We start from the raw sequence: 70,299 nt of genomic DNA, 5'->3' as shown, positions 1-70,299 counted from the left end.
GAACAGCATAACGGTTCTAAGAAAAGATACTCTACAATTGTTATGGGAGATGCAGGCATTTCAGACAGGTCCTTTTTTCAATGACATTGTATCCGTTTAAATTCTATTTGCATCAGATATGAAGTCGGCCACTACTCTTCAAGTGCTGACTGAATTTGTTTTTTGTTTCATTGCTTAAAAGATTTGTCCCAAAGCTTTTAAGTAGAGTCTAGAGCTGGGTCCTATTGTCCCTGGATGCATTTGGAGACCTACAGTGAATATAAAAAGTCTACAGCCCCCTGTTAAAATGCCATGTCTGTCAAGTATTTGGGTCCCATTATCTGTACAATATCCTTGAAAAACTAACTCCAAACTTTTAGGGTGGGGAAAAAAAATAAATAAATAAACCCTAAAATGTGGTTGCATAAATATTCACAACCTGAGGCCTCTTTCACACGGACAAGAGGATATCACCAAAATATAAGCCCTAACTGCAGTAAAAAGAAAAATACACCAACTAAGAAGCACTGTAATCTCTATTGCGGGTCTCCTCCAGCTCAGCACTTTTCTTCAGTCTTCTGCCAGGCATTCCTGGATTGGTGAATCAAAATTGCCCGCCTCCAGGAAGGGCTGGCTGTGATTGGTTCACGAGCACCCTGGCTCAGCTAATCATTGCCGATGCTCTATGAACCAATCACAGCCATTCATTCATTGAATGGCTGTGATAGGTTCAACGAGCGCTGGCTCTGATTGAGCCACGGAGCTTGTCAACCAATCATAGCCTGCCCTTCCTGGAGGCGGGGATTTTGATCCTCCAATCTAGGAAGGGTTGGCAGAATACTACAAGCAATTACCAGGGAGCTTAGGGAACCCCCATGCTGTAATGATAGTGCCTCTCATTTTGTATGAATTTTTTTTTTTCTGTAGCTAGGGCTTAGTTTAGGGCTTTGACAGTAGGATTTCCTACTGTCAACGTTGCATCAGACCGCACAAAAATCGCATTTTCATGTGATGCAACAGAGAGGAAGGCTCTATAGGGAAACATGGGCTACAAAACCTCGCAAGTCGCGTGCATATCGCAAAACCCGTGAGGTTTTTGCGATGTCGCTTGCAACAAAACTTCACAAATGTGAAGGAACCCATAAAGCATGGGCTTCAGATGCACACGATTTGTAGTATTGTTGCAACGCGTAAAAGTCACGTGACAAAATCATCACTACAAAACACATGTATGTGAGACTCATGGTTTCCAATGGGTTCTTTCAGGCTACAAAACATCTCTCGTAAAAAGAAACCATTGGAAACCATGGCCTTCACATACATGCATTTTCAGGCCTATAACAAATACTGTGTTTATGCACACTTTGACACGATTCAGCCTTGCTAAAATGCTAAATCTTTCAGATTGTGAATGCATCTCATACAGTTTTGTACAGCTTTGTTACGTCAACCTACAGATTGTCAATAAGAATCAGGTCTAGGCCATTCCAAAAAAAGAAAATCTAGCGAAGCCATTCTTTTGTTGATTTGGAGGTATGCTTTGGGTCATTGTTGTGCAGAAAGGTGAAATTCCTCTTCATCTTTTTATCAAAAGCCTGAAGGTTTTGTGACGAAAGTGACTGATTTTCGAAATGTTCATAATTTCCTCCACCTTGACCAAATCCCAAGTTCCAGCAGCAGAAAAACAGCCCCGAAACCTAATGCTGTCTCCACCATCTTCACTGTTGTATGGTGTTCTTTTGGTGATGAACAGTGTTGGCTTTGTACCAAATATACCTTTTGGAATTATGGCCAAAACGTTCAACCTTGCTCTCATCAGACAACAACACGTTCTTCCACATACTTTAGGCTGACCTGATGTAGGTTTTGGCAAAACATAGCCAGGTTTGGATGTTCTCCTTTGTTAGAAAAGGCTTCCGTCTTGCCCCCCTACCCCACATATGAAGAATACCAGAGATGGTTGTCACATGCACTACACAACCAGTACTTACCAGAAATTCCTGCAGCTCCTTTAACCCTTTCCTATCCACTTGCCCTGCCACCCGCACACTTCCCAGCTCTTATTTATTTTGGGTGAGAAATTGCGCAGCAGAAACACACAAAATGGAAATGTCATGATGATTTTATTAGCAATTTTTTGAAAATTAAACATGAGTTAGGAGTTTCACATTAGGAAGATCATTTGTAGTAATCCTGTAAAATATATGTATATTATATTTTAAGACTATTCACTTCTAATTTCTCTAAAGGCCCATTTACACACACTGATTATTGCTCAAAATTTGTTCAATGTCTTAAGCAATAATACTTGCATGTAAATGCTACCATCGTTTGCTTTTCTGCCAATCGATATTTAGTTAAGTATAAAAACCATGGTTTGGCTGGCCAGCTGATAGTAGGAATCGCATGCTATAATTCTCCACAGGGAGCGCTGATAACATTGTTTCAGCTGCGGTCCTGTTGGACAACAATTGCACTGTGTGCAGAAAACAGACCACCCGCTGTTATCTGCATACAGCAAAGGGAGGCTCTTTTGCATGCAATTGAAGCTACTACTGGGCATTAGTTTATGCAAAATGATTGCTCAAAACTGTCATTTAAGTTATCGTTTGAATGGATTAAGTGATCATCTTTGCATGTAGATGGGGCTTAAGATATCTTTGTAATACAGAGGCATCCTAGAACTGCATACAATGTATATGGCACATGTTTCTAACAGTATGCGGGACAGCGCTCCGATGTCGGAGGCTGTTCTGCATGGTTGTTTTTTGTGTGGCGAGTTTTTATTAGGGCCATTTTTTTAGTACATAAACAATATTGTTCTTATGAAGGGGAAAGGAAAGTATCAATTCTGCCACTGTGTTGGGGGGGGGGGTTACAGTGTTAATTATGCAGCATATATGATGATGTATTTCCTGCGGGTCTGTACGATTGCAACGATACCAAAATTCTTTAATTTTTTTAGGTTTTTCCACTTTTCCGAAATAAAACCCCCGTTTTTTTGGAAATTATTTTTGCGTGACGAGCTGTGTTTTTTATAGGTACCATTTTGAGGTACATATGGCTTTTTTGATCCCCTTTTTATTTATTTATTTTTTTTACACAGGTTTTTTACTTACACAATTTTTACCTGTTTTCCCCCACTATTTATGTCCCTGTAGGGCTGTCTTCCCCAACTCCAGTCCTCAGGGACTGCCAACAGGTCATGTTTTCAGGATTTCTTCAGTATTGCACAGGTGATGTAATTATTGTCAGTGCCTCAGACATTGCCACAGGTGTTCTTTCCAAAGGATATCCTGAAAACATGACCTGTTGGTGGTCCCTGAGGACTAGAGTTGGGGACCCCTGCTGTAGGGGACCTTGAACCATTACACCTATGATCGCTATGGTAAGGCATTGCAGGACTTCTTTCCTGCAATGCCTTGTCGCTTGTAATAGCGATCATAGGCAATGGTAAAGCAGGACGCCTGTGGCTGGCATCCTGTTGCCATGGCAACCCATTGGTCCTCTGCGATTATGGTGTAAGGGTCCAATGACGCCGCTCCCTCTGTGAGACCATTACATGCCGTGATCTACATAGATTGCGGCAGGGAAGGGGTTAAGAGCGGGGGTCACTGCTCCAATGCACCCCTGCTGTTGCAGTGGAAAGCCGGCTATTGGTGACATCCGGCTTCCGCTGCCAGATGGCGTGGGATCTCTGTTGATCTTGCACTATCCACAGGACCTAAGTGTAGTCCTGTTGTAAGTACCCCACTGCCAGTACGTACACTTGCACCCTGTGGCGTTAATGAGTTTAAATGTGTTTTGGCTTATTATGAACACAACCACATCTCCCAAATGTAAGAGGATGTTCACACTTATGCAACCACATTATTTTAGTTTTTTTTTCGCCTAAAATATTTCTTTTCTAATGGAACTGTACAGAAAATGGAAATCTGAAATTATTCATCTTTGTCAAATTTATGAACGACAAACATGGCGTTTCAACAATTGTTGTATAGACCTTTTTATATCCACTCTAGCCCTAAAGAGGTGAATCCGTGTAGGGTCCCATCTGCATAAGGTTGCCTTGATGGTGGCAGATGGGCTCACATAATAAGATATGCACTAGACCTCTTATTTTTATGCAGTTAGTAAATATAACCGCTATAATTCAGGGATATTAAATAGTAACAGTGCTGTAGCCACGTGATTTTGCTTGTACGCTATTGCTGCAGCCATGATATATGTACTTGTGCAATTAAATAATATATAGGAAGTGTTGATTGGATGTTTGCTGCATTTGCACATGTTCAGGACAGATTTTTGTCCCCCTGCAATTAGTGAAGGTTCCGATGTGAATAAGACAAAGCAGGGGGTAAGGAATGGGTCCTGTAAGTACTGTAAAATGAAACTCTATACTATCATACTAAACTTTTGAAAGCCTAGTCCCTTTCTGCTACAATTTATTCTTCATTTTCCCACTGCTTTAATGTGCAGGCTTAAAGAACTATTGGAAAACTGGATTGCTGAATGTATGCCAGGTTATACTATACATGGAACGATGTAAGGTTCATTGTGATGTGGTGCACAGTTATAGATGTTCTATATAGAACTATTTCAAGCAGAGCCTGTATCTTAAATTGGTTCTCATCTTGGCAAAGCAAAATTACTATAAAGGCTCATTCACATGAGCGCTGTCTACGTTAGAGGCGCACAGAACGCGCTTCTTTAGGAACCAATGGTTTCCTATAGAAGTGTTTACATGAAAGAATGTTAGGCGCGCAAAATTCATGCACTTAACAAAGATATGACATGCGAGTGCAAGGTTGCATCTAAGCTCCGTGGTGCGCTCAAAGATGGGACCTGACCTATCTCTGGTGTGTTCTTTGCATAGACTCCTATGGGAGCTGGAAAGGATACACTACGCACCTTTGATCGTGTGAATAGGCTACTTCAAGTAGCAGGAATTAACCCTTACACGCGATTTTAAGTGCAGTATAGCTGCGATCTTTGCACGCCCACAGCGCTAGTGTGAACGAGCCCTAATTGTGTAAGGCACAATGTCCACGTGTGTATTTTAAGTATAAAATCTGTGCGTGGTCGATCTGCACCTCTTGCTGCCCAAGTTAAAGCATGCGGATGTGGAGTTCTCTCCACCCCCTCACCTCAGCGTGCGGGTTGCACGCATGGGAAGAAATCGCTGCATTTTTCTGTGGGTCCTGCATCAACAGCTTCCATAGAAGTCAATGGAAGCTGTCCCTGCTGGAGCACACCTGCAGCTGTCACTGTGGAGGTGCCGCAGATCCGCTGGAAAGCAGGGGATTCAAAAACCACAAAGTGAGTGCCGTGCTGAAGAAAGAAGATCCAACTAGATCTGTGCTCTGGACCTGGAGAGGTAAGAGACATTCTTTTCCTCTCCATGACAGCGGGCACGCACGGATATCACTGCGGGATTCAGCAATAGTATCCATGTGTGCAAGTGGAGTGCTGCTCTCTAGGCCATATAAAAAGAATATGTTCATATTGTTTTTAGAAAAAAGTGTCCTCTTAATGTGCCTATGAAAACAGGTTTTCCTGCACAACCTCCATTAACCTAACTTATTAAGGCCATATATGCATAGCCGATGGTGAATTGCGGCCGGATCCTCAAGCACATTTCACATCGTACAATGCATATCCTAGTCTTGTGCAAGAATATAGGGCATGCAGTGATTTTGCAAACTCAAGCCATTAGGGTTCACACAGGCTTAGCTTATTGAGTTGTGTAAATCACTGTGTATTTATGCAACCGCAATGTGTGGGTTCCTGTTTTTTTAGGTTTTTTTTTGTGTGTATTAGTACGCAGTGATTTACTGTGTATTTTTGTGCACAAACACACGTAAGAGTGTGCAGGAGATTTGTCATGTGTTCACTGCATATATGAGGAACATATATCCTATGTATTCACTGCATATTTTTGTACCACTCCCATAGACTTGCATGGGCTAATTTGCTCTAATGTGGCCCAAAATAGGACATGTGATTTATTTTTTTTTCCCCTCCCCACCCCCCAAACTGGTGTAAAATAGGTATGTTTTGAATACGCCTCACTGCAAGTCTGTGGGGTTGGAGCACTGCAGACAAAATGTGTGTGAATAAGCCCTTAGTCTAAGTGAAAATATGCTTGTCTGCATGAACCCATTCAAATTAATGGGTTCTTTTCCCATACAGGTTCTGTATTACAATTGGGCGGAACTTGCACAGGAATATCACCACTGTGAAGAAGTCCTAAAAGTGGATTATTTTTTTAAGCTGTTTAAACAGTGGTACAACGTTGTGTATCTGCTACAAAGCAACAGCCCTTCATTAGAGATTTGACTTGACTTGCAATACTAGTTTACATTAGTTTATTACAGTGGGCCTTGTACTGTGTCAACTATGAGGAAGTATTCACATTGCTGTATTTTCCTCAGATACTGTCACTGGCTGGTGCTACTCGGCATTAAAGAGTACCTGCACTTTCATGCCGGAGCGCTCGTGCTCAGTCGGCTGCCAGGAGAAGCTGAAAATGGCTGACTGAGCACGAGCGCTCCAGCATGAAAATGGAGGTACTCTTTAGGCCTCATGTCCACGGGGAAAATCAGGCCCGCCACGGATTCTTCATGTAGAATCCCGCAGCGGGTACCTCCTGCCCCGCAGACATGAGGCCTAAAAATCAGAATAAACTCACCTGCTCCGGGCGATGCGGTTCTTCCCTTCTTCGCGGCCGGATCTTCTTTCTTCGGCCCGGCAGATGTGCTTGGCACGTCAGTGGCGTGTCGGGCACATCCGCCAGGCCGAAGAAAGAAGATCCGGCCGCGAAGAAGGGAAGAACCGCATCGTCCGGAGCAGTTGAGTTTAATTCTGGTACGGGTCTCCCGCGGATCCGGACGGCTTCCATAGGCTGCAATAGAAGCCTGCGGGAGCCGTCCCCGCGGGAGACCCGCACTAAAATGGAGCATGTCCATTTTTTTGTCCCGCACGCGGATCCGTGCCTGACAGGAAAAATGACATCCGCAGGTATTTAACTACCTGCGGGTGTCCAATGCATCCCTATGGGGCGCGGATCCGCGTGTGGGAGAAACGCTGCGGAGTTTAAGCCCGTGGACATGAGGCCTTAGGGCAGCTTTCAGGTATTTTTAGAGGCTTGTAAATGCCCCAAACTTCAAGCATTTTTTAAAGCTGCTACTATCTTATAAAACAGCACTAGATCATACAGTTTTTTTTTTTTTTTGTTTGTTTGTTTTTTGGAGAAGGTGACAGACTTAAAGAACAAAAGACAAGTGCAGAAAACACCACAAAGTGTGTACTGACCTACAGCTAATAGCTACAAGGAAAAATGCTGCATAATTCTTAAACTCTTAAGTTATGAATGAAACTGCTATAAAGGGATTTAAAGTATGTCTGCCAGAAGCAGCGCTACATCTGTCCATTGCATCTCATCTCATTTCTGTTCAAGCAAACTGAGCTGTAGAGATACATGGAACGGTGGGGTGTGAGGAGAGGCAGAAGTCTTAAAAACAACTCTTAAGCCCCTGTACACAGCAATTCCAACTGACATAGGCATACACTTGTCCTGCACACTTAGCACTTTGTGTCATGCGAACTTGGTTTCAGAAGAGTACAAATTTTAACTCCCAATTAATTTCAACAGATGAGATTTCCTGCACACAGGATCTGTTTTGGTGTATTTAAAAGAGCTGCAGTTAATCTTTGTATGCCCCCTTTTTTTCTTTTAGAGTATGATTTCAACACTTGCACAATTATAGCAAGAGCTCCTAGTCGCGCGCGCGTGTACGCATTATGCACATATCCTAGCAACTAGTTGCTACCCATCATCTAAGGGAAAACTGAGAATTACAATGGGCAAATGTCATCTGCAAAATGGATTAGAATAGTGAATATCCTTTATTTTAACAGTTTAAAAAAAAAGCAGCCTTATGCCACTAACAACGGATCTGTATTTTGTCTGTATCTAGTCCGTTATAGACTTGAACAGCACTTGTGATTGAAGCCATGCTTATGTGCTTTTGGCCTTAGAGCTGGAGCTTGCAAAAAGGAAACTGTTGAGCTAGTTGAAGTCATTAGTTTATAAATAAGAGGTAAAAGTAATTTCTTCCTTGCAGAGATTCCATGTCAACAAGATTTTAGCTAGTTGTTTAAAATGCCTACTTTGTACATGACACAAGCAATTTTTCCAACAAATGTATCAAAATTTCAGTGGGGCAGAAGTTTACCCAAAGTTGACACTTTTTAAATGGCTTCAAAAATTCCAGCAAGCTGTTATGGCATTTAAAGGGGTTCTGTCATTTAGAAAAAAAAATTCTATAGTTGCCTATTCCTACCCTGTCAGTCTTCTTACCGAATCTTCTCCCCGCCAATCTTTTGCAGTCTCCCGGGTCACCTCTAGCCAGCAGATTCTTCTTCCTGTGAAGAAGCGTACATTCACAGACCGTTCTGCAGGGCATTGTACATTGCGTCAGTACTGTTGTACCTTGTCACCACTGGAACCTAGGGGTTTGACAGGGCTTGCATTGGCTGAATTCTTCCCCGCCGAGGCCACAGAAAATGTTTACCAGCCACCTCTCAACGCCGGGGGCCACAGAAAATGTTTTCCAGCCGCCTCTCAACGCCGCAGTAATAAGGTGGGCTCTCGTTCCCCTGGCGCACGCTGCAGCCGGGAGCTCTGTCACTGGGGTCCCCGCTGCTCTCCCCGCCATTGTCATCTCTGGTACTGGTCCCCCTGCAGTAGGTACCGCTGTGACTCTCCACCCATGGTAGTCAGCTGCCCTGCCACTATATACGGCTGGTAGGGAGCGCTTGCCCAGGGGCGATGCTAGATGGACGCCTGCCCCGGCGAGAGCGTTGTATTTACCAGCGTCCGCATTGATTTTTGGCTGTGCTGGAGGGTTAGTTTTCCTGTTAGGCTTAGATTATTTCCTGTAAATGCTTCCATGTTACAGCTGTGTAATCCTCTGCAGTACTAGGGGCCTCTCCTCCTACAGCTGTAACGTGGAAGCATTTAGAGCTAATAATGTAAGCCTAACTGTCCAGCACAGCCAAAAATCGATCCAGACACCGCTAGGACCTTCAGCCAATCAGGAGCTAGGGGCGTGACAGCGGCGTTCCTCCATGCAAGCCCTGTCAAACCCCTAGCTTCTGGTGGTGACAACGTACAGTAGTACTTGTTGCATCACTAGTGACCTAGCGTTCATAGCCTTGCAGGGAGTTGCGAGTTATTGCAGTGAGACTGCGCATGCCTGCTGTCTCTTTGCAATAGTATATGAACACTCGCGGCAAGCCAGCGCACATGTGCAGTATCGGCAATAGCTTGCCATTCCTTGCTAGGCAGTGAACGATACATCCCTAGTGACGCAACTTGCACTGGAAGAAGAATGCTGAGAAAGGACGCTCCATAACAAGAGGAGGAATCCGGGGGACTGGAGCAACTCGGTGAGGAGATGTGGTAAGAAGGCTGTCTGGAGAGGGGTGTGCGTATGTGTGTATATATTTAAATTTAAAAAAAATATATATATATGACAAATCCTCTTTTAAGAAGCTTTTGATGAGCTATGACCTGTTTCACATGAGCGCTAATCTCGCACATGTTTTGCGCATTGTGATATACAAAGCTCGCATGGATATGAACTCCATTCTTTTGAATGGAGTCATACACATAAGCGATGTTTTCCCTTGCCATGATTTTTTTTTCCCATGGAACATCGCCGTATGACCTATCCTCGGAATGCATTGCCCATTGATTTCAATGAGAGCTTAAATATATTGCATGGATCTTGAATGCCGTGCGATGTTTCCCATGGAAATCACTGGAAAATCTTCCAATCCTCTGTCGCATGTTAAACTTGTACTTGAGGATTGGAATGACAGCGAAGCGAAGCGATGCAAGGCATTTTTGCCTAAAAATTGCCTTGGTTTTGCAGGTATAACGTATGTTATCAAGAGCAATGTTGCGCTTGTCCGTGTCCAGTTAGCCTAACTGACCGTTTCAGTTAATTGGAGGTGTACCTGTGGCGATATTTTAAAGCTACTTTGCTTGATACAGGAAAATCAATGTTTCGTAAATCTTTGGAAACAATTTCCAATCGTCTGAAGGTACCACGTTCATCTGTTCAAACAATAATATGCAAGTTTATGCGCCATGGGATCACGCATACAGTTCAGGAAGAAAACTCGTTCTGTCTCCTAGAGATGAATGTAGTTGGGTGCGAAAAATACAAATCAATCCAAGAGCAGCAGCAAACTTGTGGAGATGCTAGAGAAAACTGCTACAAACCTATGTTAACAGTAAAATGTGCCCTATATGTTCACCTGAAAAAACAGTTGGCAAGGAAGAAGCTCCAAAACTGCCATAAAACCAGGTTACAGTGGGTAACTGCAGATGTGGACAGACTTCTTTAGAGAAGTGTCCTAGGATGATGAAACATGAATGGAACAGTTTGGCCATAATTACCATTGTTCTGTATTGGGAGGTGGTTGAAACGCATAAACCAAAGAACATAATCTCAACCTTGGAGCACAGGTGTGGCAACGTCATTATCTGAGGGGAGTTTACTGCAGGAGACACTGGTGCATTTCACAAAATAGATGGTGCTAAGAGAGGAAAATTGTGTGGAGACACTGAAGCAACAGCTCAAGATATTAGCTGGAAGGTTAAAGCTTCCAAATGGACAATGACCTAAAACATATTTCCAAAGTTGTGACGAAATGGCTTAACGACAAAGTGAAGGTAATGGAGTCTGTTACATTTTGAATGGGATTAAATTGAGAACTTTGTATGTGCAGAACTACAAGCATGTGTGAACAAGTAGGCCTATTTACCAGACTCTGTTCCACCAGTTTAGCCAGGAGGAATGAGCTAAAATTCCAGCAAGCTTGCAGAAGGCTACCAGAAGCATTTGACCCAGTTAAAAGGGGAGCTGTCAGCTTGAACACACTGTTCAAATGGCAGGGAGTGTGTAATGGAACAGGAGGAGCTGAGCAGATTGATACATATGACTTGGTTTATTAAAGTGCTGCCGAATATGTTGGCACTATACAAATAAAAATTTTTACTTTTGAAGCTTTGATCATTCTGAGCTGAACAGTTGAATGGGCAGTCCTGTTAGTGGTTGATGGCTAGCTCTGTAAGTACTGGCATATACAGCTGTCAATCACTGCCTATTGGATTATTCAGCTCAGAATGAACGAAAGTTATAGCACTGCATCTTTCCCCATCATATTATATCAATTTGCTCGGCTCTTGTATAATCTGCTGCCTGCAGTTTGAGCTGACAGACTCCCTTTAAGACTATTTAAAGGCAATGCTAACCATGTGCATTTTCCCTACTAAAAGGAATTGGACACCTGAGCAAGAATCAAGTTGTAGTTATTTACATGTTCATACTTGGTAGAAAGTATGCTATAAAGAATATGCAATGCCATTGCCAAAGGGAGGCCCATGTCTGATACACTTCAGATTCTGTTTTCCTCCATCCTGCAAATGTCTTGAGTTCTTCTGCATTGGTCTGTTTTACAATGGTGCAGAGTGCATTGTCATTGGACAGTTGAGCAATGGAAGAATGTTGTGTGGAGTAACAAATTGTGCTACTCCATCAAATGGACGTATCTGGGTGTGGGGGACACGTAGGAACCACCTTTTTGCCTGAATGTGTTGTGCCAACAGTTAAGTACGGCAGAGGATCCATTATGATTTGAGGATGTTTTAAGTGGCATGTGCTCGGTCCATTAACTGTAGTGGCACAAGCACAATGGTATATTGTGACATCCTAGCAGATGTGTTGCTGACAATGTGCCAATACTCCTGAAAATGGTCATTAATTCTTCCAACAAGACAAAGCGCCTTGCCATAAATCCAACACTATGTTTTATGTTGGCTTGAGAATATGGATGTTGTACAGCGATTAGACTGGTCTACGGAGCCCAGATCTGAACATTAGTAGAGATTACAATCTTATTAGGGGCCAAAGGAGGTCCCAATTAATATTAACATATATTTATAACTAATTTTGATTCTTGCTCAGGTGTCCATTTTATATTCTTTTTATAGGATAGTGGTAATATGACGAAAGAAACTTTAAAATAAACAAGACTGGTATTCTGACATTTAGCATTCTTAAAATAGTGATCCTACCTGACCTAAGAGGGGACATATTCACTGAGTAAATGTCAGGAATTGTGAAAAACTTAGTTTTGATTTGGCTATGGTGTATGTAAACTTATGACTCAAACTGTAAATGTAGGATCTGCATCATGCAGTAGTTCAAAGGTATTGTACCGTGATGTGCAAACTGCTGTCTATTCTTAAGTCAGGAGAAACAAAATGCCAGATAGGTACCAAGTACTACAGTGCTTCCCTGTAAATAAGATTGTCTTTTATTAATTTTTGCTTCAAAAGAGGCACAGTGTCTTATATTTGGGGGGTGTCTAATAATACCCACCAACCACCGGCGTTCCAGTTCTCGCGCTGGTCTCAGTCGCTGCTGCAGGCTGCCGTGTCCTCCTTCGTGCCTCCAGGAAGCTAGTGCTCTGATTGGTTAATCGAGTGCCGTGTCAGCCAATGAGAGATGGCGCTCGATTAACCAATCACAGCCATTCAATGACTACATTGAATGGGTGTGATTGGTTAATCCAGTGCCGGCTTTCAATGACTTCATTGTTGGAAAGAGGTAGAAGTCTGATGGGGCAAGGTTGAGTATAAGGGGGATGCGGTAGAACATTATACCCGCAGCAGCATGCTTCCATCTGGGCAACATGTGAGTTGGTAACTGGGGCATTATCTTGCAGAAGATGGAGCCCTTTGGTGAACATGCCACATCTCTTAGGTTTGATGGCCTTCTGCAATTGCTGCAGCAGTGAAGGATAGTGTGCCCCAGTAATCATGGTACCCATTGCTAGGAAATTCATCAAGGTCACCCTGGAACTGTTTCCACCGAAGTCCTACCACATTGGAATTGACTATACCAGTTCTTAACTACATCATATGATGGGGAATCCTTCCCATAAACCTCTTTTTCATATCGACCAGCTCCCTCACGTGCAGTTTCAGCATCCTGCAATAAATAAAAGAGGGTCAGGGGAAATCTTTAATGAACACTCCTCGTACATCTAGATTTTGGAGCTGCTCCTAGTGTTTGACTTGCGTAGGATGATCAAAAATTGTGCTTGCGTGAATGAGGTCTAAAAAGCTTTTCCTACTTGAGTGAGAAATTTAGATCAAAAGCATTTGAAATATTGCAGCTTAACCCTTATTGATGGCCAATGCACATCTTTTTAAGGTGGTGGCTTGACTGACTACTGCCAGCCAGGCTCCGGCTTGAACTGCCCGGATCAGAGAAACCTCAGATCCTGGCTGTGTTAACCTCTTACATGCCACAATCAATAGCAACTGCAGCATATAAGCAGATGACAGGAGGAGAGGGCTCCTTTTGTCACTCATTGGCACTTTGCGTTCACGCTGCAGGGTATCAATGCATTCCCATGGCAGCTGAAAGCCTGTCAAAGGCCTCCATGTCTGCTAGAGGCTTAGTAGAATGTCCTACACAAGTAATGCAGTGTACTATCCCAGCAATCGAATAATTGCATCTTAAAGTCCCCTTCAGGGACTAAAAAACATCAAAAGTTCAATAAGAGGTTTTAGAGGGAATTTTTTTTTTTTTTGTGGGGGAAACTGCATAGTTAAAAAAAACATCACACACACACACAGAAAAAAAGGTCATCAATAGTTGATAGAAATTAAAGTTTGCACATCCATTAAATTAAGTGTTACGGTGCACAGAAATACAGTAGCAAATGTGCATCAGCACCCTTACACACTTAAAGGGGTTGTCCCGCGCCGAAACGTTTTTTGTTTTTTTTTTAACATTAAATTAGTCGGCACCATGGAGACGAGGACGCCAGCAACGGAGCAGGTAAGTATAAAACTTTTGATAACTTCTGTATGGCTCATAATTAATGCACAATGTACATTACAAAGTGCATTAATATGGCCATACAGAAGTGTATAGACCCACTTGCTGCCGCGGGACAACCCCTTTAATATCTGCAAACAAATCCATAATGACTTTTTGTACTAACCGCATAAAAATGAACGCAAGGTTCTTGGTGCATGATTTGATCAAATCCATGTATGCCCATCCGCCACGTTAAGGCGAATCTTTAATGGATGCCGAACCTTTAATAGCTCTATAGACACCTCTTTAGAGTAAAAAGCCTTCACGTGAATGGGAAAGCTGGCTACCTGGCTTAAATACGATCACTGAACCACCTGAGACAAATGGCAAATTGGAGTGAATGACAGAAGTGCAGGCAGCCACTCCTACACAAGTACATTGCATATAGAAAATAAAAGTCTGCACATCCAACAGATGCGGTTAGTACAAAGAATAAGTATGCATTTGTTTGCAGATATAAATTGTATAAGAGTGCTGATACACATGTTTATCAATAGTTGATAGGCTGGGGTGGTCCTTCGCTCAGGACCCCGATTGATCAGTTGATTGCGCACCCACTGACAGCACTGCAATTACAAAGGGGTCGGAATGGAAGCCTCTGCTCCAACCTCTGTATAGTGGCCACTTCTAACTGCAGGCACAGCTTGCGTTGATTTCAATGAGATGTGCTTGCAGTTACAAGTGCCGGCACTTCACAGAGATGAGAGCAAAGACTTCTGCTTTGACCTCCTGTGAAGTTGCGGCACTGTCAGCATGCGCACAATCAGCTGATCCGTCGGGGTTCTGAGATACAGACCCCCAGCTGATCAACTATTGATAACCTTACCTGAGAATAGGTTATCAATAGTATTCTCCCTGGAAAACCCCTTTAAAATGAAGACTAAGGCCTCATGTCCACGGGAAAAATGTGGCCCGTGCATATATGTAACGTGGATTTCCGCAGTGGATGCAGTGCGGGTGAACTTAAATTCCTTTTTTTTTTTCATACGGGAGATCAATTGAGTAAGAGCTCTATGAGCTCCCGCATGCGTGATCCGCACTTAAATGGAGCATTTCGCGGTTTTTTTTCACGCACATGAAATTTTCAAATCCCTTTAAAATACCATCCGTGGCTATTTATGTAAACGCGGGTGGTCAATGCATTTCTATGGGACATTTTACATGTGGAACACGCACGGGTGATCCGCTGCTGATTTTGAAATATATTTTCCCCGTGGACATGAGTCCTAAGTATGATACAATAAATCTCCATTAAGACGGGGACGAATCTCGGGCAAACGATGCCCGACACTCCTTCCCGCACATACTAACTCTCGTGTTGCTGCAGCGAGTGTATGCGGGGACAAGTGTTGGGCATTATTTGCCCAACATTCGTTCCATCTAAATGGAGCTTTACCTAGGGGGACTGGAAACAGCAGGTGGTGGTTTTCTAACATTTCTGGAATAACAGGATATAAATATTTATTTTTAAAGTGTAAATACAAAAAAGGTTTAGAGTTAAATCCAGATACTTTTAAAGGAAGTAAGTCGCTCATTCACTCACTCACACACACACACACCTCTACACCTTCCCCCTATAAATCTATGTTGACCATAGATGCAGGATAAGAAGAAATGTGTAATGTTTTTTTCGGTGGTCCACATACTGAGACTGTTTTGGGCTCTCTCCTTTGTTCAGCTCAAGCCCTGCCCCTTCACTAGTGATGAACACGTCCAGCTCCTTAGGAATGCAAGCCTTTATTCAGATGAATGGTAAAGTTGTAAAAAATCTTAACAACATACTTGCCAAGTGTGATCTTACCTGAAATGAATATCGATGCGCTGGAGCAGTAGTAAGTGACTTGTAAAGGCTCATTCACATCTGCATTAATGTTTACGTCCCGTCCTCTCTGCCCCCCTTTCCCAAACCCAGTAGTTGTCTTCAGTGACCAATCCAGATTTAGTTTAAGCATTGACGACAGCTGTGTTCGTGGCTGGAGACCTGGGGGTGAGCACCCCAATCCTGCCTTTGCTGTGGAGCGGCACACTGCCCCCACTGCTGGTTTGATGCTCTGGGGGGCCATCGTATATGACACGGTCACGCCTAGTAGTGGTACAAGGGACATTGACAGCTCATGGAGGCTTCCAGGAGGCATTTTCCAGCAGGATAATGCTTGACCACATCAAGGGTGTCACAGGAATATATATATATATATATATAATATATATATATAGACGAAAGCCCTCACTCACTCACTGACTGACTCGCCAAAAGTTCTCCAACTTCCCGATGTCGTAGAAACATGACATTTGGCACAAGCATAGATTATCTCCAAAATAGAAAAAGAAATTGGGTCCCAACTCGATTATTCAATTCTAGCACAAAAGAAATGGTGTCAAAATTTAACGTACATAATCTAAATCACTCACTTCCCAATGTCATAGAAGCGGGAAATTTGGCACGGGCATTGTTTATGTCATAAATAGGAAAAGCTAATGGGTCCCAACTCGATTATTCAATTCTAGCGCAAAAGAATTGGCGTCAAAATTTTACGTGCGGAATGTAATTTCACTTTCCAGTGTCATAGAAACAGGAAATTTGGCAGGAGCATTGATTATGTCATAAATAGTAAAAGCTAATGGGTCCCAACTCCATTATTCAATTCTATGCGCAAAAGAACTAGCGTCCAAATTTTACGTACGGAATCTAATTTTCTCACATTCCGGTGTCATAGAAACGGGAAATTTGGCACGAGCATTGGTTATGTCATAAATAGGAAAAGCTAATGGGTCCCAACTCGATTATTCAATTCTATGCGCAAAAGATTTAGCGTCCAAATTTTACGTGCGGAATGTAATTTTCCCACTTTCCGGTGTCATAGAAACGGGAAATTTGGCACGAGCATTGATTATGTCATAAATAGGAAACGCTAATGGGTCCCAACTCCATTATTCAATTCTATGCGCAAAAGAATTAGCGTCCAAATTTTACGTACGGAATCTAATTTTCTCACTTCCCGATGTCATAGAAACAGGAAATTTGGCACGAGCATTGATTATGTCATAAATAGAAAAAGTTAATGGGTCCCAACTCGATTATTCAATTCTATGCGCAAAAGAATTAGCGTCGAAATTTTACGTACGGAATCTAATTTTCTCACTTTCCGGTGTCATAGAAACGTGAAATTTGGCAGGAGCATTGATTATGTCATAAAGAGGAAAAGCTAATGGGTCCCAACTTGATTATTTAATTCTATGTGCAAAAGAATTGGCGTCGAAATTTTACGTGCGGAATGTAATTTTTTTCACTTTTCGGTGTCATAGAAACGGGAAATTTGACAGGAGCATTGCTTATGTCATAAATAGGAAAAGTTGATGTGTCCCAACTCGACTATTCAATTCTATGCGCAAAAGAATTAGCGTCCAAAATTTTACATACGGAATCTAATTTTCTCACTTTCCGGTGTCATAGAAATGTGAAATTTGGCACGAGCATTGATTATGTCATAAATAGGAAAAGTTCATAGGTCCCAACTCGATTATTCAATTCTAGCGCAAAAGAATTAGCGTCCAAATTTTACGTGCGGAATGTAATTTTTTCACTTTCCGGTGTCATAGAAATGGGAAATTTGGCACGAGCATTGATTGTCATAAATAGGAAAAGTTAATGGGTCTCAACTTGATTATTCAATTCTATGCGCAAAAGAATGTGTCCAAATTTTATGTATGTAATCTAATTCTCTCACTTCCTGATGTCATTTTATATAAAGTAAACGTCACATGGTTACCTCCACGTGGTGTTTCCTGGGTAACGCAGAGAATTATGCAAAATGGTGAACATATGTTTTTCCGGTATCTCTAAAGTAACCACGACTTCATAAGATTTTCCGTGTGAACACCAGATAAACACCAGTACCAAATTAACTCGGGCGAAGCCGGGTATATCAGCTAGTGCTACCATAAGGCTGAGAGTCCAAGGGTGGGATGGAATATCGCAAGCGATATTCCGCCGTAGGGGAGCACTAATGTTGCCACGATTTTCTGCACTGAACCTATCTTAATGATGGGTTTATCGCGGAGAATCGCGGCATGCCATGATTTGTAGACTCAAGCGATTTTCCAATTGTGTACATTGGGCTGCGCTTTCCATAGTTATCCTATGGAAACCGTGTCATGCGTGCTTCACGTGCGCTTTATCACCGCGGATCACGCTATGACAAATCGCCCATGGACAGCCAGCTTAACACTTCCACACTTCAATGGCTTGCCTGGTCACCAGATTTATCACCAATAGAACTTGTACGGGACCTTCAAGTTCGACAGCCTACGAGTACTCCAGATCTAGAGGCTCGGTTACAGCAAATGTGGATCAGTTTGCATCAGGATACCATACAGAAGCTAAATGCCTCCATGCCCACCCGTATCACATCTTGCATCCAAGCTAGAGGTGGTACAAGAGGGTACTAGAGCCTCCATGCCCCCCGTATCACATCTTGCATCCAAGCTAGAGGCGGTACAACAGGGTACTAGAGCCTCCATGCCCCCCGTATCACATCTTGTATCCAAGCTAGAGGTGGTACAAGAGGGTACTAGAGCCTCCATGCCCCCCGTATCACATCTTGCATCCAAGCTAGAGGCGGTCCAACAGGGTACTAGAGCCTACCTTCAAGTGTTCAGTTTTCCTCAATAAATGATCCTTTTGCCCTGATATTGTAAGCATTTATTCCTGTTAGAATCACACATAGTTTCATTCATAGTAACATAGTATGTAAGGCCGAATGAAGACATTGTCCATCTAGTCCAGCCTGTCTATCCTACTGTGTTGATTCAATACTGATGATGCCTTTTAGGTGCTTTTGTGTTTTTTGTTTAGTTTTTTTTTTTTTTAACAAGAAGTGTATTTACATGAGCACCATTAAAATGGAGTGCCTACCGCACATGCTTGGCCTGCACTCTAGTTAGTGTGACATCAGTGTAAGTAGAAGCATTCCTGCAGTGCCGAGAAGAGAGTTAAGGCCCATTTACACGCAAAGATAATCAAGTTTTAGCGATCGTTTTGCATGCCCATTAGTACTTTATCAGCTTCATTTGCGTGTACATTTGTGATGCTGATTGTAGCTGTAAATGCCGCTGTCAATTTTGACAGTGGTATCTAAATCTCTTGATTGGTTTTGTAGGGTCCCAAATGCCCCACCACCATCACGATGAGATCGCAGGGTGTCGTTCAGTTACCATAACAGCCTTGGGACTTCTGAAGGCCCAAACCACTGCCATTGTTAATTGCCTAGGAAGCCATGCTTTGATAATTAGAGTTGCCTGCCAGATCACAGTATAATGTAATACCATGGTATTTCATTAATTCTGCAGGAACAATCACAAGTTTTAACCTTTACATTTTTACAGTATTAAAAGTTTAAATGTTTAAGTAAAGATAAATGTCTGGAACTGCGTTTTAATGAAGCTTTACATATGACCACTGTTTTTTGCTTTTAACCCCTTAAGGATGTGGCCAGTTTTTTTCTTAGTTTTTTTTAGTTTCTCCTCCCCACTTTTACAAAATCATAACTTTTATTTACCAATCAACGTAGCTATTTGTGTTTTTGCAGGATGAGTTGTGTTTTTCAATGCTACTATTGTTAATGCAGTTTTCCATTTTTTTTGGCGGGTCCTGCTTTCAAAATGACATCTTTCTTCTATGGGTCAGTACAATTATTATGATAACAAATTTACAGTTTTTTACTACTTTTTATGACGGCTATAACTTTTTATCTTTCCGTCAACATAGTTGTATGAGACCTTGTTGCTTGAGGAACGTCCTGTAGTTTTTAGTGGTACCATTTCGGAGTGCAAATTTTTCATAACTTTTTATAAAAAAAAAAAAAATCAAATAAAATTCGGGGTGGGGGATGAAGGGGGAGTGAGCAAAAAAACACAACACCAGACTTGTGCATCTTTTTCTGGTCAATGTTCACCATGTGGAAACATTAATGTGTTTCTTTCATACATCGGACTTTTATGGCTACAGTGGGGGTTTTTTTTAGAAATATGGGAAAAGGGTTTTAAAAAACTTTTTTTTTTTTACAAAAATCTCTCCTGCAGCACAATGTAATACTATGGTATTACATTATATGGCATGGCAGGACAACCGAACAGCACTTCGCAGTCTCATTGTTTAGGGGCTCATATTTTTGTTGAATATTACGCAGCAATGAAACTCCATTGATTAATATTGTGGCACTCACACCTTCGTTCACGTCTAAAAAAATAAATAAAACAGCATGCCCTATTTTATCACGTATTATGCAAGAGGCCCATTCAAATCTATTGTGTGTGTATGTATGTATATATAATATATGGCAAACCAAATGGACAGATTACCAGGAAAAAAATGCAAAAGACAGGGCCTGGAATGAGCCTCGGCAGCAAATGTACCAAGAGCAATGGGAGGCTGCCTCTATTTTTCAGAAGAAGGATCTATGTATTTTTTTTTAATCTTCTTTTTTATTCTTTGGGGATGAATATTCTTGTTGCTTTTTTATTTCTGTTAATGAAATAACAAATGTTTTTTTTGTTTTCTTTTAAGTGTTGCAGTGGATAAAAGTCAAAGGGCGGAGCACCCATGACCAGTTCCACAGAACTTATGCTGCAAAGAGGAAAAGTGGAGTTGGAAAGAAAAAAGACCTTGCATATTACAATGAGATGATGTAGGGGTGCACTTACTTTTGCAGTTGGCATTGAATAATCGAGTTGTGACACCTTTACTTTTCCTATGTAGGACCGAAGTACTGGTTCTGCCAAACTTCACGTTTGCATGACACCAGAAAGTTACAGAATTAGGTGAGGTACATTACAAAAGGTTGCACTTACTTTTGCAATTAACATTGCATAATCGAGTTGTAACTCCTTTACTTTTCCTATGTAGGACCTAAAGAATGGTCGTGCCAAATTTCACATTTGTACAACACCGGGAAGTTAGAAAATTAGAGTGAGTGAGTGAGGGAGGGAGGGAGGGAGGGAGGGAGGGAGGGAGGGAGGGAGGGAGGGAGGGCTTTTGCAAATATGGATAGATGAGCGAGAGAGACACACTATGACTTACCTGCACTTTCAGACAACTTTAGACCTGTCATAGAGACATGTCAAGAGAATTGAGCAGTGGGGATCCCACTGCTAAGACACCCGCTATTTAATACATTGAGGGGTTTGCACTGCTGTTCTTCCTCAGCACCTGGTTATTTTGATCCTTCTAGGAGCTGATGACCGCAAACAAGATGTATTTTGGTAGCTTTCATACAGCCGAGAGGATTGTGGGGGAACAGTGCTTGGGTATGTGCTGCTTCCTATGTATTCTAGTGAACAATGTGTTTGTCAATAGTGGCACCCCCTCTGTTCTAAACTTTTTTTTCCCCATGTGTCTGACATGTCAAAAGTTGACAGTGCAGGTACTGTTCGATGAGCAAAATTAAACATGCTATTTTCCTTTTTGACACTGGGACCTGCAGCAGCATGGAGGATCTGGAGGTGGAAGGATAAAGTCCTGGCAGTAAATTTGCCCACCACAACAAGAATTCAATGTACAGTTGTTTCCGAGGCAATGGATGAAAGCCGCGACCCCAGTCATGCCACCGCCCAAGGCTCTCGAGATGGCGACTGCAGCCCCATCCCCAGAAATAAAGTCAGGGCAGCAGCTGCTGAAATTTCTGCTTCAGCGGTTTCTGAAAAACTACCCCCACTTGTCTGACCTGCTCGGCAAGGTGCGCCGCGTCTGCGCACATTTCCGCAAGTCCACCACGGATGCTGCCAGACTCAGGACAGTGCAACGTCGGTTTCAGCTGCCAGAGCACCAACTGTTGTACGCTATGCTGCACATGTTGGCCAGGCTGTATGAGCAGCGTAGAGCAATTGTGGAATACCAGCTGCAACATGAGGGACGGAGTGGTAGTCAACCTCTGCAGTTCTTTACAGAGGAGTGGGCATGGATGGCAGACATCTACCATGTCCTCAGAAACTTTGAGGAGTCAACCCAAATGGTTAGCGGCGATGCGGCCATTATTAGCGCTACCATCCCGATGTTTTGCCTGCTCAGAAGTTCACTGCAAAGCATAAAGGCCAACACTTTTCGGTTAGAACAGGTGTCGGGGGATGACAGTATGTCGCTTGATAACCAAACCACCCTCACGTCTATATCGCGTTTTGGAGGAGGAGGGGGAAGAGACTGCTGGCCACACTGCAGAGGGTACCCATGCTGCTTGCCTCTCATCTGTTCAGCGTGTATGGGCTGAAGAGGAGGAGGATCCTGAAAGTCACCCTCCTAGTGAGGACAGCGATGTGTTGCATACAGGACCCTGCCACTCATGGCTGACTTCCTGTTAGGCTGCCTTTCCCGTGACCCTCGCGTTAGATGCATTCTGGCCAACACAGATTACTAGGTGTACACCCTTCTAGACCCACGGTATAAAGAGAACCTTTCCACTCTCATTCCCGAAGAGGAAAGGGGTACGAGAGGTGGTGCAATACCACAGGGCCCTGGTGGAAAAAGTGATTCTAAGGTTCCCATCTGCCTGCGCTAGCGGCAGAAGACACAGTTCAGAGGGCCAACTAGCAGGGGAGGTGCGCGGATCAGGCAGCATGTCCAGCGCAGGCAGGGGAACACTCTCCAAGGCCTTTGCCAGTTTTATGGCTCCCCAGCAAGACTGTGTCACCACTCCCCAGTCAAGGCTGAGTCGGAGGGAGCAATGTAAAAAGATGGTGAGGGAGTACATAGCTGATCGTACCACTATCCTCTGTGATGCCTCTGCTCCATACAACTATTGGGTGTCAAAGCTGGACACGTGGCACGAACTTGCGCTGAACGCCCTGGAGGTGCTGGCCTGCCCTGCCGCTAGTGTCTTGTCAGAGAGGGTGTTTAGTGCACCTGGGGTATCATCACAGATAAGTGTACCTGCCTGTCAACTGCCAGCACCGACATGCTTACACTCATAAAGATGAGCAAAGGCTGGATTCCCCCAGACTTCTCTTCTCCACCGGTGGAAAGCAGCAGATCCTAAAGATTCTTTTAGCTGTAACAGGAGAAATATGCATCCTCTCTCTAACCCCAAAAAAGGGCAGAAGTAGCTTGGTCTACCCCTTTCGGATCTGACTTCTCCTCCTCCTCCTCCTCCTAAAACAGCATGTCATCACGCTGAACCGCCAATTTTTTGGCGGGCCAAAAGGCTCTGTTAAAGCCAATGTTTTCGGAGGGCTGCCTGAAGGCTCTGTTACAAATAAAGCAACAACGAGCTGTATCTTTAAAAAATGTTTATGGCTTTCACCTGCCCTCGGGGTTAAGCAATTTTTCAGGGGTACACTTGTACTCTTGGTACACCAATTTTTCCTGCTATCGCCTATACTCTTGGCAAACTAATTTATCAGGTGTTCGCCTATACTCTTGGTACACCAATGTTTGAGGGGTTCGCCTATACTCTTGCAACAGAAATGTTTCAGGGATTCACCTATACTCTTGCTACAGAAATGTTTCAGGGATCTGTCTATACACTTGCTACAAAAAGGTTTGAGGGGTTCGCCTAAACTCTTGCAACAGAAAAGTTTCAGGGATTCGCCTATACTCTTGCTACAGCAATGTTTCAGGGGTCTGCCTATACACTTGCTACTAAAAGGTTTAAGGGGTTCGCCTATACTCTTGCTACAGAAATGGTTCAGGGGTCTGCCTATACACTTGCTACTAAAAGGTTCAGGGGTTCGCCTATAGTCTTGCTACAGAAATGTTTCAGGGTTTCGCCTATACACTTGCTACTAAAAGGTTTGAAGGGTTCGCCTATACACTTGCTACTAAAAGGTTTGAGGGGTTCGCCTATACTCTTGCAACAGGAAAGTTTCAGAGATTTGCCTATACTCTTGCTACAGAAATGTTTCAGGGGTTCGCCTATACTCTTGCTACACAAATGTTTCAGGGGTTTGCCTATACTCTTGCAACAGAAAATTTCAGGGGTCCGCCTATACATTTGCTACTAAAAGGTTTGAGGGGTTCGCCTATACTCTTGCAACGGAAAAGTTTCAGGGTTACGCCTATACACTTGCTACTAAAAGGTTTGAGGGGTTCACCTATACACTTGATACTGAAAGGTTTCCGGGGTTCACCCATACTCTTGCTACTGAAAGGTTTGAGGGGTTCGCCTATACTCTTGCTACAGAAATATTTCAGGGGTTCGTCTATACTCTTGCTACAGAAATGTTTTGGGGATCCGCCTATACACTTGCTATTAAAGGGTTTGAGGGGTTTGCCTATACTCTTGAAATGGAAAAGTTTCAGGGATTCGCCTATACTCTTGCTACAGAAATGTTTCAGGGGTCGGCCTATACACTCGCTACTAAAAAGTTTGAGGGGTTCGCCTATACACTTGCTACAGAAATGTTTCAGGGGTTTGCCTATACTCTTGCAACAGAAAAATTTCAGGGGTCCGCCTATGCACTTGCTACTAAAAGGTTTGAGGGGTTCACCTATACTCTTGCAACGGAAAGGTTTCAGGGTTACGCCTATACACTTGCTACTAAAAGGTTTGAGGGGTTCGCCTATACACTTGATACTGAAAGGTTTCCGGGGTTCGCCCATGCTTTTGCTACTGAAAGGTTTGAGGGGTTCGCCTATACTCTTGCTACAGAAATGTTTCAGGGGTTCGCCTATACTCGTGCTACAGAAATGTTTCGGGGATCCGCCTATACACTTGCTATTAAAGGGTTTGAGGGGTTTGCCTATACTCTTGAAATGGAAAAGTTTCAGGGATTCGCCTATATTCTTCCTACAGAAATGTTTCAAGGGTTTGCCTATACTCTTGCTACAGAAATGTTTCAGGGGTTTGCCTATACTCTTGCAACAGAAAAATTTCAGGGGTCTGCCTATACACTTGCTACTAAAAGGTTTGAGGGGTTCGCCTATACTCTTGCAACGGAAAAGTTTCAGGGGTTCGCCTATACACTTGCTACTAAAAGGTTTGAGGGGTTCGCCTATACACTTGCTACAGAAATGTTTCAGGGGTTTGCCTATACTCTTGCAACAGAAAAATTTCAGGGGTCCGCCTATACACTTGCTACTAAAAGGTTTGAGGTGTTCGCCTATACTCTTGCAACGGAAAAGTTTCAGGGGTTCGCCTATACACTTGCTACTAAAAGGTTTGAGGGGTTCACCTATACACTTGCTACAGAAATGTTTCAGGGGTTCGCCTATACACTTGCTACTAAAAGGTTTGAGGGGTTCGCCTATACACTTGATACTGAAAGGTTTGAGGGGTTCGCCCATACACTTGATACTGAAAGGTTTGAGGGGTTCGCCCATACTCTTGCTACTGCAAGGTTTGAGGGGTTCGCCTATACTCTTGCTACAGAAATGTTTCAAGGGTCCGCCTATACTGTGGGTGCATAAAGGTTTCCCATAGCGGTGTTCAGCTGTCTGGCACAAAAACACTGAATGACTTGGGCAGAAGTGTGGGCCGAGGTCCTTGGCGGGGTGAAACTCTGCCATGTGTGGGAACTCTGATTTTTTTCATGTGTAATACTGTCTTTGAGTTTCATGGGCTCGCCTATGCTGTGGGTGCACAAAGACTTCCCATTGCGGTGTTCAGCTATCTGGCACAAATACACTGACTGACTTGGGTGGGGCGCAGACGGCTTTCCCATTGCGGTGTTCTGCTATCTGACACCTACACAGAATGAAGTGTGTGGGGACTGTGGGAGAATAGCTTGGTAGTGTCTGGGTTTAGCGATAGTCAGAGACGGAACACCAGCGGATGCAGTCCAAACCAGGCGTGACCTGCGTCTTTATTTTCTTATATCAGCAACATAAACAGTCCAACCTTAACTTCAGGCAAAACGGCAACATAAAAGTCCAGATTCAGCTATCAGGCCCTCCCGGCCTGATCAGGTCGCACTTGGCAGGTGCAGTGCACACAGGGTTTATCTCCCCAGCCGGTCACACAGGCTGCCAGGGCTCGGCAGCCATCTTAGCTTCCCTGTATCCATGCACCTGCTATTTATGTGCAGCCTGGCTCAGCCTGAGCCCCTGGGCTGATTGAGCTCGCACCACACCCTGGAGTGGAGGAGGTGGAATGGACAGCCCCACTACCAACCTGCCATCCATTCCAATAAAAACAGGCCTGGATATTTTTAAAGAACAGATCTCCAGCAACTACTTGCTGGAGACCACATTACACTCCTGGTTACCTACATCTCCAATAGCGGGACGTAACCTTCCTCCAGTCCCCTTATGCATAATACCGGAACCGAGGGGCAACGTAGCGACCATCCACTACTACACCCCTCAGTACCTCACAGGACACATGGATTTCCTATAGCTATGTAACTCATGGCACTTTGGGTCACACAAGGTGGAGGCTGGAACCGAGCCTGACCCAGGGCCCGCTCACGTGCTTTTACAGAGTATTGCGGGTCCTACCTCAGTCACGGTTTCTCAGGCTTGTTATGCCACCTCCTGCTTGGGGTCTGGGGATCTGGGCTAGTCGACCTGTATTATCTCTCGTGCTACAAATTACCACAGTTATCCGAGATAATGGATTGGAGCATTCACAGGAAACGTAACGGATTTCATGAGACTTTCACAGGGTCACTGTATACCTGTCGTGGCTACTTTGGTGACACCTCCTGCTTCAAACCAATCTTTGGTGTTAGTATGCGCTGCTGCATTGTGGAGATGTGTAGAAGTGCTGGCACCTGAGTCCCCTTTATGCCCACGTTTGCGGCTCCTGACAATTTTGTGACGGAGGTGGCACGGGATTGGAATTATGATCGGACATCAATTTATCATCAATTCTCATTAATATTGTGGGCTATCGCTCACACTTTCACAGAGGGTTGCTGCCTGGCCCTGCCAACCCTCTGCAGTGTGTGTCACCGGTTCCTCCTCATCGAAGACGCACTTATAAATCGACATGAGGGTGGTGTGGCTATGAAGCGAGCGTGTGGCATGAGGGCAGTTTTTTAGCATTTTTTTCTGCTTTTTGCCGTTACAGACACGACGATCCCAAATACGTGGGATTTTTTTTTATATGAGAAAAAGACCCCAAAAAGGTTTTTGTGTTTGTTTTTTTTTTTACATTCTTTTTTACATTTTTATTTTTTGTAAATTTTTATTATCTTTTTTTTTACACTATTTGTGTCCCTGTGGGGGACTTACATCATACCACTTCTCTCCTGCAATGCCTTATCACTTACTACAGCAATCATAAGCAATGGTAATACAGGACGCCTGTAGGTGGCGTCCTGTTACCATGGCAACCTGCTGGGCTCTCTGCGATAACATCACAGAGGGAGCGCACTCCCTCTGTGAACCCTTCCCATGCCGCGATCTACATCGATCGCGGCAGAGAAGGGGTTAACAGCGCGGGGGGGGGGGGGGCGCATCTCTGATGCACCCCTGCTGTTGCAGTGGCAGGCCGGCTATCAGTGACAGCCGGCTCCCGCTGCCGGATAGCATGAGATCTCTTATGATCTTGCACTATCCACATGACGTAAGGGTACGTCCAGTTGCAGGAAGTACCCCGCCTCCAGGACGTACCCTTACGTCATATGGAGGGAAGGGGTTAAATCTAGATGATAATGGCCTACCCTGTGGGGTCTGATCCACTGCAACAACTTGTGAAGTTGCTTAAAGTGGATCATCCACCACATTCCAACCCACATCATTGGCCCAGCAAAAATCATGCAGAACCCTGGCAGCCTGAAAAACTACACAAACATTCTCGGGTTCCATCTAAATAGTGCAAGGAAGACTTGCCATTTATTAAAGGATGAGCGCATGTGCGTCTGTAATTAAAAACCCGCCTTCTAGCATTCAACTCTTCGCAGAGAGGTGCAGAAAGTGGGTGGTCAGGCCAAAGCTCTCATCCGTCACAATAACAAATAGGGCTGGTGCACCTGAGGAACCAGAAAGCACACCTGGTTCAGGCAGGTCTAGGAGGTTGGGAAGAAGCTGCCGAGGACACAGAAGGCGACCTGCCTTCATCTCTGTTTGCAGTGGTGTCTTCAATGCCAAAACTGGACTGCTACAAAGTGGAACTGGGTTGTCTTCAGATTTTACATTGGGCGCTGACGAAAGTTGAGTTCGTGCCCACCCGTATCTCATCTTGCATCCAAGCTAGAGGAGGCCCAACAGGATACTAGAGCCTCCCTTTAAGTGTTCAGTTTTCCGCAATAAATCATCATTTTGCTCTGGTATTGTAATCACTTGTATCGATGTTACAATCACACATATAAAGTTTTATTCAATTCTGAGAACTCTTTCTAGGTGCTTTGTTTATATATGAAAAAAAAATGTATACCCTGGGGGCGATCAGCAGACATTTTTCAGGCGTGATACACCCTGGCTAATGTGATCTGACAGAACAGCTCAATAAACAGGGTGGGCTCAGTGGAGTTCAAGCTCTCACTCTTCACGGATGACTTGCTTGTGTACCTCATTTCCGAGGGTGGGCCTCCCGATCCTACAACAAAAATTTCATAAATTTGGAAGAGTTAATAGCTTTAAGGTTAATTTAACAAAATCAGAGATCTTAAATATCACTTTGCCACAGACCGAGACTGCTTTTCTGGAGAGTGAATTCATTGGCAGAGATACTCTATCTGATACCTACGGATTCACCTGCCTTCAGACCCTGCCCAGGCATTTTCGTTTAATTTTAAACCATTCCTGTCGGGGTTGGAGAGGGACCTAGAGAGATAGAGCCAACTATATCTGTCGTCAGGGGCGTAACTATAGGGGATGCAGGGGATGCGGTTGCACCCGGACCCAGGAGCCTTAGGGGGCCCATAAGGCCTCTCGTCTCCATATAGGGAACCCAGTACTATGAGTAAAGCATTATAGTTGGGGGGCCCTGTTACAGGTTTTGCATCGGGGCCCGGGAGCTTCAAGTTACGCCGTGGTTTGATGGAATTAACACCATTAAAATTGATGTCTTGCCAAGTTTTCTATATCTATGCCAGACACTGCTGGTGAACTTAAATAGGCCCTATTTAATGAATATACGCCATTTGATATCTAGATTTGTCTGGAGGGGACGTAAGCCAAGATTGAAACATGCTATTCTGACATGGGAGATATATTCTGACATATTTTTAACAAAAATACATGATATAGCAAACTTTCGGACCTCACAGGGCCCTTTCTCAGGCATGAGTGGAACAAATCTAACAATGTTTTTAATAAATACACATGATCACATGGGAGGGTGGAACATGGTGAACTTAATTTGCACTAGATAAATACCAGAAACAGAGCGTGAGAAGGCACAGACATGTTGGGATCAATAGCTTTTAGATAAATAGCAGAGAGGGTTTACGATAATAGTAAATCAGCCCAGTAACAAAGAATGTGAAATCTCTCTTCTCTGGGCCTGCAAACTAGGAGGATGTAACAATACCCCTGCAGCTCCACCTAATGGATGGCTGCATTCCTTTAAATTTCTTCTTGCAGCATTCAGGGTGCGTCAAAATTTACATGTTTACTGTATTCTGCGGGTTTCTACAATTATGGTGACACTGTAGTATTGTTACATTGTGCTTTTGGGACCTGTACTTCTATGGGTTTCCAGGAACACACTGCTGCAGGTGTGGTTTATTTAGCTGGGTGATGGGGTGGAGTTCTCCAACCAGCCAATCACCATGTGTCTGTATACATATCAGCACTGATCTTGCTAGAGGGTGCTACTCATTATCCTTCCCTCTCAGAACTCTGGTGTTTGGAGTCTTGCATGCTGTCTTATTGTTTGAGTTATTCTCCCACACACTCCCTGAAGACTGTCAGGACACCTGATTTCCCTGTTTGCATGTTCTACAGGCCCCTACTCCCTTACTCTTCTGTCAGGTGTGGCTCCAGACATTGGATGTCTGTTATGCTGTCAGATGGGTGCTGTCTGACACCTTAGCCCCTTCTTCAGATGGGTGATGTCTAACTCTCTGCCCCTTACTTGTGTAGGTCTATGTTTGTTTCAATGGATGTATGTATGCTTGTAGTTGTGAATGGGATTCCCCCTGGGTCTGCAGATGTGCAGAAACCTGGTATGAACAATATCTTGTTCAGTGTATGGCTGTATGTGTGCAGACGCCTAGTGTGTATTATGTCCTAATCTGGTGTTCCTGCCTATTCCTATCTAAGATTCCATTGTGGGGACGTCCTTATTGAGATGATCACCCCCCTTGTATGCAGGATTCCTTTTCCTGTGGTTTAGTTATCTTGTCAGAGTAGGGACACAAAAGATAACGAGGACCCTTGACATGGGCTTGTGAGCTTATGTATTCTGGCCAAATTACTGACCAATACCTTATACTTCTTTATATTTCCATCTGTTTGTTGTGTTGGTACACTTGATAAGTATTTTGCCTTCTGGTGGTTATTGAGATGATCGCCTGTTGGCGTTGTCTTTGTTGTTTGCACGTTCTGTTTGTTATGGTGTGCACAGTGTCTGTTCATATGAATTTATCTTTCCATTCAGCCTTAAATATAGTGCGTTTATGTAGGCAAGGTTAATAAGGCCTGCATTGAACGTAATGGGTATATTTTTATAATGCGGCATCTAAAAAAGTAAACTAGCTTTTCATAGCTTTGTGTTGCTATGCTCTAAGACCTATAAATTTTCTATCTATCTTCTATAAAATAATGGGAGAGCTTGTTTTTTGCTAGGCAACCGATTTTTATTTCTACCATTTTGGGGTACATAGAAATATGTTCTAGTAGTGTGCGCTCCAAGAGGGAAGAGCCAAATGGATGATGTAAAATCCCAATGGTAAATACAAAGGGACTCACCTGATGTGGGCCTGTCTAATAACAGGGCTCCACACCTATGGGCCAAGTTGGCTGTCAAAATGTAGCACAAGCATGTAATCCCATCAGTTGTTTAATGGCTGGTAGAGCGTCAATGGAAGTTCCTGACGCTGTAGGACCTATGTCGTAGGCAATGGAGTAATTACAGGGTGAGCAAATGAGTAGTCACAAAATGAGAAAAAAATTCCAGCGCTGCTATGTGGTATTGTATAAAGTATAGATAAGACTTACTTCACCAGGGGGACATAGATGCCATCAAGCCCCTCCCAAATCCTGGTATGTGAAAGACAATCGTCGTGTCCATTTACAGCGCAAGGTGATAGCTCAAATGTTGAGCGTTCACCTTGTGCTCCGAGCAGGGGATGCAGAAGACAAGTGAGGCCGCTTGACTTCTGCATCCAGCTGTTTCCCGCTCGGCTGTTATACAGCTAAGCGCTCCGAGCCGGAGCATGCAGAAGACAAGCGGGGCCGCTTGTCTTCTGCATCCAGTTGTTCTCTGCTCGGAGCGCCCGGCTCTTATACAGCTGAGCCCTCCGAGCGGGTATGAAGAACGCAGCTGGATAGCTCTGTTCTTCATACTCAGCCTGTCATCAGGGAGCAGGATACAGCTGGAACAATAGTATCAGCTGTATCCCGCTGTGAATTCCTGATAAGGCTCATCGTTGTCTTTCAGAATGCTGAAAGATCAGCGGCAGCTTAACAAAAACTGCACAATGTCAGTGCAGTTAGAGACAACGATTATCGCTCAAAAGATGGCTTTTGAGTGAATTTTGAGCGATAATCGTTGTGTCTAAATGAGCCTTTACATACAGCTTCAGGTGCTGTAGGTCATTTCCATTATTTTATTCTGGCTAAACAATTTAAATAAAAACAAAACGTATAAAACAGAAATAAAATCCTGGCAAAAAAAGACCGATAGAATTTGTGTATATTTATTAAAAGCGCTCAAATTGGGAACATTTGAAAAAAATTGTCATTTTTTTCCACAATTTCAACTGCAATATCTCAAATATACTGTACAGATTTTTGATGAAATATACATTTCCATCTGCTTACTCTATTCTGGATGCACATTGGAAAAACTTCAGTTATTTTTTAACCATATAGAACAGGGGTCCCCAACTCCAGTCCTCAGGGACCACCAACAGGTCATGTTTTCAAGATATCCTATGGTAAGAACACCTGTGGCAATGTCTGAGGCACTGACAATAATTACATCACCTGTGTAATACTGAGGAAATCCTGAAAACATGACCTGTTGGCGGTCCCCGAGGACTGGAGTTGGGGAACACTGATATAGAAGATGTACAAACTTAACATTGATTATTAACATTTTGAGGAACACTTTGTTTTCCTACACCAAGCCAAGATTGCAAAGGCTCATACTTGTCAGAATAGACATTTTGCTTAAAAGGTGTTTGAGACCTCATAGCACATTTGTAGAGCCCTTGAGCAGCTACAATGATGGAGAACCCCCACAAATGACCCCATTTTGAAAACTAGACCCCTTAAAGGGGTTTTGTCATTAAAAATAAGAAAATTCTATACTCACTCCCCCTCTTCCTATGGGCTTTTCTCACAAGCGAGGACTAAATTGTGATGAGAAGCTGCTTATTCCCCACCTTCGCATTTTTAATTTCTTCTTGCTTCTTCAAAATCACGTGTTTTATTAGTAACACACACCTAAAGGCGTTAACATATGTTAATCATTAGAAGCTTGAGCCTATCCCAAGTTCTTATGAATTTAAGGGTTTGTATCTTTATTGCTACATCATTTGGAGTATATATGTACCATGATGCTATTAATAAATCAGGAGTACACTGCTTTGATACACGATCTATATCAAGTGTCAGCTGTCTGCATGCACACCTTCTCAATAACCAATTTGGAACAGGCAGTGAAATCGGAGGGACCCATTGTGGTTCCGAAAACAAAAGGAACTCTCCCCTCTAGACAGGAAGCCAAAAGGTGTGGGGGTGCAATGAGGAGAAGGGCTCAGGAATACCGAGAAAAGTGGTGATCCAAAAAGAGGGGGTAGAATCCAGGGGGACCTAAGACGAAGAGAGGGTGGCCAGGACATATGTTCCCACCGGTCTTTAGGACAGATACGTTTATTGAAGGTCTAGTCAAAGGCCACACTGAGCCACTTTGCTCCTACCAGAGCGAGTTGGTTCACAGACAGTCTACCTTAAGGGATTCCTCCTCATGGTCTGGCCATTGGTGAGGAGGGAGCAGCTTGACATTGTCTTCACTGTTCCCTTGTCACGTAGTTGGGAGGACATGGAGGCATGGTCCTGCATCCTCCAATGAAACAGTAGAAAAAATAACACTCTTAATAGCTCTCGGTAAAGAAAGGTGCATGAAGAAATTGGAATAATTCTTTTTTAACATTTCCTGCTGTGTCTTTAAGGGCTTATTTAGACGACCGTATATCGGCTGTGTTTTCACGCCGAGACGATATACGGTGTCCTTGTCTGCAGGGGGAATTGGGGGGTGGGGTGGAAGAGCCAGGAGCAGGAACTGAGCTCCCGCCCCTTGCCACTATCTGCAGTGGGAGGGGTGGGGTGTGGGCGGAGCTAAGTGACTGTACTTAGCTCCACCCCCATATCGTCCCCTCCTATTGCAAATAGTGGAGAGGGGCGGGAGCTCAGTTCCTGCTCCTGGCTCTTCCATCCTCCTCCCCCTGCAGACAAGGACACCGTATATCGTCTCGGCATGAAAACCGAGCCGATATACGGTCGTCTGAAATAGCCCTAATTCATAGTCTGATTATTCGGGGAACAGGTGCCACATCTGTATTTGAGAAAGAAGAAAATTTGTGCTAAATGCATCAATGAGCCACATTTTAAAAAGTCAGTTTTTTTGTTTTGAACTAATCTGCTAATTTTACCTCCTCGCTGGGGAACACAAGAAAAAGGGGCTGGGCTAGTATAGGAGCACTAGTTTCTATATTCTCCAGCCACACTGAGAGAGGGGTGCGCCAGCCACAAAAGCTAGAAAATCCATTGTGGATTTCACAGTAAAATGCACACAGTTTACATGTAGAGCATTGCATCCTAGTTCACCCAGAAACTCTCAGCCCATGCAGAGCATTGCATCTAAACTACCCAGGGCATGCAGAGCCTTGCATTCCAGTGAACTCAGAGCCCTTAGTCCATGCACAGCATTGCATCCTAGGGCACCCAGTCCATGCAGAACATTGCATCCTGCCGCCTGCAGACGAGCGGGTCGGATCCGGCAGCGAGAATTCTAGCCACGCGATCCGACCCGAGAGCCTGCAGTGAGAAGCGCGTACTCTCCCGCGCGCTGGCGGCCCCGGCTCTTTCATGTGCCGGCTGCCGCGCAGCCGGCGCATGCGCAGACCGGAGCCGGCGGCCGGGTGAGTGCGTGCCCCGCAGAAAATTAGGACATGCCGCGGTTTGTTTGCCGCGCGAGATTTCGCGCGGCCGTCTGCATAGGAGTGCGTATTTTAATGCACTCCTATGCAAACTTTCAGCGGCGGAAATCCCGCTCGTGTGCAGGCGGCCTAAAGCACACAGAGCTTCAAGTCTATGCAGAGCATTACATCTTAGTGCTCAGAGCCCCCAGTCCATGCATGCAGAGCTTTGTATTCCAGTGCACACAATAACCGCAGTACTGCAGAGTATTGCATCTGGAGTTCCCAGTCCTCATAGAACATTGCAGCTGTGGCTCATCTATGGTTGGTGGTCTTCCAATAAACAGTGCCGATGTCTGCAGCCGCCGGTAACCAACAATCTCTCTATCAGACTCCATAATGACTCTTCTCTGCTGCACCTCACAGCCAGGGAAAGAGCACTTCCTGGCAAACTCCAGGTTGGCTCCTCCCACACGAGTCACATGGGTGTGACATCATCAGAGGTCCTTTAGCCCACTAGGATTTAGCATCTACCTTGGCTCTACTGAAGCGACAGTCGGGACTATGTAGCTACGGCGGGGGCTTTACAGGAATCGCTCCACACCCGCAGGACTCGGAACACAAAGCTTTCCCACTTCCTTGACTGGAGCACCCTCTAGTGGTGATATATAAGTAAGGACGCACCACTAGAATCCCTGTTAGCGCGAGCTTCAGTGCACAGATTGCTGACGACGTTGCTGCCCGCTCTGCTGCGCTCCTGTCCCTGCACCCTGTCACTTGTGGACCGTGTAGCCATTAGGTTTAGGAGGCGCCCGCAGCAGTCTTACCACTGGCAGCCGGCCGAGACTTAGCAGGGCGGGGAATGTTTGTGCCGGTGGAGCATTAGCGGCGGGGAGGAGGGGGCAGCAGCCGTGGTGTGGGAATGCAGTGCAGGCGTTGTCCTGCAGGCGGAGGAGCAGCAGGCAGTGCGCCCCCCTCTACAGAAGGACAGGGTATAGGTGTGTGTATGAGCGGCCGTTCCCACATGGCGGAATTGGTGCAACTCTCCCGCTGCAGACTTCACCCTGCAATGAGAAGGGTGAGATGTGCTGCAGATCCACATAAGCTGTCAAAATCCACAACGTGTGAGCGCACCCCAAAACTGTGTGTGTGTGTGTGTGTGTTCACATCAGTGTTGGAGGTTCCTTTCGGAGCCAGACACTACAGGACGCAGTGATGTCCGGCGCTTCGGCCTTTTGTAAAATGTCCAATAGGATGGAAAACGAACAGATCCATACCAGTCGGTGGGGCCCGTTCGGTTCAGTCCTGAGATGGATCTGTTCCCCAGTGCCCCTGCTCCCGTAAGGCCGCTCACATGCACTTTTTACCGTGGCATTTTGAACGCCACGATAATCGCAGTACACACTCCCATTCAGTGGGGCCTTGCATAACTGCGTTCAGACGTGGCATTTTTGAGCGCTGTCTGCTCTATTTTGGCACGTTGCAAGTCCTCAGCCATCACAATAATGGAGTTAATTAAAGAGCGCTGTTGAACGCAGTATCCTGCATTTGAAAACGCAGATAAAAATCGTTTTCCGACTTCGTGTGTGAGTGGTCCTACAGACCCCACAATGCCCATGTGCATATCTGTAGCATTTTCTTAAAGTGATGGCAACTAAGCATTCACTGGTATCCAACATGTTCTTTACAATATCCTGCATGACACATTGGTCTGTACATCACTTCCTGGTTTCTTTAAAGTGGCAGCAGCAAGCCACGTGTCAAGCCTTCCCAAAATATTTCTGATCTGGTTAGACTTTAGCAAGTCCCTTCTCAATAGTTCTGATAACCATAGTTTCAGGTACTCTCCCTACGGCTTTCTCTTTTGCTTAGGCCGCCTGCAGACGAGCGGGTCGGATCCGGCAGCGAGAATTCTCGCTGCGCGATCCGACCCGAGCGCCTGCAGGGACGAGCGCGTACTCACCCGCGCCTGGCGGCCCCGGCTCTTTCATGTGCCGGCTGCCGCGCAGCCGGCGCATGCGCAGACCGGAGCCGGCGGCCGAGTGAGTGCGTGCCCCGCAGAAAATTAGGACATGCCGCGGTTTGTTTGCCGCGCGAGATTTCGCGCGGCCAAACCGCGGCCGTCTGCATAGGAGTGCGTATTTTAATGCACTCCTATGCAAACTTTCAGCGGCGGAAATCCCGCGGCGGGATTTCCGCTCGTCTGCAGGCGGCCTTATTGTGTACACTTCCTGCCCCGCGCCTTCTGTATCGCCCCCACGCCCTTTGTTTCCAAATAATTGAATACCACGTGTAACTTCTGTAATTTTCATATTGTTTGCGTTCCCCATGTGCCTCAAACGCTGCGTAATACGTTGGCACTAAACAAATACAGATTATTATTATTCTCGCTCAGACCAGAAGCTGCTGGGATTCCGCATCTAGCCTGGTTCTATCTAATGCCCCATTTAGACGGGACGAGCTGTTGGGCAAACAATACTCATCCCAGTGATGCTCGCTCCCCCGCTGTTACACAGGAGCGACTATCGCTGGCAGCACTGCCGGCATGGAGGTGAAGCGGGCCGCCTCCATTCACGGAAAGCAGGCAGTTCAGAAGTGATTGACTGCTGTTTACACTGGACAACACTTTATGCAGTTTTCTGCATGGAGAAACCGAAAGATTGTACAATTCTCATTCAGTCTCTGAATACATTTACACAACGACCATCGTTTACATTCCTGCCGGAGCACTGGGTATTGAACAACTATGAACAATAATCGTCCCGTGTAAATGGGCCATAAGTCTTGTGGAATCGGGTTAGCTACATGCCACATACAGAGGCTGAACACATCCCTGACTGCATTGCAGCACAATACATGCTCAGAAGCCTAAAAGTATGCACTTCTCATGACTTCGATTTAATCATTCATACTTCCCAGAACCAAACATCGGAGCATCTTCGGCAAGTGCAGGGGATCTTTGTCTGGTACATCGCAGGCAGGCTGCTGGCTGTCACACTTTCCAATTTTAAACTGTTATAACACCTCTGGGCTGGATGAGGCAACTCCACACCCCAAAGTGGCGGCAACCTCCACCGTTTTAATTGGCTGATTAGATAGAACTCAGAAGCTTGCAGACTATGATGGAGTAGAAGAAAAAGAGCAGGGCTTAGGCCTCCCTTTACAAGCTGAGCCCATCAGAACAGAGCTTAAAGGGGTTGTCCGCTTACAATATAATGCCAGGTGCAAAGGGCATAAAATAATAAAACCAACAGTCCTGCTGGTCTTTGTTTTGGAACAGACACCACTGCAGCGGTCAGGAGCTGTTCTGGCATCATGGCTCACAGCATCCGAGCGGATGTGTCCGGAGAATGGTCAGGTGACGTCTGTTCCAAAGCAAAAGCCAGGAGAAACGCAGGATGGGTAGGTACCACTGGCTTTGTCATTTTTAAGCCCTGTAGACTTGTATAAAAAATTATATTGTAACTGGACAACCCCTTTTGAGGTGCTGGCAGCGCACTGAGCAGAGCTCAATTAAATCATGTGATCTTCTTGAACGCTCCTGCAGATATATATTCCTGTTTCTACATGGATGTAAATATCAATAGTGTTAACCACTTACAACTATATGCACTTTTATTTTGCAAATCCATACAATTATGGTGATGGTGAAGTAATATATTTTTATATATATTATTATTTTTTGCTATACTTGCACAATAAAAACACCTAAATTGCATCTGCATTTCCATATTCCAAGACTCCTAACTTTTTTTATTTTTTAACCATTGAAGCTGTGTGAGGTTTAGTTTTTTTGCAGGACAAGTAGCAGTTTCTGTTGGTGCCATTTTCGGACATGTGACTCTTTGATCACTCTGGATTGTGTGTTTTTGGTTTTTTTTAGATGTATGAAAAGCGTCAATTCTCGCTTTTTTTTTTGTCATTCACCATGTGGGATATACTTTGGATCATTATAGACACAGCAATACCGATTGTAATGTTTTGTTTTTTTGTCTTGCTCTAAATTTTTTTTTCTTATTTCTTGATGCGATCATTTGATCATTGCATACTATACTGCACTACTTATGTAGTACAGCCCCCACAGGCGATGTGGTAGATGGGCCCACATGTTTTGATTAAAATTTTGTGCTAAGAACTCCTGGCAACATGGTGCCTAGGATGTGAGTAGTGATGCCAAGAGTTCGGAAGGCGATGCTATGGCCTCTGATTAACCATCCGTACTGGGGGATGGAAACTGGGCAGTGGGAATTGCTCAGCTTTGCCCTGGGGGAGCTGAAGACAGGTGAGTATGCTATACTGAGGGAGAAAGGACTATATCAGTGGCCAAACGTGCGCCTCTGGCCATCAGCTTGGTTACCACCTCCAAAAGACTGAGCACTATTGAGAAGCCTATATCCAAAAAGGTACTTGCCAGTAGCAATTGATAGAGTGCTCTTTCCCCTGGTTCTGTTATGCACAAAATCCCTGGCTAGGGTAGGGGTCTTGGCTCTTATGAGACTTTCCGAAAGGGTTAATCCTATTAAATATGACACCATCTTTAGTGAAAGGCCTTGCATAGTCAATAGGATGATGTAATGGTTATATGTTTAAGTTTGGTGTGTGTTGGATGTTCTCACTGACTTAACAAGTTTTGCCTATGATGTCCTTCCACCAGGTCCTGTTATGGGATGGTACTGGAGCAACTGCAAATTGAGGTGCAGTCATGACCCATTTTTGCAGGAGGTCATTTACTTCTCTCTATGGTGTCGGGGCCTAACCCTTTTAATGCAGGTGAGAACATTTAGTCTGAAACTTGTATTGATGGCAAATAAATGAAATGCAAATAATGTTTTTGTTTTGTTTTTTTTTTCTTTTCTTGACAAGGTTGCATTCAATCTCTTGATACCAGATCACAGTGCTGATGCATTTTCTCCACCAAGACTTGAACCAAGTACTTCGGCAGACCACATAGTTGAGCTACTATTTGGTGGTTTAGGACGATGGGATGCAGAACACTTCCTGTTTGTAGCTGAGCATGGATATGTCTATGAACACAATATGGCTTTCTTCCCTCTATTCCCACTTATAATTGGAGGTCTTGCACGAGGACCGCTTCTGCCATTGGCAGGGCTGTTGAGACTGCATAGCCGATTGCTAATTTCCTCTGCCTTTCTAAACTGTATTTGTTCTACCCTGGCAGCAGTGTCTTTGTACCTACTTGGATGTGTGACTTTGCAGTCGCGTCGTTCAGCATTCCTTGCTGCACTTCTTTTTTGTATGAGTCCAATTTCCATTTTCATGACTACCGGCTACTCTGAGAGTCTCTATGCACTGACTACTTTCACTGGGTTGTGGCAGCTACAGAAGTGTAGAATTCTGTGCGGCTCTGTATTTTTCTCTCTTGCCTCTGCTGCACGTTCCAATGGGGTGGTTAATGCTGGCTTTTTGCTGTATTTGGCTATGAAGGCAGTGGTACATAGGAAAGGGAATTGTGGGCAATTGATGAAGACCGTATATGGGATTCTTTTAGTTATTCTACCTTTTGCTCTCTTTCAAGGATTTTGTTATGTTAGATCTTGTCTTCAGTCCTATGGAACTGATCAAATACCTCAAGAACTTGTAGAACTAGCTGTGAAAAAGGGATACCGTGTGCACAAGGAACTGATTCCTGCCTGGTGTTCGTTTAGTTTTCCGCTAGCATATTCACATATACAAAGTGAATATTGGGATGTTGGACTTCTTCGATACTTCAAACTACAGCAGTTGCCCAACTTCTTGTTGGCTTTACCTGTTTTAATTTTGAGTATAGCTACAATAACGGAATACGCCTCTTCTAATCTAGAGCTATGCAGAACACTGGGTCTGTACAAAGTGCATAGCAAACACACAAATGGATTCTATGGACCTCAAGTGTTTGTCTATGTAGCACATCTTGCAGCACTGACCGTGTTTGGATTCCTGTGTATGCATGTGCAGGTAAATGGGTTTTTTGCCATAATCTAGTAAATGTTGAATCTAGGATGTACGGTTACAGAAATTGTTAATACTATATAGAAATATCTACAGTTTTAGACCTCAAGCTGTGCAACATGAGCTAAGTATGGGATGGGGAACAGCAGTTAAGATATTGTGAAATTACTTCTGGGAATATCTATCAGGATTTAACCCTTTACAATCCAATTTTAGATTCAGTTTCCTAAAAGACTTTCTCTTTTTGCTGTTATATAACGGTGCCATCTGCTGGCTAAAGCCAGTGTGTGCACCAGAGAGGCTTTGACAGCAGAGTGGCTGGCAGTAGACGGTTAGTATACCCTGTCGGACGTCTTCTGACATTGGAACTGTACAAGCTTTAATCAGAATGTAGAAAGACATCAGACAGTGGATTGGAAAGGGTTAAATGGATTCAGTGAACTTGAGCATGCCGTCCAAATGATGTTGTAGAGCAGAAGGACCTGAGCACACTGATATATAGTTTTGTGGGAAAAGGTTTAATTTAAGGCCAGGTGTGCACTTCAAAGTAAACAAAATTGGAGAGTGCCAGCTCACCTGCTTTTTCTCAAAATCAATAGTGGTGCATGGAAAGATCCTGTTCAGACCTCCAGGTTCGCCCAAAAGCCAAAAATCTATATTTCGTGATAATTCCATAAAATGGTAATTCTGTTGTGTCTGTGTGAATTCTCCCAGGCTTTTAAAGAACTTGCTACAATAAAGAAACATTTTATGGAGTTATCATGAGAGCTGGATTTTTGGCTTTTGGGTGTTCAGATTTCCCACGTGTGTGAGTTGGGTCACATTTACACGGACACAGTGAATAGATATGCATTAGCATGTCCTATTTCTCATCCATGATATAGACAGGAATAGGATATGCCACTTGTCCATGTGAAAAAAAGGCAATCTGCATAGCTCCATAGGCTCTGTGTCAGTGACCTAACTTGGAAGTCCAATGGGCAGCCTTAACAGTGACAGATATTACTTTATACACAGTCACACATGATATTTCTGTGTTCAGTCATTCAGATAGCTGGCAATCACTGACAGGACCTCTTAGCTCAGAAAAAATGAATAAAATACAAGTTATACAGAATCCTTCCCCATGGAACTATATAACAATCTGCCCAGCTCCTCCTGCTCTATAACTTGCTGTCTGTCACATGCAATCAATTCTGCAGTAAATAAGATACATCAGCACAAAAGCCATCATGTTTGTTGAATTGTTTATTATAATTTATGATAACAGATTTTGTTTTCTTCATGTTATCAAGAAAGATATTCCTTTTCCTCCTCTTATGGCCGCTTGCAGACGGGCGGAAATTCCGCGGCGGGATTTCCGCCGCTGAAAGCCTGCATAGGATTGCGTTAACAAACGCAATCCTATGCAGACGGCCGCGGTTTGGCCGCGCAAGATCTTGCGTGGCAAACAAACCGCAGCATGCTCTATTTCTGTGCAGGGCTCGCAGAGCCCCCCGCACAGAAACGTCACTCACCCGCCGCCGGCTCCGGTCTGCTCATGCGTTGGCAGCCGGCACATGGAAGATCCGGAGCTGCGGGCGCGGGTGAGTACGCACTGCTCTCTGCAATGCGCTCGGGTTGGGTCCCGCGGCAAGAATTCTCGCTGCCGGATCCGACCCGGCCGTCTGCAGGCGGCCTATGTCTGTATGAAATATTGTACAAATTCTGTATGACTATGTTCCTTGTACTAATTTTGTAATACTTGGAATAAAACAAAGTTAAAATATTACATCAATTTAGGGAATTTTAATTGTGCAACAATATGATATGTTGTCTTCATAATATATTTGTTCTCCTTCTAGGTGCTAACACGGCTCCTATTTTCATCTTCCCCCGTGCTCTTTTGGTTCTGTTCACATGTGCTGCATAAGAATGAACCTTGGATTTGGGGTGTTAAGAAAGTTAAAACTACCTCCAATCCAGCCATTCAGTTACTTTTGGCCTGGACTTCACTTCAGCAAGGGACAAAGATGATCCTGGCTTATTTCTTAGGATACTGGGTGATTGGAACAGCCTTACATGTGAATTTCCTCCCGTGGACATAATTTGGGGGTGGGTGACTGGAACATTGTAAATTTATACAGAAAAACTCTGTAACTTTTAATAAAGGTGTATCTTTCTTATGAATTGCCATAGTTAGTTGTTTGTTTTTTTCCCTCAAAAAGCTTTAATGATGCTGGTGTACAATTAGAGTTGAGCGAACGTACTCTGCCGAGCTTGATGCTCGTTCAAGCATTAGCGTACTTGATGGTGCTCGTTACTCTAAGGAGCATCAAGCCGTGTTCGACCCTGCCCCAGTTTTTGGCTCCTCCCCACTGTAACACGCCTGTTTTGGCCCCTCCCCGCCGTGACGCAGTGCACGTCATTGGCAGATTTTTTGGCTGGCTGGCGAGAGAGAGAGAGACGAACCTAGGAGAAGAAAAAAAAGCTCGGCACCCGGCGTCCCACATACAAAAATGCTCGAGTCTCCCATTGTAGTCAATGAGGTTCGTTACTCGAGTAGAGCTCTCGAATTTTACGAAAAGCTCGACTCTAATAACGCGGACCCGAGCATTTGGGTGCTCGCTCATCTCTATCTACAATCCTTATATTTGAATACAACTTTTTATGGCGAGTTCAGTTCTATAGAGGTATGATTTGACACAACAGAGTTGCATACAGGAAATTTGTAGCATTTCCAGTAGTAGTAGTATCATGGATGAAATTTTACTAAATCTCGAAAAAATAAACCTACACCATAAATTCACCGGTGATGCAGATTTAAAATCTGCAGCATATTAACACCTTAGTGACCAAGCCTGTTTGCCCCCTAATGACCAGGCCAAATTTTGGAAATCTGACATGTCACTTTAACATAGAATAACTCCGTAAACGTTTTGCATATACAAGTAATTATGATATTGTTTATTCACCGCATGTTGTACTTCATTTAGGTAGTAAAAATGGACCAATAGAATTTGTGTATATTTATTACAGTGCCAAAATTGGGAACATTTTGAAAAAAATTGTCTTATTTTCAACTGCAATAAGTCAAATATGTGCAAACATACTGTACAAATTTTTGATAAGATACACATTTCCATTTGTTTACTCTTTTATTCTGGAAGCACACTTGAAAAACGTAAGTTGTTTTTTTTTTGTTTTTTTTTAAACCATTTGGAGACGTACAAATTAAACACTAATTATTAACATTAAGGACAATTTTTTTTTCCTACACCAAACCAAGATTACAAAGGCTCACACTTGTCAGAATGATAGATACCCCCACAAATGACCCCATTTAAAAATACACCTGTTAATATATTCACTGAGGGGTGTCATGAGTATTTTGACCCCACAGGTTGTTTTTTTTTTCAGCAGTTAATGCAATTTAGAGGAGAAAACAATAAGATTTCATATTTTTGCAAATATGTCATTTTAAAGACAGTTGTTTTTTTTCACTTGAAAATGAGGATTTGCATCCCAAAAATGGATACCTCTGTTTGTTCTGTGTTCAGAAACATATCCATTGTGGCTCTATTATATCTGTATGCACAACGGGTCCCAAACCAATAGGAGCAGCCGGTGGCTTTCAGAACAGACATTTTGCTTGAAGGTGATTTAGGCTCTATAGCCCACTGGTAGAGCCTTTGAGCTGCTAAAACAATGGAGACCCCCACAAATGACCCCGTTTTGAAAACTAGACCCCTTAACATATTCATCTAGGGGTGTATGTCGTATTTTGACCCGACAGTTTTTGAATGAATCTAAGCAAAGCAGGAAGGAGAAATTACAATTTTCATTTTTTTGGCAATTATGTCGTTTTAAAAACAGTTTGGTTTTTTTTGTTGTACAGCACAGCTATGAATGAAGACTTGTAACCTAAAATGGATACTCCTGTTTGTCCTGTGCTCAGAAACTTACCTGTTATAGCCCCAATCTGCTTACTGAACACATGGCTAGGCCTGTACTAGAGGGAACACCCTTTGGCTTTCAGGGCACAGCTGAATAAATTCCAGGCCCCATTGCTCACTTGTAGAGCCATCAAGCTGCAGAAACTATAGAATGCCCCTCACAAGTGACCCCATTTTGAAATCTTAAGCCTATTTATCTATGTGTGTCCTGAGCTTTCTGACACTGCAGTTTTTTGCAAAAATGATTATAAAGCATGTGAAAAATAAAATTTTATCTTTTTTCATGAATGTCAATTTCAAGCAGGAAAAAACTGGGGAGCCACACCCCAAATTTTTAGCACTAGTCCTTCTGTGTTCAGCAATAGCCCCGATGTAGCCCCAATCTTCTTATAGGACACATGGCTAGGCCTATAATGGAGGGAACACCCATTAAAAGTCAGGGCACAACTGAATAAATTCTAGGCGCAATTGCACACTTGTGCAGAAAACAAAAATTGACTTCCCAAAAAGAATCCTTCCCCACCTCGCCTTTTGGCATTCCCTAAATCTTAGATATAAGTAATAATGTAAAACTGTGTGGTATGTCTCCAAACAGGGGTAATTACAGAGGCCCTGTTGGGATGAGCACATGGGACGGTAAAACCGGGTATTCCCCCCCTCCCCCCCCATGCTTGCTGCAAACCTGACACCTTTTGGGGGGGGGGGGGGTGTATTTCTTGACCTCAGTGGCATGGATGGGGTGTAGAAAGTTAAGCTCTGTGAGCATTCAGACAGAAGGCTCTCAACAAGCTGCTCCTGGAACTGCAGGAAGGTGAGCGTTTCCGGGGATGACTTGTAAATTACGCATGCAGCGAGGCCCACAGCAGATCCCAGGAGTGAGGCCAGCCGTGGACCTGCGTTTGGTCGCGTAATGTACTGCGCATAACTACATACGTAGGCGGTCATGCACAGTACACTTTTTTTGTTTGAATTTCCTGCTCCATCGCTTAATGATGACACGAGTACCCGCACCCCATACATAATGTAGTTATGTATTGGCTGCGGGTATATCCGTGACCATAGAACACAACGGGCTTTATGTTGAAAATATCAGTGATAAAATACAACATGCTGCCTTCTGATTTCTGCAAGTGGATTCCGCTAATGAGGTCACCGGGACAGACTAAGTCTATAGATAATACTGAAGCCCTTCACATAATTGACATTGTTGACGCAATGTGTGTTGTGCCCTATTTTTTAATAAGTATTAATAAAAGTATAGTTTTAGATTGATGTGTCTGACATTATCTAGACAGAGTGACAACTAGACACATCACCTACACAGGGTGGTTTTCACCACCCTGACATACAATCCTGAAGTGTGTTCATGTATGGTTAACAATTCAACAGGAGAGGATTGCTATGACATATTTTTACTCCTGGTGTATGCTCCTTAAATGTTTCAAAGGGAGTAATCTCAAATACTAGGAGCTCCCATTAGATCATGAGCAGTTCTTGTTGGTAAATAAGGCTGTGGGATAACAGGATCATATGATTCGACCCAGTCAAATCCCAATGTTTTTTGCTCAATTATTCAGGATAAATAGTCAGGGGTTTATGATGAATAAAGATTGTCTTTTTCCTCTGTTTCAAAATTTGTGTCTTTTTTCAGTTAATTGAACTCATTATTCATGCTTTATTATACTCATTATTCATTTATTTGACGCATTTCCCCACTGATACTGTGGTTCATCAGGAATATATAATGAGTCAAGGACACGGGTTTGTATTCATTCACTGTCCTAGAAAACAACTGTGTAGGTAGTGTTTGAAGATGCTACTATCCAGATACAGAAACATAGACCATTGAGGAAAATCTCTGCTGATATCGTTCGTCACCTCCCGTGTAAGCGACACTCAGTATTACATACACACTGGGTAGACGGTGGATGTGTCAGCTTTAGAGTTTATAGCATGGAGTATTGAGATATATATAATTTGGGTGAGTGGGGATTATAGGTCAAGATTATTTAGGATACTGCGCTATAATATAGAATAGTGCAAATCAGTAGTATCAGGTAAAAATAACCAATCCACTACTTATGCCGTGAATCAATATCTCATGCCAGTGTAGCGCAGTTTCATTCGGGAGTCAAAAAAAACCCTTGTAGATGACAACCTAGTGTCGGAGGTTATTAAGATGTGTACGACATAAAGCTTAGTTCCTCTCACCCAGTAATGCCCTGTCAAGGACCATCTCACAGTGACTAGACTTGTGGTCAGATTTAACTATTTCTTATTTCCTCTTTGTTAGTAGCACAATCGCCTGCCTCTAACTAATCAATAGGAATTTAGTGTAGTCTTAACCTCCCGTTTTCTCTATTCGCCTTAACTGTGGCAGCACGATCGCGTGCCTCTAAATCTCTTAGAAGTAGCACAAACGGAGAGAGCATAGCCCTTAGCCCTGATGGTGGGCTAGGGTATCTAGAGCTCTGCACAAAGCCCTTCTTATATGTGCTTAGAATGATGCCCCTGGGAGGAGTAGTCTGCTTCCTTGGTCCAATTAGCATTTAAATGGGACGATCCCATTCATAGAGCTTAGTTTGTTTACCTGTCAGATCCATCTGATCAACCAGCCCTGCAGAGTGTGGTACATTTGAAATCCTCATGTAGCCCTGTTGGTCAATCGCCATCAACGCACAGGAACCTGGATTGTAGCTGTTCCCCATCACCCAGTCAGCCACTCGGAGAAGCATTTCTATTACCTTAGCAACCGCCATATAATACACGGTAGCAGCATCATCTAGGGGCGTATCAGGGGCAGGACAGCATTGACATCATGACGTCTCTCACAAAAGGAACTGCCAGGACAAAGGGTCTCAAGATTTTATCAATGTAAATGCTTGCATTTTGCGTGATGTTATTTATGCCAGAAACAATTGGACGGCCTTTAAGGGGATTGGTCCCCTTGTGAATCTTAGGTAGAGCATAGAAAGTTGCAGTTCGTGGTGCTGATGGAGTCATCTATTTGAGTTCAACATAATTTATGCAACCTAGATCTTTTGCTCAAAGGAGTAGTTGTTCCAGTGTAGGGTCACCTTTCAGGGTTGTATATCTGTCTCTGTCCTTAAGTATCTGCATGCATATGTCGACATAATGTCCCTATCCAGTAGTACATTTCCACCCTTGTCGGATGGTTTCATTACTATATTATCCTTGATTTCTAATGCCTTCAACGAAGCGAATGCCAATCTGCTCATATATGGGGAGATCTATTCCTGGCTGATTTTAATGCCTTTAGATCTCTCTCTTTCGAATATATCGAGTTTCGGACAGTGTAGTGGTGGTGGGAGGTAGATATATTGGGTGAGCGAAGGTCCGTGAAGGGGCCCACTGCTGTGAGGCCATGTGATTCTTCTTCAAGGCCTTGAAGGGTCTTGAGTGCCTCAATATTCTCTGGAGTGAGGCCATGTTCGGCCGCCAACCCTCTATTCTTGATAATGAAAAACTTTTTCCACTTAAGTCTACGCTTGAAGAGGGAGATGTGTTTCGCTCAGACAAACAAATCATCTGTGTTGTCAGGACGAAAGACAGACCCCTCTCCAATACGCTAATCTCCCCATCACTGCGTTTGTGTTTAGATAAATTAACAACACGCATAGTGTCATCCCCACCATCACCGTATCCACTAATGAGAGAGTAGTGGGTCCCTGTTTTTCCCTAAAATATACTGGGATATTGGTTGTCCCAGGAACCCTTCTGTTTGTGGTCTACCTCTCCCTCTACCCAGATATTGTGACCCCCATGCCGTCTAGTTAAATAGGGCTGCGGAATAAGTTGGCGCTATACAAATAAAGATTATTATTATTAAATAAGGGACCTTATCCTGTTGCTGCCCCTCTCCCTCAGACTGCTCAAATTCGGAAGAGCTTACTTCGGTATCTGATCTCTTTCTATTTTCCAGAAGAATCCTATTCTCACGAAAATCCTGGAGGTCTCGCAGGAATAAATTATGTTTCCTTTCTTTAAGTTGTTGGGTGTACTTATCAACGTTCTCCTGCAAGATTTTTTTTAAAATAAATTCTGGATCACTTTGTCTAGATAATGTCTGACATTGTTGACGCAGTGTGTGTGGTGTCCTATTTTTAATAAGTATTAATAAAAGTATAGTTTTAGATTGATGTGAGCGGAATTGTGTAATCCAATGCATTTGATTGATCCGCGTATTACCATGGATCAAATGCATGCGTAATCTGCAATTCCTATTTGGTTGTGTGAGACCTGCCTAAGGTAGATCGCTACCTTTTTACACAATTAGATAATTGGGATCACATGACCGGGGACCACTCAACAAGGCCTCCAGTCACTGCTCCAGTTTTTAAATTACCCGGGCCCTCCTTGGCTTCTGCGTATACGTACATCATATTGCCGGCATGCGCAATAGCCAGGGAAGGTCCGTACAGAATGATCATGTCAGGGCTCAAATGTGGAGGTCTCCAGTAAGAAGTTTCATTTCCCCTCACCGATTGCACCAAGATTAACTTTTTTTAGTTGCCAGGAGTCGGGGGATTTTACATTTCCTGGTCAATGCTCTGCGCATGCGTCCGGCATTTTGCCGACGGGCGCATGTGCACAAACCAGGGTAAGGTCCGTGGATAAAGGTCCCATCGCGGGACAAGTCCAGGGATCTTAGGTAAGTAATTTCATCTTGTTAGATGAATCACTAACTTTTAAAACCTTTTTAACTTTTACATGATCGCCGTTATCCATTGGATAACAGCGTTCATGTGACCGGGGACCAGTAGTCAGAGGCAGGGAGATTTTTAATTTCCCAGGCTTCCGTCCTTCTGCGCATGCACCGGACATTTTGTGTATGTGCAGAAGGCGGTAGGTCCTTGTAGGGCCAGATCACCCGGGATGTCGCGGAGGCCGAAGGTGAGTAGTTTCATCTCTCCTCCCTTTTTTAAAACTTTTTAGCGATTGCTTTTATCCATTACATAATGACTATCGCATGAATGAGGGTGGCACCTGACATCTCCCAGCCAGGAGCTGTCACACACACACAGACACCGGGGTTTCACTCCATACAGCCGGCGTATTTTTACGGCCTTGTAGATTAAACCCTATGAAAACATATGCATGGTCGCTAAGGGGTTAATTTATAGACCAGGAAACCCTTTAATCTCAAGGAAGGTTTAAAACGGTGTTTCTCAACCTCAGGAACCCCAACAGGTCATGTTTTCAGGATCTCCTCAGTGTTGCACAGGTGATGTAATTATTGTCGGTGCCTCAGACATTGCCACAGGTGTTTTTACAATAGGATATCCTGAAAACATGACCTGTTGGGGTGCCTGAGGACTGGAGTTGAGAAAAACTGGTTTAAACACCATTGTTTTCCAGAATTTCTTTTTTTGTAAGTGGAAATTTTCTAAGGGAAAAATGAAGCGCTTGTGTTCTGCTTCTTTCAGATAAAGGACAGAAAATCTTAGTAAGGGAAGCTGTCTCCTAAACAATAGGTAGTGTTCAGTTTACAGAATCAGAAGAAGGTGCACTATTTTATTCTATTTGTTTTTAGTTAAAAAAAATGATGGAACACAATAAATTTAAAAAGCTTGAAGAATACCTAATATACAAAACAATTCTAAACCAGCATAAAATAAGCTGTTGACCTCTTATACCATATCTAGATTGGTTTGTAGTCATTTTAGATATGAAGGCTGTTTATTATATATACCTATTCAACCAAATTATCAAAAATTAAAAGTGGTTGTGTGGTTTCAGAATTATCTGCCTCATTTTCAGTTTCAGGTCTCTTTATGATTTCTATGGCGCCACGTTTCTTCACCAATATTGTAGCATAAGTGAATACTCATATAAGAGAAAGAGACATCTTGTTCATACCCTATCTAGACCACTTCCTGATAGTGGCTCTATCCAAATATTCTTAGGTCAAGTCATCCAGGTGATGACAGCTTTGTCATCCCTAGATTCAGTTCCAATCGGTCATAAATCAAGATCCTAATGGAATTGACCCTCCCTGGGGATTATATTGGTCTCAACAGTCCAGAAATGTTTTCTCCTAGTCGAAAAGATCCAAAAAGTCAAAGTAATAGTTCAGATGAGATTGTAAACTGTATCATCTCTGTCTCCTAAAAGACATTTCAGGCCTTGGAATAGTTTTTCCAGGAGGAAAACCTCTCCCAGGAAGTTTCCTGGAGGATTGCAGAGCTGGTAACCGTAACCACATATGCTAGCCCTTCCGTTTGGGGGGCTCATATGACAGATCAACTCTTCCAGGGCTCTGATGTCAAACTGGGAGAGCTTTTCACAGGGTGATGTGTGTTGGAGTACTCCTCTGGGCTACAGAAACCTTGGGCGTTGGATGACATAGATTATAGTTATGATAGGGGGTAAACATCTTCACATGGGGGTTTCCTAAAGCATACAACTTTCGTAACTCATTTGATTTATTTTGTAAGCAAATAAGGTATACAAACCATTAAGATTTTAGATACAGCACAAACAGCCAATATAACAATAATATTTGGAATAAAGCTTGAACTATACCCAACACAATAAAATTGTGGTTATTTAGATATGGCTTCTACTAAATCGTCCCACATTTGCATAAACATTGGATAGAATTCAGAAACAAATATAGCATACAGGCAAAGAATTTATCACTGCAAAAGTATCCCCTTAAAATATATTCCTTTATTAGCAATATTTTTAATTCATTAGTAACCCCAATATACACACACAAAATATACATTTTATTTTAGAGTCAAGGTTTATGTGGTAGGTGTTACTGCAGTGCTCATTGTTTGTTGATTCAAACTCTGATGCTCATGGTACTTCATAAATAGATGATTTTCAGGGATAATTAGCCTTGATTTGAGGCGATAATGTGATAGGCCCAGTGATCACTCTAGCTTTTATAGTGTGCTATCTGTGAAGCGATCACCATGACAAGAGTGCCCTCGCCCAACAGAGACTAAACCTGCTGCAAGCCTAAAACCAACACCGCATCCAATCCCAAATAGTTTCTCCCAAATAGATAGTTGTCAAGGTCATGAGGGGGTATTCATAGAATGGAGGGAAACAGAGCAGACATAACCACTATCCCTCACTGATGGGACATGATGATGATGGATGCTAACCTGTCATGAGACGATGCCAAACTTGTAGAACACAAAACCACCGCCCCAGTAAGCCAATCACCTAGCTAAACACCACGCACATGTTTTTTTTCAATACACATACAAAAATATTCATCACCTTTGGGGCCTCTACAAAGTTAACTACTCACTCTCAATGAGGACTTCAACAAAAATCATTGGGCCAATATCTACATCTACAAGAACTCATTTCACTGTCAATAGTTTTTATTAAGCTTTTAAGGGGTAAAAACTAGAGATGAGCGAACGTACTCATCCGAGCTTGATGCTCGTTCGAGTATTAGGGTGTTCGAGATGCTCGTTACTCGTGACGAGTACCACGCGATGTTCGAGTTACTTTCACTTTCATCTCTGAGACATTAGCGCGCTTTTCTGGCCAATAGAAAGACAGGGAAGGCATTACAACTTCCTCCTGTGATGTTCCAGCCCTATACCACCCCCCTGCAGTGAGTGGCTTGGGAGATCAGGTGTCACCGGAGTATTTAAATCTGCCCTGCCCGCGGCTTGCCACAGATGCATTCTGACAGAGATCAGGGACAGTGCTGCTGATGCTGCTGCTGCTGCTATAGGGAGAGCGTTAGGAGTTCTTTTAGGCTTGAAGAACCCCAACGGTCCTTCTTAGGGCCACATCTGACCGTGTGCAGTACTGTTGAGGCTGCTGTGAGCAGTGTTGCACAATTTTTTTTTTTGTATATCAGGCGTGCAGAGCATTGCGTCCTCAGTCTGCAGTCATTGTACAGAGTACAGGGCCAGTACTGGTGAGGCAGGGACAGTGGGAAAGGTGAAAGAGATATACTGTCTATATAGGCAGTGGGCTTTTTCAAACAAATTTGGGAAAAATACTATCTTTGGGCTGCCTGTGACCGTCTTGAGTGTACTGCGTCTCTGCTGGGGGTAGTAGTCCTAATTATTACGCAGCTAAGTGTTACAGCAGGCTTGCGCAAAATTGTTTCCTGGCTCTGCGTTGCCCGTTACATCACCGCCGTCATCCCGTCCAGAGGGAAACAGTCTGCAGTAATTTTACATAGTATAGGGCCAGTACTGGTGAGGCAGGGACAGAGGGAAAGGTGAAAGAGATATACTGTCTATATAGGCAGTGGGCTTTTTCAAACAAATTTGGGAAAAATACTATCTTTGGGCTGCCTGTGACCGTCTTGAGTGTACTGCGTCTCTGCTGGGGGTAGTAGTCCTAATTAATACGCAGCTAAGTGTTACAGCAGGCTTGCGCAAAATTGTTTCCTGGCTCTGCGTTGCCCATTACATCACCGCCGTCATCCCGTCCAGAGGGAAACAGTCTGCAGTAATTTTACATAGTATAGGGCCAGTACTGGTGAGGCAGGGACAGTGGGAAAGGTGAAAGAGATATACTGTCTATATAGGCAGTGGGCTTTTTCAAACAAATTTGGGAAAAATACTATCTTTGGGCTGCCTGTGACCGTCTTGAGTGTACTGCGTCTCTGCTGGGGGTAGTAGTCCTAATTATTACGCGGCTAAGTGTTACAGCAGGCTTGCGCAAAATTGTTTCCTGGCTCTGCGTTGCCCTTTACATCACCGCCGTCATCCCGTCCAGAGGGAAACAGTATACATATATACCCTGCCTACAGTATCTATCTGCTGTCTCACCTCAGCCTTTAAAAAAATAGAAGCAAAATACTTAAGGCCTACTAGTGGCCTTTGGACACTTGACTGCTTCTGCGCTGTGAATTCCACTAGCTCAGTCATACGCACCTACGTCTCACTACAGGCTTGCGCAAAATTCTTTCCTGGCTCTGCTGTGCGTTCCGTAAGCGAAGTCAGCCTTCAACCACAGGCCAATAAGTGGCACATTTAATTACAGCGTTCTGTTTCTGCACTACTGGTAATACACCATGGTGAGGGGTAGAGGTAGGCCTAGAGGACGTGGACGCGGGCGAGGACGCGGAGGCCCAAGTCAGGGTGTGGGCACAGGCCGAGCTCCTGATCCAGGTGTATCGCAGCCGACTGCTGCGGGATTAGGAGAGAGGCACGTTTCTGGCGTCCCCAGATTAATCTCACAATTAATGGGTCCACGCGGTAGACCTTTATTAGAAAATGAGCAGTGTGAGCAGGTCCTGTCGTGGATGGCAGAAAGTGCATCCAGCAATCTATCAACCACCCAGAGTTCTACGCCGTCCACTGCTGCAACTCTGAATCCTCTGGCTGCTGCTCCTCCTTCCTCCTAGCCTCCTCACTCCATTACAATGACACATTCTGAGGAGCAGGCAGACTCCCAGGAACTGTTCTCGGGCCCCTGCCCAGAATGGGCAGCAATGGTTCCTCTCCCACCGGAGGAGTTTGTCGTGACCGATGCCCAACCTTTGGAAAGTTCCCGGGGTCGGGGGGATGAGGCTGGGGACTTCCGGCAACTGTCTCAAGAGCTTTCAGTGGGTGAGGAGGACGACGACGATGAGACACAGTTGTCTATCACTCAGGTAGTAGTAATTCCAGTAAGTTCGAGGGAGGAGCGCACAGAGGATTCGGAGGAAGAGCAGCAGGACGATGAGGTGACTTACCCCACCTGGTTTGCTAAGCCTACTGAGAACAGGTCTTCAGAGGGGGAGGCAAGTGCAGCAGCAGGGCAGGTTGGAAGAGGCAGTGCGGTGGCCAGAGGTAGAGGCAAAGCCAGACCAAATAATCCACCAACTGTTTCCCAAAGCGCCCCCTCGCGCCATGCCACCCTGCAGAGGCCGAGGTGCTCAAAGGTGTGGTAGTTTTCACTGAGAGTGCAGACGACCGACGAACTGTGGTGTGCAAGGTTTGTCGCGCCAAGATCAGCCGTGGAGCCACCACCACCAGCCTCACCACCACCAGCATGCGCAGACATATGATGGCCAAGCACCCCACAAGGTGGGACGAAGGCCGTTCACCACCTCCGGTTTGCACCACTGCCTCTCCCCCTGTGCCCCAACCTGCCACTGAGATCCAATCCCCCTCTCAGGACACAGGCACTACCGTTTCCTGGCCTGCACCCACACCCTCACCTCCGCTGTCCTCGGCCCCATCCACCAATGTCTCTCAGCGCACCGTACAGCCGTCGCTAGCGCAAGTGTTTGAGCGCAAGCGCAAGTACGCAGCCACGCACCCACACGCTCAAGCGTTAAACGTGCACATAGCCAAATTGATCAGCCTGGAGATGCTGCCGTATAGGATTGTGGAAACGGAGGCTTTCAAAAACATGATGGTGGCGGCGGCCGTGCGCTACTCGGTTCCCAGTCGCCACTACTTTTCCTGATGTGCCGTCCCAGCCCTGCACGACCACGTCTCCCGCAACATTGTACGCGACCTCACCAACACGGTTACTGCCAAGGTCCACTTAACAACGGACACGTGGAGAAGCACAGGCGGGCAGGGCCACTATATCTCCCTGACGGCACATTGGGTGAATTTAGTGGAGGCTGGGACCGAGTCAGAGCCTGGGACCGCTCACGTCCTACCCACCCCCAGAATTGCAGGCCCCAGCTCGGTGCTGGTATCTGCGGCGGTGTATGCTTCCTCCACTAAACCACCCTCCTCCTCCTCCTCCTCCTCCTCCTCCTCCTCCTCCTACGCAACCTCTGTCTCGCAATCAAGATGTGTCAGCAGCAGCACGTCGCCAGCAGTCGGTGTCGCGCGGCGTGGCAACACAGCGGTGGGCAAGCGTCAGCAGGCCGTGCTGAAACTACTCAGCTTAGGAGAGAAGAGGCACACGGCCCACGAACTGCTGCAGGGTCTGACAGAGCAGACCGACCGCTGGCTTGCGCCGCTGAGCCTCCAACCGGGCATGGTCGTGTGTGACAACGGCCGTAACCTGGTGGTGGCTCTGCAGCTCGGCAGCCTCACGCACGTGCCATGCCTGACCCACGTCTTTAATTTGGTGGTTCAGCGCTTTCTGAAAAGCTACCCACGCTTATCAGACCTGCTCGGAAAGGTGCGCCGGCTCAGCGCACATTTCCGCAAGTCCAAGACGGACGCTGCTAACCTGCGCACCCTGCAACATCGGTTTAATCTGCCAGTGCACCGACTGCTGTGCGACGTGCCCACACGGTGGAACTCTACGCTCCACATGTTGGCCAGGCTCTATGAGCAGCGTAGAACTATAGTGGAATACCAACTCCAACATGGGCGGCGTAGTGGGAGTCAGCCTCCTCAATTCGTTACAGAAGAGTGGGCCTGGTTGGCAGACATCTGCCAGGTCCTTGGAAACTTTGAGGAGTCTACCCAGATGGTGAGCGGCGATGCAGCAATCATTAGCGTCACCATTCCTCTGCTATGCCTCTTGAGACGTTCCCTGCAAAGCATAAAAGCAGACGCTTTGCGCTCGGAAACGGAGGCGGGGGAAGACAGTATGTCGCTGGATAGTCAGAGCACCCTCATGTCTATATCTCAGCACGTTGAGGAGGAGGAGGGGGGGGAGCATGAGGAGGAAGGGAAGAGACAGCTTGGCCCACTGCTGAGGGTACCCATGCTGCTTGCCTGTCATCCTTTCAGCGTGTATGGCCTGAGGAGGAGGAGGAGGATCCTGAAAGTGATCTTCCGAGTGAGGACAGCCATGTGTTGCGTACAGGTACCCTGGCACACATGGCTGACTTCATGTTAGGATGCCTTTCTCGTGACCCTCGCGTTACACGCATTCTGGCCACTACGGATTACTGGGTGTACACACTGCTCGACCCACGGTATAAGGAGAACCTTTCCACTCTCATACCCGAAGAGGAAAGGGGTTCGAGAGTGATGCTATACCACAGGACCCTGGTGGACAAACTGATGGTAAAATTCCCATCCGACAGCGCTAGTGGCAGAAGGCGCAGTTCCGAGGGCCAGGTAGCAGGGGAGGCGCGGAGATCAGGCAGCATGTACAGCACAGGCAGGGGAACACTGTCCAAGGCCTTTGACAGCTTTATGGCTCCCCAGCAAGACTGTGTCACCGCTCCCCAGTCAAGGCTGAGTCGGCGGGAGCACTGTAAAAGGATGGTGAGGAGTACGTAGCCGATCGCACGACCGTCCTCCGTGACGCCTCTGCCCCTTTCAACTACTGGGTGTCAAAGCTGGACACGTGGCCTGAACTCGCGCTGTATGCCCTGGAGGTGCTTGCTTGTCCTGCAGCTAGCGTCTTGTCAGAGAGGGTGTTTAGTGCGGCTGGGGGAATCATCACGGATAAGCGTACCCGTCTGTCAACCGACAGTGCCGACATGCTTACAATCATAAAGATGAACAAAGCCTGGATTTCCCCAGAGTTCTCTTCTCCACCAGCGGACAGCAGCGATACCTAAACAATACGTAGGCTGCACCCGCGGATGGAAGCATCGTTCTCTATCACCATAAAAAACGGGGACCTTTTAGCTTAATCAATCTGTGTATTATATTCATCCTCCTCCTCCTGCTCCTCCTCCTGAAACCTCACGTAATCACGCTGAACGGGCAATTTTTCTTAGGCCCACAAGGCTCACTCATATAACTTTTGTAAACAATGTTTATACGTTTCAATTCTCAATTCAATAAAGCGTTGAAACTTGCACCTGAACCAATTTTTATTTTAACTGGGCTGCCTACAGGCCTAGTTACAAATTAAGCCACATTAACCAAAGCGATTAAAGGGTTTCACCTGCCCTCTTGGTTGGGCATGGGCAATTTTTCTGAGGTACATTAGTACTGTTGGTACACCAATTTTTTTGGGCCCTCGCCTACATTGTAGTCCTAGTAAATCCTAGTATGGGCACTGCAATGGGATATGTTTATGTACCGCCGGTGGGTTCCAGGGAGCCACCCATGCTGTCGGTGCACACGGAGTTGTAACTGCATGTGTCCACTTCTAAAGAACCCCAGTCTGACTGGGGCATGCAGTGTGGGCCAAAGCCCACCTGCATTAAACCTGACGTTACCTCAGCTGTGATGGGCACTGCAATGGGATATATTTATGTAACGCCGGTGGGTTCCAGGGAGCCACCAATGCTGTGGGTCCACAAGGACTTCACATTAGGGATTTGTACCTGCCAGTGTCTATGTATTAAAAACCCCGGTCAGACTGGGGCATGCAGTGTGGGCCGAAGACCACCTGCATTTAATCGGACGTTACCTCAGCTGTGATGGGCAATGCAATGGGATATATTTATGTACCGCCGGTGGGTTCCAGGGAGCCACCCATGCTGTGTGTCCACAGGGACTTCACATTAGGGATTTGTACCTGCCAGTGTCTATGTATTAAAAACCCCGGTCAGACTGGGGAATGCACTGTGGGCCGAAGACCACCTGCATTTAATCGGACGTTACCTCAGCTGTGATGGACAATGCAATGGGATATATTTATGTACCGCCGGTGGCTTCCTGGGACCCACCCATGCTGTCGGTCCACACGGAGTTGTAACTCCATGTGTCCACTTCTAAAGAACCCCAGTCTGACTGGGGCATGCAGTGTGGGCTGAAGACCACCTGCATTTAATCGGACGTTACCTCAGCTGTGATGGGCACTGCAATGGGATACATTTATGTACAGCCGGTGGGTTCCATGGAGCCACCCATGCTGTGGGTGCACACGGAATTCCCATTGCGGAGTTGTACCTGCCTGTGACTATTTATAAAAAACCCCGGTCTGACTGGGGCATGCAGACACCTTGACAGAATGAATAGTGTGTGGCACATGGGTTCCCCATTGCTATGCCCACGTGTGCAGCTCCTGATGGAGGTGGCACAGGATTGGATTTCTCATTGCTTCTGTACTGCATTATGGGCTATCGCCCCACCCCTTTTAAAGAGGGTCGCTGTGTGGCCGTGCCAACCCTCTGCAGTGTGTGCCTGCAGTTCCTCCTCATGGCAGACGCACTTATAAATAGACATGAGGTTGGTGTGGCTATGAGGCCAGCATGTGGCATGAGGGCAGCTGAAGGCTGCACAGGGACAATTTGGTGTGCGCTGTGGACACTGGGTCGTGCGGGGGGGTTGAGCAGCATGTAACCCAGGAGAAGTGGCAGCGGAGTGTCATGCAGGCAGTGATTGTGCTTTGTTGGAGGTAGTGTGGTGCTTAGCTAAGGTATGCCTTGCTAATGAGGGTTTTTCAGAAGTAAAAATTGTTGGGAGGGGGGGCCCACTCTTGCCGCTATTGTGGCTTAATAGTGGGACCTGGGAACTTGAGATGCAGCCCAACATGTAGCCCCTCGCCTGCCCTATCCGTTGCTGTGTCGTTCCCATCACTTTCTTGAATTGCCCAGATTTTCACAAATGAAAACCTTAGCGAGCATCGGCGATATACAAAAATGCTCGAGTCGCCCATTGACTTCAATGGGGTTCGTTACTCGAAACGAACCCTCGAGCATCGCGATAATTTCGTCTCGAGTAACGAGCACCCGAGCATTTTGGTGCTCGCTCATCTCTAGTAAAAACATAAGATCGACAACTTGTAAAGAAGTATAGCAAAGGGGTTGACAAATCAACAGTGCATCTTAAAATATTGTCTTTACAAGAGAAAGACAAGACTGACACGAGTATGGAAAGGATGGGGGAAAGGAACGAAGAGTTCAAAGGCTGTCTTCCAGTCTAAAAAAAAACTCGCATTAGGCTAGGAGTCACAAGAACTCCTTTTAAAGTTGTAGACATTAACAGCTGCCTGTTGCGTCCTTACCAGACGTGCAATATTAATAAACAAAAGAAAAGAAACAACTGTGCAACGTTAATACAAAGCTAAGGGAACTCCTTTACCTGCAAACCCCTATCCCTGCAAACCCCTATCCCAGGAGGGAGCCCTGCCTACTGGGAGGGAGCCCTGCCTACTGGGAAGGAGCCCTGCCTACTGGGAAGGAGCCCTGCCTACTCGGCGGGCCGATCGCTTCCGACAGGTGCGGACCCACAACTCGTGCCTAGGCCACTATTAAGTCCCTACCAGGGAGCCCTGACATGAAAAAGGAAACAGTACACCATAAACACAAAAAAACTTAACTTAAGCAACAACAGCAGCAAGGTGGAGGAGCTCCAGCGGCAGGCTGAGCTCCTCAGCAGCAATCCAGGCAGCAACTGAAAATTGACCAGCACTGAGGTCAAATCTAGCATAGCTTATATTGGAGCCGAGCCACTCAGAAACAGGTGAGGACTGACATCACTCATCCAACCACCACACTCCTCAGCTCCAGTAAAGGTAGAGACACTGCTAAACCCTGGTCCGGCCTGAAAGCAAGGTGAAGACTTCAGAACAGCTGCAACACTACCTATACTATGGGAGCTGTCACTATAGGGGTTAGAAACATTCCATATGGTCAGTTTAAATGAATCCACAGAAACTGTTCCTTGGAACGCTTTCTCCAAGACTTATAAGAAATTGTAAGTAAGTGTTCTCATAGCAAAAAAAATAGTTTTTCATAAAAACACAAAACAAATTCTGCATCAACATCAGACCCTGCTGTTTAAAGACTCAATTTTAAGGGCGTTGTTTAACTTACGGCGGGTTACAACGCACATTCACGTTTTCTTTAACACCCAGACTATCTATCAAGGCAGCGGACACCCTTCCACAGTTGAGAGATAGGACTCCAGAGAGAATATACCCTTCATTGCACAACTGCTGGGTTAGTTTGGCGATGCAACGTCAGCTATTAGCTTCTTCCCCTTCCACATAGGGTTTACAGCATGGAGTGTTGTAGTGATGAGTCATTTGCTAGTTTCAAATTGAGATTAAAGCTTTGTAACTCACTGCTTATTTCAGATGTTTTGGTTTAATGTCTGCCTTCTTACCAAATCTTACTTTTCTACTTACTTCTCATTTACTCCTCCTCTTTCCTCTCTACACACCGCTATTCCTGGTGTGCTCTCGGAAGCAGCCTGAGTATTCCACAGTTCACTGTCTAGACAAGTTACTATAGTGTCTCTAACATTTTGCACATTTAACGCCAGAGGCCTTAATAAACCCGAAAAACTAAATTAAACTTTGCATAGATTTCACAAAACAAAAATCATGATAGTCATGGTTCAAGAAACACATTGTGTGGCCTCTTGAGCTACTCACTGAAACAACAAATATTATACCAATTGTCATCATGCCCCTCTCATCCGAGTCGCAAAGCATATGGAGTCTCAATAGCATTCCACAAATCCTTTTGTTCTACAATTATAAACTCCCAAGTTGATAGTAAGGGTAGATATATTCTATGTACACAATTGCTAAGCTCTATTTTCCTAACCATGCACAGCCCTCCTTTGGGTCTGGAGTTCTTCAGAGACTTGGGGAATTTGCTGGAGGTTTTTAATATCATATTGAGCAGTAAGTTTAATCTAGCCTTTGACCCTTCTTTGGCCACGTGTACAGGCCGATTGTTGGTTTCCCACTCGGTGATGGGTAGAGTGAGGAGAGCCCTGGTAAACTACAGCAGATTAGATTATTTTTTTTATTTCGCATAATCTGGTCTGATCACACCCTGCTATATGGGACCCTGGGTGACAACAGTCAAAGAAATAAAATCGCTAGCTGGCGCCTTAACGATAACCTACTGAAAGACGCAGCCCGCATGTCCGAGATTAAATATGCAATTAACAACTTTATAATGGATCACCAATCAAACCCCACAACAATCCCATTCAGTGAAAAGCTTTAAAATGTATTTTAAGAGGGATATTTATTTCTCATGGAACTAGATGTTAAAAAAAGATAGGTCTCGTAAACTTTCTCAATTGTTACAAACAATGGGGATTCGGGAGGCAGACCACAAATCACATTCTTCAGATATCCTGACAGCAGATATATAATCTCTTCACTCTCAGATTATATTATTCTTAGATCAGAAAACCTTCTGTTTTAGAGATAACCTACAAGCTAGATACTATGAATAGTATGGTAGGTGTGTAGTAGGTGGCTGGCTAGGGCATTACATCCTCGCTATTCCCAATCCCATATTTTTTCTACTAATTCCCCCACCAAGGGCCTGGTACATGCGCCTCAGGAGATCCTTGAAGAGTTTTACTCCTATTATGCTAAACTGTATAATATCCCACAAACTCACAACTCTTCAGCAAAGTTACAGAAAGCTACTGCACAATACTTGGAGCTTAACTCTCCTGGGACTGCCCCTGAAGAGGAGGTATGTGGCCTTGATCAGGACTTTGGTTCAGATAAATTAGACCAGGTTATACGAGCACTGAATGTTAGGAAGAGTCCAGGACCAGATGGTTTCAGCCCCAGATTTTTAAAATGATGTGGTGAATTAATATCTGGTTCATTACTTAAGGCATTCAATACTATCTCCAGGGACTGTCTTTTTCCTCCCCTGGTCCTACAGGCACATATAACAGTTATTCCCATGCCCAGAAAAGATCCCTCGGTCTGAGGCAATTTGCTTTTCATTTGCATTAATGGTAACATTAAATTGTTTTCTAAAATGATTGTCCTAAGATTAAAATCACACATACCACACATTATCCATAAGGAAGAAGTTGGCTTTGTACCTGGTCGAGGAGTACGCAACAACATTATTAAAACTATGTCACTGATATCCAAAACTCATAGATTGAGGTCATCGCTATGCTCGCTGTCCATTAATGTGGGAAGAGCATTTGATAGGGTCCGTTGCGAATACTTAGAGGCAACACTTGAGAAAATAGGTCTCAACCCAAGAATATTGGCCTGGATCATGTCCCAAGGAATAATTATTGGGGATCAGGAACACAAACTCTCTCTTTCCAGATGATCTTTTTATTTATGTTCACAGTGCTAGAATAGGCCTTCAAGTTATTTTACAAGAATTCACTGGATATGGTAGGCTTACCAATTTTAAAGTAAGCACACAAAAATCAGAAATTTTGAATGTTACCATCTCCTTAAAGGAAGTTAAACATCTCCAGGACCTATTTCCTTTTCGTTGGAAAGAGGTTTCAATTAAAAACTTAGGGATTCAGCTTCTTGCCAACCCAGATCAAACATTTGAACTAAATTATAAACCCCTTTTCCCCACTCTTAAATCAGAGCTCTGAAACTGGCATAATCTTGCACTGTTTTTGTAGGATTAGTGCATTAAAAATGGATTTTCTCCCTAGAATACTACATATTTTTCAAACTATTGCTTGGGATATACCCAAATAGTACTTTGAGAAGCTCAGAAAACTGATTATTAAATTTGTGTGGAAAACATCCTCACCAAGCCTCAGTTAAAAGACATTGACAAGACTTAAAATTTAGGGCAGAGTGAGCCTGCCAAACCTCGACTTGTATCATAAAGCCACCATCTGTAATTGCGTTTTAGACTTTTTCCACCATATCACATCTAAATTGTGGGTAATTATAGAACAGGCTTCCAACCCCTTTCAGGTTCAGGGAGCATTCTGGATTCATAAGGTGGACTGGGAAAAATGGGAGCTTCGATTCCTCTTACTGACTTTATTAGGTGTTTGTAGTAAAGTGGATAATCAGGGTGATCTGACAACTTTGCCTGGCCCACTAATTCCTTTGGTGATGAATCACTAGTTTCCACCTACATTGACACACACTTATTTGCTATTTCTACCCTAGAAGAACAATCCCCTAGAAGTAGCGATATGATGGGACCACTAGGTATAAGGGAGCTATCTGATTTGGGGAGAGAATTTGGTATTCCGGTGGATTCTTGGTTACAATACTTTAAATTACAAAGTTACATTGATACTGTAACTCCCTTTCCTAACCTGATAGTAGAAGTTACTCACTTTGAAAATATGTGTTTATCATCACAGACCCCTACGCAAGTGGTTTCCTTGGTATATGGATTATTGCTGAAAGAGTTGACGAAGGAGCCTGAGGCTAGTTGGATTGGGGCTTGGGAGGGTTACTTGGGTAGGTCGTTCTCTGGAGAACTCTGGACCATATCATTTATACTTATACATAAAATGTCAATATCCAATAGACTTCAGGAACTTAACTACAAAATAATATCACAATGGTATAGGACCCCTGTTAAAATTAATAAAATATATCCATCAATACGAGATACCTGTTTGAGATGATCTTCAGCATTGGGATCAATGTTACACATTTGGTAGGAATTCCCACTTATATTTCCTCTTTGGCAAGATATTTCTATTCTGTACAAACAATTATGTAGATCCCCGATTGATATCACCACGGAAATTGCACTTTTATCGAGTAACTCAGTCTCGGTCTCCAAATATAAAAAAGTCCTTCTTCAACACTTTATAATGGCAATGCGTCAAGTCATCCCTAGCTATTTGAAACAAAACATTGGTATGCCGAGAATAGTGTCGTTGGAGGCCCTAGATCAGCTGAGATATATGGAAGAAATCAAAGGCTCAGACCTGGACGAGGACTTGGAGGGATTTCTCTCTACCTGGCTGGTGTGGATAGACTTCAAAAGCTCTTCCTCTTTCCCTAACTGGTAGTTAAATGTCTCAAGTCCATAGAATATACTGGAAGGGTGTGGTTTATGGTTACACCATAATCTTTTTCTTTTCATCCAGTATTTCTTTTCCCAACATCAGAATTGGGTTTTTTGCAACAGAGCGTTTCCTAGCACTTTAAATTGGTGCATGGAAAAGACCCATCAGGTCCGGTGGTTAATCTCTTTTTTAAAGAAACATTTTTGGGTATTCTCAAACAATACTATACAAATATGTATAGGAAGAGATATCAGCAGTGTTTTATACATTTCAATAATCAGAACTCTTCTACTCCTTCCATCCTTTGTAGTTTCATATACCCTTTTATTTATTGCCCCCCAAAAAACAGAACCCAAGCTTCCCAACCTGGGAAATATGGTAGTAGTACCTAAAACATAAAACAAACGTTTTACCCATGACACGACAGCCATCACAGCAAGCATTCAATTTCCTTGTGCATAGTGAGGAGTAGAAAAAGAAAAACCTCTAGATTTCCTCCTGGCCAAGAAGCTAGCCAGAGACGCCTGATGCAGTATTAGGACAGTCAACCCACCGGCCCCATATGTTAGCAAATTTGGCAGGGCAGCCTCAGACCATATATGCCAATTTATATAGAGGGATGACTCCATTTACTTCACGCTGCCAAGCAGCCCTAGTAGGTTTTTTTGGGTGCTTCCAATTAAGCAATATAACTTTTTTAGCATAAAAGAACAGCAATTTATATAAAGTGCGTGTTACTGTGTAGACTGGAATGTCCTCCATAAGGCCAAAGAGATAAATTTTAGCATGCAGGATGCGTGGGGCCCCTAGGTGCGCTTCCATAAACTCGAGGACATCTCTCCAATAGGTCTGTAAAACATAGCATTCCCAAACCATATGTATGATTATGCCTGCACTCATCAAGCATCTTGGGCAATCTGCATTGGGGATTAGGCCCATGGTACACAAGCAAGTGGGAGTATAGTAGATTATGTGTAGGAACCTGACTTGGATCAACCTGTCTCTTGCACTAATCAAGGGTGGCCCTGATCTGGCCGTCTGAGTCTAGGTCCGGTATGTCCACGCCCCACTTTTCAAGAGCCCCGTCACTCAGCAAGGCAAGACCCCTTGTCAGTTGTCTATAAAAACAGGAAAGTGGCTTCAGAATGTTGGCCATCTGTGCCAGCTCCTCTAGTAGGGTCAATGCGAGGGGTATGTTCAGGCCTCCAAATTGGGCTCCGAGTGCATGACGGAACTGGAAATATCCAAAAAGGGAGTTATTAGGAAGGCCTCATCACATCTGCAGTTGTGAGAAGGTACTAAGAACACCATTCTCAAACACATCGGAGAAGGTATTTATCGCATGACGTCTCCAGAAGGTAATGTCTGGCATGTCTTGCAAGTGTAGGAGGTTAGGATTTCCCCAAAGGGAAATGAAGGGACCATTTTGCTGCCTCGTCCTGTATCAAGTGGAGGGCTATACTTCAAACTTTAACGGTCATCCACATAGGTATAGGCAGGGCAGTTATGTGCGAAGTCGGGCCCCTTAGCAATAATCCTCTCAAATTTGTTCAGGACTTACTATTCTGCACTCAAGCACTACCACTGGGTTATAATCAGTAGAAGACAACCACCACCCTGTACATAGCACGTGACTAGCCAGGTAGTACTAGTGAAAGTCGAGAGGGCTAGTTTAATTCTCGAGGTGGATCCTCGCCACAGTATACGGAGGAGTATCTTTAAAAAAAACTGTAAAGAACTTTTTAGGGATCAAAATAGGTGTATTCTGGACTATATATAGAAATTTGGGTAATAGCTTCATTTTGATTAGGTTTATGCGACCTACTGGCGTCAGTGAGAGTGAAGCCCCTCGGGTTGGCATAACTCCTGCCCACTCCAACATTGGGGCAAGGTTTTCTGCATAGAAATGGTCAACAGACCTTCGCACCACTATCCCAAGGTAGGTAACTCTGTCTGTCCACCTCAAAGGGGTAGGGAGCATCTACCACTAGCAACCCAGTTTTTTCCCAATTGACCTTCACCCCAGAGTATATTACAAATGTATCAAAAATAGAGAGTACTGCAGCCAAGGAGGATTCTGGGTCCTGCAAGAATAAGAGGGTATAGTCTGCGTAAAGCGCCACCCGTTCTTCATATGCTCTCAATCAGAACCCCACGACCTCAGCTGACGCTCTGATTTGGATCGCTAGTGGTTCGATTACAATTGCAAAAAGTGCTGGGGACAGAGGACGTCCCTGAAGCGTTCCTCTAGCCAGGGCGAACTGTTTCGATATATAGGTCTTTGTGCGTATCTGAGCCACTGGGAGATAGTATAGTCTTTGTACCAATTTAATGAAGCTTGCCCCAAAACCGAACTGTGTTATCACCTCCCACAAATATCTTCATTCCACTGAATCAAAGGCCTTAGCTTGGTCGATACCAGAGTATGCTTTCCCCGTTTGGAGTGCGATAGTGCAAGGTTAGTGAAAAGTCGCGTAACAATTATGGTCGCACTCTTGCCCAGCCTGAATCCCACTTGATCAGCATGTATGATATGGATAAGGGCCCTGCTAATGCGTATTGCCAGTACTTTTGCAAGGATTTTAATATTGTTATTAAGGAGGGAGATGGGTCGGTATGAGCCACAGTCCCCTGGGTCCTTCCTGGGTTTGGGGATTAAAACAATCAGGGCCTCACGCATGGTTGCCGGCAAGATCCCTTCCCGAAGGATATTATTATATAACTCAAGGAGTTTCGAGGCAATAAATTACGTGTTTCTTATGTAGCACTCTATAGAGGAGTCCGCCTGGGCCCGGGGATTTTCTATTCGGTAAGGATTGGATAGCCTCTACTACTTCCTCTAGCTTTAAGTTCCCATCTAGCACAGTCACGCTACTCTGGGGCAATGTCGAGAATGCAATAGTGTTGAGGTAAGTGCTTAGATCTTCCCTGGGGCAATTGAGTTTAGACGTATACAGAGTTGTGTAAAAGTTAGTAAATGTATTATTGATAAGTTCAGGTTCAGTGACCATGGCTCCAGACACATCCTGGACCGGCACAATTGGGGTTATGATATTGTCTTCACTAGCAAGATAAGCTAATAGTCGACCATTTTTATCCCCTTGGTCGATAACGTAGTGCTGGGAGCGCAGGAGCTTTTTCTTGGTGTAATCAAGCAGTAATATGCAGTCACCCACTAATGTGGCGATTGTGCCTGCCTTATGGCGATCGTGCCTGTGGCGACCGTGTCTGCTTTGCAGACCTTCAGGTATTGTATTTTTGGCTTTTTCTATGAATAATGTCTGGTTTTTTTTCTTTCCCTCACCTCTGTGATTTTATGTAATTTATAGTGAGTTAGCGTAGGTACTGACGGAAGCGGTGTGGCCTCGGCGCGGCCCGTCAGCCTATGCGTTTTGGCCAAAATGCAGTACCAACACCCGCATTTTATTAGTATGCATTAGTATCTTTGTATGTAGTTTGCTGGTTGGTGGGGGAGCCCAAGATGTCAGCCAGTGTGGCCCACTTTAGAGATACAGGGCAACCCACTGTTATATCAGCCAGGGTTGATATCCTGTATGGTGGGTCACCATCCATCTATGGCTGGCATCTTTGGTATCGTTCACATGTGCAGGCTATTAGTATATGCAGTCACTCCTCCCCAATCTGGGCTGGGTTGAGTGGGTGACTGCATATTAGCCTGCCAAGAACAAGCTGCTCCTCCACTTTATTGTCTGGCTGACTGCATATCTCCAGGGCTTACGGCCATTGCGCCTGCCCTACGGCGATTGTGCCGGTGGCGATTGTGCCTGCCGTATGGCGATCGTGCCTGTGGCGACCGTGTCTGCTTTGCAGACCTTCAGGTATTGTATTTTTGACTTTTTCTGTGAATAAAGTCTGTGACTGCTGACCTCTCACCTCGGCGCAGCAGCGACTGCAGCCATCAAACCAGAGATGCTGGCGAGTTGAGTAGAATTTTGCTGGCAGGCCACATAAAATGAGGCGATGGGCCTTCTGTTTGACATGTGTGCTATAGCCTCTTATTTTTATTAAACAATTTTATTTACATTTTATTTTAGTCATTCTACATGTTAATAAGGAATGTTTTATATGTTATATATATTACATTTTTATGTGTATATTTAATATACTATATTAAACTTAGCCTATATGTAATTCTCTGTAATTTTATATTTCAATTTTACTGTTAGAATTTTTATATAGAGTTTAGTCAAACCAGTATTTTAATATCATTATATAAATGTACTAGCTTACCCGTCGCGCGTTGCTGCAACCAATCACAGTGCAGCTTTCATTTTACCTCAGTAGTACAAGAAATAGCAACCAATCACAGCGCAGCTTTCATGTGACCTGAGCAGTATAAGAAATAGCAACCAATCACAGCGCAGCTTTCATGTTGCCTCAGCAGTATAAGAAAGAGCAACCAATCACAGCACAGCTTTTATGTTCCCTCAGCAGTCAAGAAAGTAACAACCAATCACAGCGCAGCTTTCATGTTGACTTAGCAGTATAAGAAATAGAAACCAATCAAAGCACAGCTTTCATATCACCTCATTAGTATAAGAAATAGCAACGAATCACAGCGCAGCTTTTATGTTCCCTCAGCGGTATAAGAAAAGCAACCAATCACAGCGCAGCTTTCATGTTACCTCAGCAGTATAAGAAATAGCAACCAATCATATCACAGCTTTCATTTTACCTCAGCAGTATAAGAAATAGCAACCAATCACAGCGCAGCTTTAATTTTACCTCAGCAGTATAATATATAACAACCAATCACAGCGCAGCTTTCATGTTACCTCAGCAGTATAAGAAATAGCAACCAATCACAGCGCAGCTTTAATTTTACCTCAGCAGTATAATATATAACAACCAATCACAGCGCAGCTTTCATGTTGCCTCAGCAGTATAATATATAGCAACCAATCACAGCGCAGCTTTAATTTTACCTCAGCAGTATAATATATAACAACCAATCACAGCGCAGCTTTCATGTTACCTCAGCAGTATAAGAAATAGCAACCAGACTTCCGCCTAAGACACAGAGGGAGCAGGACGTGTTTTACAGAGCTCCTGCAAACACAGCCTCCCAGAGCCACCGGGACCCTCTGGTGCCCTATAAAAGCAGCTGCCGGGGACGAACATCTCCCCTGCTTGCGAGGCAGAAGCCCCCCACACCCCAAAGACACCCGGGAAGTCCCCGGGAGACCCCGCAACGCGACACGCGGAACCCCCAAATCGGGACACGGGCGGGAGGAGAGAGAGGACACGGGGCCCGTGGCACACCGAAACTTAACCAACGGAGGGACCTACCGGATCGCTGACCGCGACAGGAGACGCGCCGAGGATCCCCCGAGGTGCCGCGGCCTGGGAGACATCTGAGACCGTGACCCAGACTTCCGGTCGCGAAGGCCGCGAAACCCCCCGATCGGAGAGAGCCCCCGAGAGACCCCAGGGGGAGCCCGGAGGACCCGCTGAGAGCCATCAGCACACGGGGAGAAGACGGAGAAGCGGAGGCTAAACGGCGGCGGGAGCCGCGATCCAGCCACCCGGCCGCGACAACCGGCACACGGAGCGGCGCGAGAGAAGCAACCCCCCCAAGGTATCCGGACGACCCGGAGATCCCCTCCAGGGTGCAACCGCCACCCGCGGAGCGACCGGAACGCCGCGGCCTAGTAGTACCAGAAGCCGCGGCCTAAATTCCTGGCCGCGACGTCAGCGACAAACCCCGCCCACTACGGTGGCCGCGGGAGCGGCGCTTGGGAGACCGGCCTTCCTGACTGAGGCGCGCCGCGGCCCGGCGGCGCTCGAATCACCGGCCCCGACTGAGGGGGGGCTGCCGGCAGTCCGTGACCCGACGAGACCCAGGGGCTGCGGCACGGGGCCTCGGTGGTGATACCAGCGAACCAGTAAGTAAGGGGAAGGACACAGAACCCCCCCACAGAAGACTGGATAACCCCCACCCACACATCACCCTAGAAACCGGCCACAGGGAAAGCAGCAAGGGGAAAACAAAAGACACACCATACATAAGCCCCCATACGAACAGTAGACAAACCCCACCCGACCGTGGCCCTGGGCAGTGCCCCAACAACACAACAAGGGTATAAACAAGGCCTGAGAGGAGGGGGAGAAAAAGAAAGGAGGAACACAGAAGGGTAACGCGCCTAAAGAAAAGGAGAACACCCCAAGAGGGGGGGGGAGGTAGAAAAGGGGAAGAAAACGAACAGGAGGAGAAAGACACCAACAAAACAGAGACCCCCCAACCCCGCGGAATAGAGTGGAAGCGAGAAAGGAGACAGAAGTAAACATAACAAGAACAAAATCCACCAGAAAAACTCAATAGAACCACACAAGCAAAAATGCAAGAATAATAACTAAACGAGAAGCCGCATCCGCACCGAAAAAACCAGCAACAAAACAAAAACGAACTTGGATACAGGGAAAAAGCAGCTCTCTGTACACTAAGTCCGCATACCCACCAGAACCGAAAACTGAAATATGGACAAATATCTAAACGAACGTAGTTCAAACACTTCAACGCGAGCAACACGCCAGATAGATATAGACAAAACAAACTCAGGGGGAAAGCAGAAGAACAGACCGACCAAAAGTACAAAAGAAAAAGAGAGCAAGAATACTCAACAACCCATACCCTCCCCAAGAAACGCCTCACCCCGAGCTACAACAACATCGGACCAAAACCCTGAAACCCCGCCTCCACAAACCACTGCATCACCGATGGATAACAGTGCAGAAATGACACAGGCCACAATGGTGGCGCAAGAGGTCTCAAAA

General features: G+C 44.7%; 1 protein-coding gene across 1 annotated transcript; it reads left to right on the top strand.

Annotated features, from left to right (window-relative positions):
• Positions 1–34,621: 34,621 nt before the first annotated feature.
• On the top strand, positions 34,622–42,245 carry PIGV (phosphatidylinositol glycan anchor biosynthesis class V). The gene is made up of 4 exons (XM_066572967.1): positions 34,622–34,799; positions 38,782–38,897; positions 38,991–40,082; positions 41,921–42,245. The coding sequence occupies exons 2-4, from the start codon at positions 38,790–38,792 to the stop codon at positions 42,161–42,163; spliced, it is 1,443 nt and encodes a 480-aa protein (XP_066429064.1). The 5' UTR covers positions 34,622–34,799; positions 38,782–38,789; the 3' UTR covers positions 42,164–42,245.
• Positions 42,246–70,299: the final 28,054 nt, after the last annotated feature.

This window comes from Eleutherodactylus coqui, chromosome 1 (genome assembly GCF_035609145.1).
Source record: "Eleutherodactylus coqui strain aEleCoq1 chromosome 1, aEleCoq1.hap1, whole genome shotgun sequence".
NCBI lineage: Eukaryota > Metazoa > Chordata > Amphibia > Anura > Eleutherodactylidae > Eleutherodactylus > Eleutherodactylus coqui.
This window is presented reverse-complemented; position numbering and strand designations above follow the sequence as displayed.

Coding starts and splice junctions, on each gene's coding strand:
- PIGV (XM_066572967.1), top strand. CDS start 38,790: ATGGGATGGTACTGGAGCAACTGCAAATTGAGGTGCAGTCATGACCCA. Junction 38,898..38,990: donor GCCTAACCCTTTTAATGCAG/GTGAGAACATTT, acceptor TTTCTTGACAAG/GTTGCATTCAATCTCTTGAT. Junction 40,083..41,920: donor TCCTGTGTATGCATGTGCAG/GTAAATGGGTTT, acceptor TTCTCCTTCTAG/GTGCTAACACGGCTCCTATT.